The sequence below is a fragment of the Chelon labrosus genome (genome assembly GCF_963514085.1).
Source record: "Chelon labrosus genome assembly, contig: SCAFFOLD_46, whole genome shotgun sequence".
Taxonomy (NCBI): Eukaryota; Metazoa; Chordata; class Actinopteri; order Mugiliformes; family Mugilidae; genus Chelon; species Chelon labrosus.
In genome coordinates, this window is record NW_028181568.1 from 146,255 (window position 1) to 218,343 (window position 72,089).

Sequence of the window (72,089 nt, forward strand, 5' to 3'; positions counted from 1 at the left end):
GAATGACAACTTCTCAGTCATGTTTGACTGACGAGGATTTGCTCGTTCCTTGTCTGGGGATCCTAGTGAGGACAGCCCTCTTAAAGGTGGGGGTGTGACGATCCCTCCCACTCTCTTCCTTATTTGATGCTGGCTTTCAGGTGGAGCTGGGAGGGCTCTGCTGCCTGTACCTGCCCTTCAGTTTGTAGAAGGCGAAGCATAAAGGACGACCCTTCTCAGTGTCTCTCTCTCTCAGCCAGGCCTACTGCATCCTCCTCATCCTGTTTGGTTTGTTGTACCCTGCATGACATCAAACTCACACCCATCCAGTCAGAAGGAACCAGGCCTTAAATGACTATTTGAGTTGTGCTTTTTGTTATAGCTGCTGCTCATGGTAGTAAAGACATGCTACTTAGTAAAGACATTCGCGACGTAAGTCGCGAATACTTTCATACCTGTCTTGACCTGACCATTACTTTTTGTAGTCAAACATGAAATTATTTGCAACGTAAGTCGCAAATATTTTCACCAGGATTATATTATGACTATATGAACAGGTGATCATTAAAGCATCATAGCATCTTAGTATAATTGCATTGTAGCATCTTAGCATCGTAGCAACATAGTATCTTAGCTTTGTAGCATCTTAGTATCATAGCATCTTAGTATCTTAGCATCATAGCATTGTAGTAGCATCTTGGCATAGTAGCATCATCGTAGCATCGTAGCATCGTAGCATCGTACTATCACAGCAATATAGCATGGTATCGCAGATTGCTGCGGCCACTGCATCACTCTCGCGATTTCCCGCAGGGGAATTGTCTAGTTATTAAACTTTTTCCACACCCGATTTTTCGAAACTTTTCAACTCAAATACCGTTCGTCGCACACAGACACAAAATACATCAAAACGTGCGTCTCGATCGGACTCGGTGTGCTTCTATACAGTTCTTTCAAACAAGATTTTTTCGCGACGTAGTCGCGAAAAAAACGCCATAAATTTCCCATTGAAATGAATGGAGAAGCCCGAAAAAAGCGGCAACATTCCAAAATTTACAGCTTGGCTTTGTCGAGTGATTACTCGGCCATGCTTTGTAGTAGAAACTTGCTTGGAAGTTTGTACGAGGCACGGGAAGTGTATCTTTCTCTTCCTGAAAACGGCGTTTCGATACCTTTTACGGTTTGGTCAGGGTCGCAGTTTACGTTTTGGTGAAATTTGGGGAAAAAAATTAAAAATCAGCGTTTATAATGGGGCTCTATGGGCCCACTCTGACCGACACTCTAACTTCAGAGTTTCGGTGATATTCTGAAAAAAAAAGGTTCAATCTCACGTGGTGGCCACAGATTTTGAGGTACAGAGATAAAAAATACGTAAAAACGTAGGGATTTTTGTTGGCTTTCAGATGGTGTGGGTTTTATTTGTGTGAGACGTACGGTTTGGGCTGCAGGCTCCTCCGAGCGAGGAGTGCGCCGACCAGTTTTCGAATTTTTCCCCATGTGTGTGTATGTGGAAAGCGAGAGCGATTTTTCGACGATTTTTCACGTCGCATACTTTTTTTCTAAAACGACTACGGCCACAATTTTCGCAGTAGGCGCGTGGGAACAACACTAAATTGTAGAAAACCCTTGGCTGACGCTCACGATGTGTTTGTTTTCCCGATAGGACTTGTAGTTTTTGATTTATGAGCATTTGTTCGGAGGGCAAATCCTAGTTTGCACTTTCCCTCTGACTCAGGCAGAGGTGAGAGAGAGAAGGAGACTTCAGCGTCAGTTGACCCTGGTAGCCATGACAACCAGACCCCAACCAGCTTACACACGCAGCAGGAGGGGACGAGAGGCGGGAAAAGAGCTCTCAGTGGAAAACATGATCTGCCAAAACATTAAAACCCCCCAAACCACCCCTGTCTCCCTTGGTGCTTTCACACAGCTGCTGGGCCTCTTAGCTATAGCTCTTCTCATTGACTGACTGACAATTTCTCAGTCATGTTTGACCTTTTCCTTTATTTTAAACACAAATTATATCTGGCTGCTTTGCTGAAACTCCTGACACAACATCCCTGACCCGTTTCCTTCATCTTATTAGGTCAGTGAATAGCTCAACTGCTAACAGACGCTAACGACTAGCCGCCCAGTGATTTAGCCGACGACTAGCCTTCCAGCATAGCTCATGTATGTTAGCAAGCTAGCGGAGCTAACGGAGCTAGCTAGCCGCTACCTTAACGCCGCGGACTCAACCGCGGAGTTAGCCTCGAGCTAACCGGGATTTAACCGCTAGCTAACCGGGATTTAACCGCGGACCCGCGGGAGTTAAACACGAATTAGCCGCGGCAGTTAGCCGTGAGCTAACGCGGAGGCTAGTGGGGTTAGCCGCCGGCTAATTCGCCGCCTTGCTAGCGGGTGCTTATCACAGTAATAATGTTGAAGTTTTACAATTTAAAGGGAAGATATTTTTAAATGAAACTGTGTCAAACTGAAAAATATATTATTCCACCACATAAAGTAGGAAACATTTATGGCTTGCAACAACATTAATGACAGTATATATATATAATTGGAGTAATTTAATATAATATGATGTTTTTAATTAAATAAATAATGAGCTGTTGAACACTCATAAGAGTTATATTAAGTATGTTACATAACATTATTTGACATGTCTATTTGTCTGCCTATAGTTTTCCTCCAGCTGATCCAGACAGACTGCAGTGACGTCCAATATGAGACAAAGAGCTGGACTCGCAGGACAATTTGAAGGTCTTCACTTCATCGCTGATTCCTTGTTACAGCCTGGATGTGTTAAGTTTAATATTATTGTTTTTCTAACTGTAAAACTGTGCCGTAAACTGTTAAACTATTGCTCATGTAGGAGTAATGAGTTTTATTGTTAAAATTATTATGATTAACGATCAATTGTTACGATTTGCTCGTTCTTTGTCTGGGGATCCTAGTGAGATCCCTCCCACTCTCTTCCTTATTTGATGCTGGCTTTCAGGTGGAGCTGGGAGGGGTCTGCTGCCTGTACCTGCCCTTCAGTTTGTAGAAGGGCGTAAAGGACGACCCTTCTCAGTGTCTCTCTCTCTCAGCCAGGCCTACTGCATCCTCCTCATCCTGTTTGGTTTGTTGTACCCTGCATGACATCAAACTCACACCCATCCAGTCAGATGGAACCAGGCCTTAAATGACTATTTGAGTTGTGCTTTTTGTTATAGCTGCTGCTCATGGTAGTAAAGACATGCTACTTAGTAAAGACATTCGCGACGTAAGTCTTTTTCATAGCATCTTAGCATCGTAGCAACATGGTATCTTAGCTTTGTAGCATCTTAGTATCATAGCATCTTAGTATCTTAGCATCATAGCATTGTAGCATCTTGGCATAGTAGCATCATCGTAGCATCGTAGCATCGTACTATCACAGCAATATAGCATGGTATCGCAGACTGCTGCGGCCACTGCATCACTCTCGCGATTTCCCGCAGGGGAATTGTCTAGTTAGTGATGCAGTGCTACGCAATGCAAACTATTGACCCTCATAGCAAAGCTAGCTCGAGGCTAGCTCGCGGTTAGCTCGAGGCTAACTCCGCGGTTGAGTCCGCGGCGGTTAGCTAGCGGCTAGCTAGCTCCGTTAGCTCCGCTAGCTTGCTAACATACATGAGCTATGCTGGAAGGCTAGTCGTCGGCTAAATCACTGGGCGGCTAGTAGTTAGCGTCTGTTAGCAGTTGAGCTATTCACTGACCTAATAAGATGAAGGAAACGGGTCAGGGATGTTGTGTCAGGAGTTTCAGCAAAGCAGCCAGATATAATTTGTGTTTAAAATAAAGGAAAAGGTCATAATGTCAGGTTCTGGCCCCCTACAGTACTGCAGTAATGGTTTGGGGGGTTTTAATGTTTTGGCAGATACTGTTTTCCACTGAGAGCTCTTTTCCCGCCTCTGGTCCCCTTCTGCTGCGTGTGTAAGCTGGTTGGGGTCTGGTTGTCATGGCTACCAGGGTCAACTGCTGCTGAAGTCTCCCTCTCACCTCTGCCTGAGTCAGAGGGAAAGTGCAAACTAGGATTTGCCATCCGAACAAATGCTTGTATCTCAAAAACGACAAGTGCTATCGAGAAAACAAACACATCGTGAGCGTCAGCCAAGGGTTTTCTACAATTTAGTGTTGTCGCCACGCGCGTACTGCCAAAATTGTGGCCGTAGTCGTTTTGGAAAGAAAGTATGCGACACGAAAATCGTCGAGAAATCCCTCTCGATTTCCACATACACACACATGGGGAAAAATTCGAAAAGCTGGCGCCGCACTCCTCGCTCAGAGGAGCCTCCAGTCCAAACCGTACGTCCCACACAAATCAAACCAACACCATCTTAAAGCCAACAAAAATCCCTACGTTTTTATGTATTTTTTATCTCTGTACCTCAAAAACTGTGGCCACCACATGAGATTGAACCTTTTTTTTCAGAATATCACCGAAACTCTGAAGTTAGAGTGAGGCTCAGAGGGAGGGATTTTTAATTTTTTTCCCCAAATTTCACCAAACGTAAACTGCGACCCTGACCAAACCGTAAAAGGTATCGAAACGCCGTTTTCAGGAAGAGAAAGCTACACTTCCCGTGCCTCGTACAAACTTCCAAGCAAGTTTCTACTACAAAGCATGGCCGAGTAATCGCTGGACAAAGCCAAGCTGTAAATTTTGGAATGTTGCAGCTTTTTTCGGGCTTCTCCATTCATTTCAATGGGAAATTTATCGCAATTTTTTCGCGACTACGTCGCGAAAAAATCTTGTTTGAAAGAACTGTATAGAAGCACACCGAGTCCGATCGAGACGCACGTTTTGATGTATTTTGTGTCTGTGTGCGACGAACGGTATTTGAGTTGAAAAGTTTCGAAAAATCGGGTGTGGAAAAAGTTTAATAATAACTAGACAATTCCCCTGCGGGAAATCGCGAGAGTGATGCAGTGGCCGCAGCAGTCTGCGATACCATGCTATATTGCTGTGATAGTACGATGCTACGATGCTACGATGATGCTACTATGCCAAGATGCTACAATGCTGAATGAATGAATTAATTTATTGATCATTGAGAGATACTCACGAGCACGAACGGGGGGACGAGCTTGAGAGCAGGGTCGGTGGGAAGGCTCCTCTCCGGCCGGGGGGGACGTCTGATGAAACATTAAGACCAAACACATACAGAACTCAGCAGTTAAGGAGAAAACAATAGATGTAACATTTCTAGAGCCATTTTCACGCAGACAGATGTCATTGTGGCACAGAAGCTTATCTACTGTGTAAATACCTCCAGGGGGGAAGGGGTGGACCTCAGCTCCTCCAGGTCGAGCCTCCTCCAGCGCTGCTTCACCGCCATGGAACGTCTGGACTTCCTAGGCATCCTGCTGACAAAAAATAGACAGAAAAAAAAAACAAGACAAAATACTTTTCAAAGCTTAACAGGCTATCAAACCTATCAAACTAACCTAAACCCTAACCTTTACCTAAACTCTAACTACCTAATGTAAAATAATCTAATCTAAGACAAATTAATGTAATATGTTATACTTAAATTAAATCTGTGTAGATGAAGGTGTGGTGAATGTATGTGTGTGGGTGAGGTGGCGATACTGCTCTGCGATGGTTGAGGGCGATGAATCAATGATGATCACTCTCAGCTGTCGAAGCACAGGAACCCTTTAATCCTATCAAAGACAATGCAAAAAAATTGAAATGTCTTTCAAATGTTATAAGTAAATGTAAGCAACAAGCTAATAACAAAGCAGACACATGTTAAACATCTGTAGTTGTCATAAAGTGTGTGTTTTCCTTATACTAAGATGCTATGATGCTAAGATACTACAATGCTAAGATGCTTTAATGATGCTACAATGCTATGATGCTAAGATGCTTTAATGATGCTACCATGATGCTACCATGCTATGATGCTTTCATGATCACCTGTTCATATAGTCATAATATAATCCATGTTTGACTACAAAAAGTAATGGTCACGTCAAGACAGGTATGAAAGTATTCGCGACTTACGTCGCGAATGTCTTTACTAAGTAGCATGTCTTTACTACCATGAGCAGCAGCTATAACAAAAAGCACAACTCAAATAGTCATTTAAGGCCTGGTTCCTTCTGACTGGATGGGTGTGAGTTTGATGTCATGCAGGGTACAACAAACCAAACAGGATGAGGAGGATGCAGTAGGCCTGGCTGAGAGAGAGAGACACTGATAAGGGTCGTCCTTTATGCTTCGCCTTCTACAAACTGAAGGACAGGTACAGGCAGCAGACCCCTCCCAGCTCCACCTGAAAGCCAGCATCAAATAAGGAAGAGAGCGAGACGGATCGTCACACCCCCACCTTTAAGAGGGGTGTCCTCACTAGGACAGCAAATCGTGATAATTGATCGTTAATCATAATAATTTTAACAATAAAACTCATTACTCCTGCCTGAGCAATAGTTTAACAGTTCACGGCACAGTCTTACAGTTAGAAAAACATCAATATTAAACTTAACACATCCAGGCTGTAACAAGGAATCAGCGATGAAGTGAAGACCTTCAAATTGTCCTGTGAGTCCAGCTCTTCGTCTCACGTTGGACGTCACTGCAGTCTGTCTGGATCAGCTGGAGGAATACTATACGCAGACAAATAGACCTGTCAAATAATGTTATGTAACATACTTAATATAACTCTTATGAGTGTTCAACAGCTCATTATTTATTTAATTAAAAACATCATATTATATTAAATTACTCCAATGATATAGATATACTGTCATTAATGTTGTTGCAAGCCATAAATGTTTCCTACTTTATGTGGTGGAATAATATATTTTTCAGTTTGACACAGTTTCATTTAAAAATATCTTCTCTTTAAATTGTAAAACTTCAACATTATTACTGTGATAAGCACCCACTAGCAAGGCGGCGAATTAGCCGGCGGCTAACCCCACTAGCCTCCGCGTTAGCTCACGGCTAACTGCCGCGGCTAATTCGTGTTTACCTCTCGCGGGTCCGCGGTTAAATCCCGGTTAGCTAGCGGTTAGCTAGCGGTTAGCTCGAGGCTAACTCCGCGGTTGAGTCCGCGGCGTTAAGGTAGCGGCTAGCTAGCTCCGTTAGCTCCGCTAGCTTGCTAACATACATGCGCTATGCTGGAAGGCTAGTCGTCGGCTAAATCACTGGGCGGCTAGTCGTTTTAATGTTTTGGCAGATCGTGTTTTCCACTGAGAGCTCTTTTCCCGCCTCTCGTCCCCTGCAGCTGCGTGTGTGAACGTGTGTAAGCTGGTTGGGGTCTGGTTGTCATGGCTACCAGGGTCAACTGCTCCTGTTAGAATGTCAGTTGGAAGACGGGGAGAGAGAGAGAGAAAATGCTGAAATATCGCCTCGAACAGGAAGGACTTGTGGCCAAACCATATTTCCAATCATTGAACCGACTTAACTTTGGGCATCTTGAGGCTTTCCTGAACGTCTAGATGTGTAATTTGTGGGTAAAATGAAGAAATGTGACCTATTTAAAGCGATTCAAAGAAAGGTTACGTCTGCTTTCCTCCAGAAATATCCCTGCCTTTTTAACATGGCAGTCTATGGAGCTGTGGGTGGGTGTTGCTGGCGCATCTTTGTGTCTGACGCCAAAACTATAAGACTTACAGCTTTAGCAGACGAATTTGAGTGAGAAGACACATTTTCCTACGTTTCTATGTATAAATTATGTCTGTCGTGTGAAATTTGTGGCCACGGGAGCAGTTTCTGTGCAGTTTTTTGACTAACTTTCTTCTCCCCTCCTCACTCTAGCTGATGATGTCATCCACTCTAGCACAAACATTCCGCGCAATACACACCCATTATAAACCCTGAAATTTGAGTAAAAACCTACACAACTCTGAGGCTTCATAGTTTAAAAACGGTAAAAGTTGTCGACAAGTGAAGTGAATCTCTGAAGAGAAGGCAAGAGTACCTACGTTTTAAAGTTTAAATGAAGTCTCTCGGTTAAAGTATGCCAGAGCAGTTCATTGTTGAAAATGTCTGTTGAATTATTTTTTTTTTCGGGCTTCTCCATTCATTTCAATTGGGAAATTTGTCGCAGTTTTTTCGCGACTACGTCGCGAAAAAATCTTGTTTGAAAGAACTGTATAGAAGCACACCGAGTCCGATCGAGACGCACGTTTTGATGTATTTTGTGTCTGTGTGCGACGAACGGTATTTGAGTTGAAAGGTTTCGAAAATGCGTAGGAAAAAGTTTAATAATAACTAGACAATTCCCCTGCGGGAAATCGCGAGAGTGATGCAGTGGCCGCAGCAGTCTGCGATACCATGCTATATTGCTGTGATAGTACGATGCTACGATGCTACGATGATGCTACTATGCCAAGATGCTACAATGCTATGATGCTAAGATACTGAGATGCTATGATACTAAGATGCTACAAAGCTAAGATACTATGTTGCTACGATGCTAAGATGCTACAATGCAATTATACTAAGATGCTATGATGCTTTAATGATCACCTGTTCATATAGTCATAATATAATCCTGGTGAAAATATTTGCGACTTACGTTGCAAATAATTTCATGTTTGACTACAAAAAGTAATGGTCAGGTCAAGACAGGTATGAAAGTATTCGCGACTTACGTCGCGAATGTCTTTACTAAGTAGCATGTCTTTACTACCATGAGCAGCAGCTATAACAAAAAGCACAACTCAAATAGTCATTTAAGGCCTGGTTCCTTCTGACTGGATGGGTGTGAGTTTGATGTCATGCAGGGTACAACAAACCAAACAGGATGAGGAGGATGCAGTAGGCCTGGCTGAGAGAGAGAGACACTGAGAAGGGTCGTCCTTTATGCCCTTCTACAAACTGAAGGGCAGGTACAGGCAGCAGACCCCTCCCAGCTCCACCTGAAAGCCAGCATCAAATAAGGAAGAGAGTGGGACGGATCTCACTAGGATCCCCAGACAAAGAACGAGCAAATTGTAACAATTGATAATAATTTTAACAATAAAACTCATTACTCCTACCTGAGCAATAGTTGAACAGTTTACGGCACAGTCTTACAGTTAGAAAAACAATAATATTAAACTTAACACATCCAGGCTGTAACAAGGAATCAGCGATGAAGTGAAGACCTTCAAATTGTCCTGCGAGTCCAGCTCTTTGTCTCATGTTGGACGTCACTGCAGTCTGTCTGGATCAGCTGGAGGAAAACTATAGGCAGACAAATAGACATGTCAAATAATGTTATGTAACATACTTAATATAACTCTTATGAGTGTTCAACAGCTCATTATTTATTTAATTAAAAACATCATATTATATTAAATTACTCCAATTATATATATATACTGTCATTAATGTTGTTGCAAGCCATAAATGTTTCCTACTTTATGTGGTGGAATAATATATTTTTCAGTTTGACACAGTTTAATTTAAAAATATCTTCCCTTTAAATTGTAAAACTTCAACATTATTACTGTGATAAGCACCCGCTAGCAAGGCGGCGAATTAGCCGGCGGCTAACCCCACTAGCCTCCGCGTTAGCTCACGGCGAACTGCCGCGGCTAATTCGTGTTTAACTCCCGCGGGTCCGCGGTTAAATCCCGGTTAGCTAGCGGTTAGTTAGCGGTTAGCTCGAGGCTAACTCCGCGGTTGAGTCCGCGGCGTTAAGCTAGCGGCTAGCTAGCTCCGTTAGCTCCGCTAGCTTGCTAACATACATGAGCTATGCTGGAAGGCTAGTCGTCGGCTAAATCACTGGGCGGCTAGTAGTTAGCGTCTGTTACCAGTTGAGCTATTCACTGACCTAATAAGATGAAGGAAACGGGTCAGGGATGTTGTGTCAGGAGTTTCAGCAAAGCAGCCAGATGTAATTTGTGTTTAAAATAAAGGAAAAGGTCATAATGTCAGGTTCTGGCCCCCTACAGTACTGCAGTAATGGTTTGGGGGGTTTTAATGTTTTGGCAGATACTGTTTTCCACTGAGAGCTCTTTTCCCGCCTCTCGTCCCCTCCTGCTGCGTGTGTAAGCTGGTTGGGGTCTGGTTGTCATGGCTACCAGGGTCAACTGCTGCTGAAGTCTCCTTCTCTCTCTCACCTCTGCCTGAGTCAGAGGGAAAGTGCAAACTAGGATTTGCCCTCCGAACAAATGCTCATAAATCAAAAACTACAAGTCCTATCGGGAAAACGAACACATCGTGAGCGTCAGCCGAGGGTTTTCTACAATTTAGTGTTGTTCCCACGCGCCTACTGCGAAAATTGTGGCCGTAGTCGTTTTAGAAAAAAAGTATGCGACGTGAAAAATCGTCGAAAAATCGTTCTCGCTTTCCACATACACACACATGGGGAAAAATTCGAAAACTGGTCGGCGCACTCCTCGCTCGGAGGAGCCTGCAGCCCAAACCGTACGTCCCACACAAATAAAACCCACACCATCTGAAAGCCAACAAAAATCCCTACGTTTTTACATATTTTTTATCTCTGTACCTCAAAAACTGTGGCCACCACGTGAGATTGAACCTTTTTTTTTCAGAATATCACCGAAACTCTGAAGTTAGAGTGAGCGTCAGAGGGAGGGATTTTTAATTTTTTCCCCCAGATTTCACCAAACGTAAACTGCGACCCTGACCAAACCGTAAAAGGTATCGAAACGCCGTTTTCAGGAAGAGAAAGCTACACTTCCCGTGCCTCGTACAAACTTCCAAGCAAGTTTCTACTACAAAGCATGGCCGAGTAATCGCTGGACAAAGCCAAGCTGTAAATTTTGGAATGTTGCCGCTTTTTTCGGGCTTCTCCATTCATTTCAATGGGAAATTGATCGCGTTTTTTTCGCGACTACGTCGCGAACAAATCTTGTTTGAAAGAACTGTATAGAAGCACACCGAGTCCGATCGAGACGCACGTTTTGATGTATTTTGTGTCTGTGTGCGACGAACGGTATTTGAGTTGAAAGGTTTCGAAAATCGGCCGTAGGAAAAAGTTTAATAATAATAAGAAGAAAAACGTAGTGAAGAACAATAGTTTGCAGTGCTTCGCACTGCAAACTATTGACTCCCATAGCTTTGCTATGAGGGTCAATAGTTTGCATTGCGTAGCACTGCATCACTAACTAGACAATTCCCCTGCGGGAAATCGCGAGAGTGATGCAGTGGCCGCAGCAGTCTGCGATACCATGCTATATTGCTGTGACGTTGCAAATAATTTCATGTTTGACTACAAAAAGTAATGGTCACGTCAAGACAGGTATGAAAGTATTCGCGACTTACGTCGCGAATGTCTTTACTAAGTAGCATGTCTTTACTACCATGAGCAGCAGCTATAACAAAAAGCACAACTCAAATAGTCATTTAAGGCCTGGTTCCTTCTGACTGGATGGGTGTGAGTTTGATGTCATGCAGGGTACAACAAACCAAACAGGATGAGGAGGATGCAGTAGGCCTGGCTGAGAGAGAGAGACACTGAGAAGGGTCGTCCTTTATGCTTCGCCTTCTACAAACTGAAGGGCAGGTACAGGCAGCAGAGCCCTCCCAGCGCCACCTGAAAGCCAGCATCAAATAAGGAAGAGAGTGGGAGGGATCTCACTAGGATCCCCAGACAAAGAACGAGCAAATCGTAACAATTGATCGTTAATCATAATAATTTTAACAATAAAACTCATTACTCCTACCTGAGCAATAGTTTAACAGTTTACGGCACAGTCTTACAGTTAGATAAACAATAATATTAAACTTAACACATCCAGGCTGTAACAAGGAATCAGCGATGAAGTGAAGACCTTCAAATTGTCCTGCGAGTCCAGCTCTTTGTCTCATGTTGGACGTCACTGCAGTCTGTCTGGATCAGCTGGAGGAAAACTATAGGCAGACAAATAGACATGTCAAATAATGTTATGTAACATACTTAATATAACTCTTATGAGTGTTCAACAGCTCATTATTTATTTAATTAAAAACATCATATTATATTAAATTACTCCAATTATATATATATACTGTCATTAATGTTGTTGCAAGCCATAAATGTTTCCTACTTTATGTGGTGGAATAATATATTTTTCAGTTTGACACAGTTTCATTTAAAAATATCTTCCCTTTAAATTGTAAAACTTCAACATTATTACTGTGATAAGCACCCGCTAGCAAGGCGGCGAATTAGCCGGCGGCTAACCCCACTAGCCTCCGCGTTAGCTCACGGCGAACTGCCGCGGCTAATTCGTGTTTAACTCCCGCGGGTCCGCGGTTAAATCCCGGTTAGCTAGCGGTTAGTTAGCGGTTAGCTCGAGGCTAACTCCGCGGTTGAGTCCGCGGCGTTAAGCTAGCGGCTAGCTAGCTCCGTTAGCTCCGCTAGCTTGCTAACATACATGAGCTATGCTGGAAGGCTAGTCGTCGGCTAAATCACTGGGCGGCTAGTCGTTAGCGTCTGTTAGCAGTTTAGCTATTCACTGACCTAATAAGATGAAGGAAACGGGTCAGGGATGTTGTGTCAGGAGTTTCAGCAAAGCAGCCAGATATAATTTGTGTTTAAAATAAAGGAAAAGGTCATAATGTCAGGTTCTGGCCCCCTACAGTACTGCAGTAATGGTTTGGGGGGTTTTAATGTTTTGGCAGATCATGTTTTCCACTGAGAGCTCTTTTCCCGCCTCTCGTCCCCAGCAGCTGCGTGTGTGAACGTGTGTAAGCTGGTTGGGGTCTGGTTGTCATGGCTACCAGGGTCAACTGCTCCTGTTAGAATGTCAGTTGGAAGACGGGGAAAGAGAGAGAAAATGCTGAAAAATCGCCTCGAACAGGAAGGACTTGTGGCCAAACCGTATTTCCAATCATTGAACCGACTTAACTTTGGGCATCTTGAGGCTTTCCTGAACGTCTACATATGCAGTTTGTGGGTAAAATGACGAAATGTGACCTATTCTAAGCGATTCAAAGAAAGGTTACGTCTGCTTTCCTCCAGAAATTTCCCTGCCTTTTTAACATGGCAGTCTATGGAGCTGTGGGTGGGTGTTGCTGGCGCATCTTTGTGTCTGACGCCAAAACTATAAGACTTACAGCTTTAGCAGACGAATTTGAGTGAAAAGACACATTTTCCTACGTTTCTATGTATAAATTATGTCTGTCGTGTGAAATTTGTGGCCACGGGAGCAGTTTCTGTGCAGTTTTTTGACTAACTTTCTTCTCCCCTCCTCACTCTAGCTGATGATGTCATCCACTCTAGCACAAACATTCCGCGCAATACACACCCATTATAAACCCTGAAATTTGAGTAAAAACCTACACAACTCTGAGGCTTCATAGTTTAAAAACGGTAAAAGTTGTCGACAAGTGAAGTGAATCTCTGAAGAGAAGGCAAGAGTACCTACGTTTTAAAGTTTAAATGAAGTCTCTCGGTTAAAGTATGCCAGAGCAGTTCATTGTTGAAAATGTCTGTTGAAATATATTTTTTTTCGGGCTTCTCCATTCATTTCAATTGGGAAATTTGTCGCAGTTTTTTCGCGACGTAGTCGCGAAAAAATCTTGTTTGAAAGAACTGTATAGAAGCACACCGAGTCCGATCGAGACGCACGTTTTGATGTATTTTGTGTCTGTGTGCGACGAACGGTATTTGAGTTGAAAGGTTTCGAAAATGCGTAGGAAAAAGTTTAATAATAATAATAATAACTAGACAATTCCCCTGCGGGAAATCGCGAGAGTGATGCAGTGGCCGCAGCAGTCTGCGATACCATGCTATATTGCTGTGATAGTATGATGCTACGATGCTATGATGATGCTACTATGCCAAGATGCTACAATGCTATGATGCTAAGATACTAAGATGCTATGATACTAAGATGCTACAAAGCTAAGATACTATGTTGCTACGATGCTAAGATGCTACAATGCAATTATACTAAGATGCTATGATGCTTTAATGATCACCTGTTCATATAGTCATAATATAATCCTGGTGAAAATATTTGCGACTAACGTTGCAAATAATTTCATGTTTGACTACAAAAAGTAATGGTCAGGTCAAGACAGGTATGAAAGTATTCGCGACTTACGTCGCGAATGTCTTTACTAAGTAGCATGTCTTTACTACCATGAGCAGCAGCTATAACAAAAAGCACAACTCAAATAGTCATTTAAGGCCTGGTTCCTTCTGACTGGATGGGTGTGAGTTTGATGTCATGCAGGGTACAACAAACCAAACAGGATGAGGAGGATGCAGTAGGCCTGGCTGAGAGAGAGAGACACTGAGAAGGGTCGTCCTTTATGCTTCGCCTTCTACAAACTGAAGGGCAGGTACAGGCAGCAGAGCCCTCCCAGCTCCACCTGAAAGCCAGCATCAAATAAGGAAGAGAGTGGGAGGGATCTCACTAGGATCCCCAGACAAAGAACGAGCAAATCGTAACAATTGATCGTTAATCATAATAATTTTAACAATAAAACTCATTACTCCTACCTGAGCAATAGTTTAACAGTTTACGGGACAGTCTTACAGTTAGATAAACAATAATATTAAACTTAACACATCCAGGCTGTAACAAGGAATCAGCGATGAAGTGAAGACCTTCAAATTGTCCTGCGAGTCCAGCTCTTTGTCTCATGTTGGACGTCACTGCAGTCTGTCTGGATCAGCTGGAGGAAAACTATAGGCAGACAAATAGACATGTCAAATAATGTTATGTAACATACTTAATATAACTCTTATGAGTGTTCAACAGCTCATTATTTATTTAATTAAAAACATCATATTATATTAAATTACTCCAATTATATATATATACTGTCATTAATGTTGTTGCAAGCCATAAATGTTTCCTACTTTATGTGGTGGAATAATATATTTTTCAGTTTGACACAGTTTAATTTAAAAATATCTTCCCTTTAAATTGTAAAACTTCAACATTATTACTGTGATAAGCACCCGCTAGCAAGGCGGCGAATTAGCCGGCGGCTAACCCCACTAGCCTCCGCGTTAGCTCACGGCGAACTGCCGCGGCTAATTCGTGTTTAACTCCCGCGGGTCCGCGGTTAAATCCCGGTTAGCTAGCGGTTAGTTAGCGGTTAGCTCGAGGCTAACTCCGCGGTTGAGTCCGCGGCGTTAAGCTAGCGGCTAGCTAGCTCCGTTAGCTCCGCTAGCTTGCTAACATACATGAGCTATGCTGGAAGGCTAGTCGTCGGCTAAATCACTGGGCGGCTAGTCGTTAGCGTCTGTTAGCAGTTTAGCTATTCACTGACCTAATAAGATGAAGGAAACGGGTCAGGGATGTTGTGTCAGGAGTTTCAGCAAAGCAGCCAGATATAATTTGTGTTTAAAATAAAGGAAAAGGTCATAATGTCAGGTTCTGGCCCCCTACAGTACTGCAGTAATGGTTTGGGGGGTTTTAATGTTTTGGCAGATCATGTTTTCCACTGAGAGCTCTTTTCCCGCCTCTCGTCCCCAGCAGCTGCGTGTGTGAACGTGTGTAAGCTGGTTGGGGTCTGGTTGTCATGGCTACCAGGGTCAACTGCTCCTGTTAGAATGTCAGTTGGAAGACGGGGAAAGAGAGAGAAAATGCTGAAAAATCGCCTCGAACAGGAAGGACTTGTGGCCAAACCGTATTTCCAATCATTGAACCGACTTAACTTTGGGCATCTTGAGGCTTTCCTGAACGTCTAGATGTGTAATTTGTAGGTAAAATGAAGAAATGTGACCTATTCAAAGCGATTCAAAGAAAGGTTACGTCTGCTTTCCTCCAGAAATTTCCCTGCCTTTTTAACATGGCAGTCTATGGAGCTGTGGGTGGGTGTTGCTGGCGCATCTTTGTGTCTGACGCCAAAACTATAAGACTTACAGCTTTAGCAGACGAATTTGAGTGAGAAGACACATTTTCCTACGTTTCTATGTATAAATTATGTCTGTCGTGTGAAATTTGTGGCCACGGGAGCAGTTTCTGTGCAGTTTTTTGACTAACTTTCTTCTCCCCTCCTCACTCTAGCTGATGATGTCATCCACTCTAGCACAAACATTCCGCGCAATACACACCCATTATAAACCCTGAAATTTGAGTAAAAACCTACACAACTCTGAGGCTTCATAGTTTAAAAACGGTAAAAGTTGTCGCTAAGTGAAGTGAATCTCTGAAGAGAAGGCAAGAGTACCTACGTTTTAAAGTTTAAATGAAGTCTCTCGGTTAAAGTATGCCAGAGCAGTTCATTGTTGAAAATGTCTGTTGAATTTTTTTTTTTTTCGGGCTTCTCCATTCATTTCAATAGGGAAATTTGTCGCAGTTTTTTCGCGACTATGTCGCGAAAAAATCTTGTTTGAAAGAACTGTATAGAAGCACACCGAGTCCGATCGAGACGCACGTTTTGATGTATTTTGTGTCTGTGTGCGACGAACGGTATTTGAGTTGAAAGGTTTCGAAAATGCGTAGGAAAAAGTTTAATAATAATAATAATAATAAGAAGAAAAACGTAGTGAAGAACAATAGTTTGCAGTGCTTCGCACTGCAAACTATTGACCCCCATAGCTTTGCTATGAGGGGGGTCAATAGTTTGCATTGCGTAGCACTGCATCACTAATAATAATAAGAAGAAAAACGTAGTGAAGAACAATAGTTTGCAGTGCTTCGCACTGCAAACTATTGACTCCCATAGCTTTGCTATGAGGGTCAATAGTTTGCATTGCGTAGCACTGCATCACTAACTAGACAATTCCCCTGCGGGAAATCGCGAGAGTGATGCAGTGGCCGCAGCAGTCTGCGATACCATGCTATATTGCTGCGACAGTACGATGCTACGATGCTATGATGATGCTACTATGCCAAGATGCTACTACAATGCTATGATGCTAAGATACTAAGATGCTATGATACTAAGATGCTACAAAGCTAAGATACTATGTTGCTACGATGCTAAGATGCTACAATGCAATTGTACCAAGATGCTATGATGCTTTATTGATCACCTGTTCATATAGTCATAATATAATCCTGGTGAAAATATTTGCGATTTACGTTGCAAATAATTTCATGTTTGACTACAAAAAGTAATGGTCAGGTCAAGACAGGTATGAAAGTATTCGCGACTTACGTCGCGAATGTCTTTACTAAGTAGCATGTCTTTACTACCATGAGCAGCAGCTATAACAAAAAGCACAACTCAAATAGTCATTTAAGGCCTGGTTCCTTCTGACTGGATGGGTGTGAGTTTGATGTCATGCAGGGTACAACAAACCAAACAGGATGAGGAGGATGCAGTAGGCCTGGCTGAGAGAGAGAGACACTGAGAAGGGTCGTCCTTTATGCTTCGCCTTCTACAAACTGAAGGGCAGGTACAGGCAGCAGACCCCTCCCAGCTCCACCTGAAAGCCAGCATCAAATAAGGAAGAGAGTGGGAGGGATCTCACTAGGATCCCCAGACAAAGAACGAGCAAATCGTAACAATTGTTCGTTAATCATAATAATTTTAACAATAAAACTCATTACTCCTACCTGAGCAATAGTTGAACAGTTTACGGCACAGTCTTACAGTTAGAAAAACAATAATATTAAACTTAACACATCCAGGCTGTAACAAGGAATCAGCGATGAAGTGAAGACTTTCAAATTGTCCTGCGAGTCCAGCTCTTTGTCTCATGTTGGACGTCACTGCAGTCTGTCTGGATCAGCTGGAGGAAAACTATAGGCAGACAAATAGACATGTCAAATAATGTTATGTAACATACTTAATATAACTCTTATGAGTGTTCAACAGCTCATTATTTATTTAATTAAAAACATATTATATTAAATTACTCCAATTATATATATACTGTCATTAATGTTGTTGCAAGCCATAAATGTTTCCTACTTTATGTGGTGGAATAATATATTTTTCAGTTTGACACAGTTTAATTTAAAAATATCTTCCCTTTAATTGTAAAACTTCAACATTATTACTGTGATAAGCCCCCGGCTTGCAACGCAGCGAATTAGCCGGCGGCTAACCCCACTAGCCTCCGCGTTAGCTCACGGCTAAGTGCCGCGGCTAATTCGTGTTTAACTCCCGCGGGTCCGCGGTTAAATCCCGGTTAGCTAGCGGTTAGCTAGCGGTTAGCTCGAGGCTAACTCCGCGGTTGAGTCCGCGGCGTTAAGGTAGCGGCTAGCTAGCTCCGTTAGCTCCGCTAGCTTGCTAACATACATGCGCTATGCTGGAAGGCCAGTCGTCGGCTAAATCACTGGGCGGCTAGTCGTTAGCGTCTGTTAGCAGTTAAGCTATTCACTGACCTAATAAGATGAAGGAAACGGGTCAGGGATGTTGTGTCAGGAGTTTCAGCAAAGCAGCCAGATATAATTTGTGTTTAAAATAAAGGAAAAGGTCAAACATGACTGAGAAATTGTCAGTCAGTCAATGAGAAGAGCTATAGCTAAGAGGCCCAGCAGCTGTGTGAAAGCACCAAGGGAGACAGGGGTGGTTTGGGGGGTTTTAATGTTTTGGCAGATCATGTTTTCCACTGAGAGCTCTTTTCCCGCCTCTCGTCCCCTCCTGCTGCGTGTGTAAGCTGGTTGGGGTCTGGTTGTCATGGCTACCAGGGTCAACTGACGCTGAAGTCTCTTTCTCTCTCTCACCTCTGCCTGAGTCAGAGGGAAAGTGCAAAGTAGGATTTGCCCTCCGAACAAATGCTCATAAATCAAAAACTACAAGTCCTATCGGGAAAACGAACACATCGTGAGCGTCAGCCGAGGGTTTTCTACAATTTAGTGTTGTTCCCACGCGCCTACTGCGAAAATTGTGGCCGTAGTCGTTTTAGAAAAAAAGTATGCGACGTGAAAAATCGTCGAAAAATCGCTCTCGCTTTCCACATACACACACATGGGGAAAAATTCGAAAACTGGTCGGCGCACTCCTCGCTCGGAGGAGCCTGCAGCCCAAACCGTACGTCTCACACAAATAAAACCCACACCATCTGAAAGCCAACAAAAATCCCCACGTTTTTACGTATTTTTTATCGCTGTACCTCAAAATCTGTGGCCACCACGTGAGATTGAACCTTTTTTTTTTCAGAATATCACCGAAACTCTGAAGTTAGAGTGTCGGTCAGAGTGGGCCCATAGAGCCCCATTATAAACGCTGATTTTTAATTTTTTTCCCCAAATTTCACCAAAACGTAAACTGCGACCCTGACCAAACCGTAAAAGGTATCGAAACGCCGTTTTCAGGAAGAGAAAGATACACTTCCCGTGCCTCGTACAAACTTCCAAGCAAGTTTCTACTACAAAGCATGGCCGAGTAATCACTCGACAAAGCCAAGCTGTAAATTTTGGAATGTTGCCGCTTTTTTCGGGCTTCTCCATTCATTTCAATGGGAAATTTATCGCGTTTTTTTCGCGACTATGTCGCGAAAAAATCTTGTTTGAAAGAACTGTATAGAAGCACACCGAATCCGATCGAGACGCACGTTTTGATGTATTTTGTGTCTGTGTGCGACGAACGGTATTTGAGTTGAAAAGTTTCGAAAAATCGGGTGTGGAAAAAGTTTAATAACTAGACAATTCCCCTGCGGGAAATCGCGAGAGTGATGCAGTGGCCGCAGCAGTCTGCGATACCATGCTATATTGCTGTGATAGTACGATGCTACGATGCTACGATGATGCTACTATGCCAAGATGCTACAATGCTATGATGCTAAGATACTGAGATGCTATGATACTAAGATGCTACAAAGCTAAGATACTATGTTGCTACGATGCTAAGATGCTACAATGCAATTATACTAAGATGGTATGATGCTTTAATGATCACCTGTTCATATAGTCATAATATAATCCTGGTGAAAATATTTGCGACTTACGTTGCAAATAATTTCATGTTTGACTACAAAAAGTAATGGTCAGGTCAAGACAGGTATGAAAGTATTCGGATCGTCACACCCCCACCTTTAAGAGGGCTGTCCTCACGAGGATCCCCAGACAAAGAACGAGCAAATCGTAATAATTGATCGTTAATCATAATAATTTTAACAATAAAACTCATTACTCCTACCTGAGCAATAGTTTAACAGTTTACGGCACAGTCTTACAGTTAGAAAAACGTCAATATTAAACTTAACACATCCAGGCTGTAACAAGGAATCAGCGATGAAGTGAAGACCTTCAAACTGTCCTGTTAGTCCAGCTCTTTGTCTCATGTTGGACGTCACTGCAGTCTGTCTGGATCAGCTGGAGGAAAACTATACGCAGACAAATAGACATGTCAAATAATGTTATGTAACATACTGAATATAACTCTTATGAGTGTTCAACAGCTCATTATTTATTTAATTAAAAATATCATATTATATTAAATTACTCCAATTATTTATATATACTGTCATTAATGTTGTTACAAGCCATAAACGTTTCCTACTTTATGTGGTGGAATAATATATTTTTCAGTTTGACACAGTTTTAGTGGCTAACCCCACTAGCCTCCGCGTTAGCTCGCGGCTAACTCCCGCGGGTCCGCGGTTAAATCCCGGTTAGCTCGCGGTTAAGTCCCGGTTAGCTCGCGGTTAAATCCCGGTTAGCTTGCGGTTAGCTCGAGGCTAGCTCGCGGTTAGCTCGAGGCTAACTCCGCGGTTTAGTCCGCGGCGGTTAGCTAGCTGCTAGCTCCGCTAGCTCGCTAACATACATGAGCTATGCTGGAAGGCTAGCCTAAGGCTAAAACATTGGGCAGCTAGTAGTTAACTTCTATTAACAGTTCAGCTATGTTGGGCACAAACACTTAACATATAAATAATTCTAGAAACTCACTTACCTAATAAAGTGATAGCACCAACAGAGGAGGGAGGGAGAGAGAGAGGGAAGGAGGGAGAGGGAGAGAGAGAGCGAGAGGGAGGGGGGGGGGGGGGGTCATGGAGTGTTCTGTCTCCCCATTGTAACAGTCTGAGAGTCCCTAATGTTTTGTCAGTCTGTGTCTGTAATGCTATAGTGGGAGGGGAGGTGGGGGGGTTGGAGTGGGGGGGTCATAGTGTCAGGTTCTGGCTCCCTACTATAGTCCTGTAATGGGTTTAGGGGGTCATAATGTTTTGGCAGTCTGTGTCTGTAATGCTTAAATGGAGTGTGGGGGGGGGGGGGTCATAGTGTCAGATTCTGGCTCCCTACTATAGTCCTGTAATGGGTTGAGGGGTCATAATGTTTTGGCAGTCTGTGTCTGTAATGCTATAGTGGGAGGGGGGGTGGGGGGGTTGGAGTGGGGGGGTCATAATGTCAGGTTCTGGCCCCCTACAGTACTGCAGTAATGGTTTGAGGGGGTTTTAATGTTTTGGCAGATCCTGTTATCCACTGAGAACTCTTTTCCCGCCACTCGGGTCTGGTTGTCATGGCTACCAGGGTCAACTGCTGCTCCTTCTCCTTCTCCCTCTCACCTCTGCCTGAGTCAGAGGGAAAGTGCAGACTAGGATTTGCCCTCCGAACAAATGCTTGTATCTCAAAAACTACAAGTGCTATCGAGAAAACAAACACATCGTGAGCGTCAGCCAAGGGTTTTCTACAATTTAGTGTTGTCGCCACGCGCGTACTGCCAAAATTGTGGCCGTAGTCGTTTTGGAAAGAAAGTATGCGACACGAAAAATCGTCGAGAAATCCCTCTCGATTTCCACATACACACACATGGGGAAAAATTCGAAAAGCTGTCGCCGCACTCCTCTCTCAGAGGAGCCTCCAGTCCAAACCGTACGTCCCACACATATCAAACCAACACCATCTTAAAGCCAACAAAAATCCCTACGTTTTTATGTATTTTTTATCTCTGTACCTCAAAAACTGTGGCCACCACGTGAGATTGAACCTTTTTTTTACAGAATATCACCGAAACTCTGAAGTTAGAGTGAGGCTCAGAGGGAGGGATTTTTAATTTTTTTCCCCAAATTTCACCAAACGTAAACTGCGACCCTGACCAAACCGTAAAAGGTATCGAAACGCCGTTTTCAGGAAGAGAAAGCTACACTTCCCGTGCCTCGTACAAACTTCCAAGCAAGTTCCTACTACAAAGCATGGCCGAGTAATCACTCGACAAAGCCAAGCTGTAAATTTTGGAATGTTGCCGCTTTTTTCGGGCTTCTCCATTCATTTCAATGGGAAATTTATCGCGTTTTTTTCGCGACTACGTCGCGAAAAAATCTTGTTTGGAAGAACTGTATAGAAGCACACCGAGTCCGATCGAGACGCACGTTTTGATGTATTTTGTGTCTGTGTGCGACGAACGGTATTTGAGTTGAAAAGTTTCGAAAATCGGCCGTAGGAAAAAGTTTAATAATAATAAGAAGAAAAACGTAGTGAAGAACAATAGTTTGCAGTGCTTCGCACTGCAAACTATTGACTCCCATAGCTTTGCTATGAGGGTCAATAGTTTGCATTGCGTAGCACTGCATCACTAATAAGAAGAAAAAACGTAGTGAAGAACAATAGTTTGCAGTGCTTCGCACTGCAAACTATTGACTCCCATAGCTTTGCTATGAGGGTCAATAGTTTGCATTGCGTAGCACTGCATCACTAACTAGACAATTCCCCTGCGGGAAATCGCGAGAGTGATGCAGTGGCCGCAGCAGTCTGCGATACCATGCTATATTGCTGTGATAGTACGATGCTATGACGATGCTACTATGCCAAGATACTAAGATGCTATGATACTAAGATGCTACAAAGCTAAGATACTATGTTGCTACGATGCTAAGATGTTACAATGCAATTATACTAAGATGCTATGATGCTTTAATGATCACCTGTTCATATAGTCATAATATAATCCTGGTGAAAATATTTGCGATTTACGTTGCAAATAATTTCATGTTTGACTACAAAAAGTAATGGTCAGGTCAAGACAGGTATGAAAGTATTCGCGACTTGCGTCGCAAATGTCTTTACTAAGTAGCATGTCTTTACTACCATGAGCAGCAGCTATAACAAAAAGCACAACTCAAATAGTCATTTAAGGCCTGGTTCCTTCTGACTGGATGGGTGTGAGTTTGATGTCATGCAGGGTACAACAAACCAAACAGGATGAGGAGGATGCAGTAGGCCTGGCTGAGAGAGAGAGACACTGAGAAGGGTCGTCCTTTACGCCCTTCTACAAACTGAAGGGCAGGTACAGGCAGCAGAGCCCTCCCAGCTCCACCTGAAAGCCAGCATCAAATAAGGAAGAGAGTGGGAGGGATCTCACTAGGATCCCCAGACAAAGAACGAGCAAATCGTAACAATTGATCGTTAATCATAATAATTTTAACAATAAAACTCATTACTCCTACCTGAGCAATAGTTGAACAGTTTACGGCACAGTCTTACAGTTAGAAAAACAATAATATTAAACTTAACACATCCAGGCTGTAACAAGGAATCAGCGATGAAGTGAAGACCTTCAAATTGTCCTGCGAGTCCAGCTCTTTGTCTCATGTTGGACGTCACTGCAGTCTGTCTGGATCAGCTGGAGGAAAACTATAGGCAGACAAACAGACATGTCAAATAATGTTATGTAACATACTTAATATAACTCTTATGAGTGTTCAACAGCTCATTATTTATTTAATTAAAAACCTCATATTATATTAAATTACTCCAATTATATATATACTGTCATTAATGTTGTTGCAAGCCATAAATGTTTCCTACTTTATGTGGTGGAATAATATATTTTTCAGTTTGACACAGTTTAATTTAAAAATATCTTAACTTTAAATTGTAAAACTTCAACATTATTACTGTGATAAGCACCCGCTAGCAAGGCGGCGAATTAGCCGGCGGCTAACCCCACTAGCCTCCGCGTTAGCTCACGGCGAACTGCCGCGGCTAATTCGTGTTTAACTCCCGCGGGTCCGCGGTTAAATCCCGGTTAGCTAGCGGTTAGCTAGCGGTTAGCTCGAGGCTAACTCCGCGGTTGAGTCCGCGGCGTTAAGGTAGCGGCTAGCTAGCTCCGTTAGCACCGCTAGCTTGCTAACATACATGAGCTATGCTGGAAGGCTAGTCGTCGGCTAAATCACTGGGCGGCTAGTCGTTAGCGTCTGTTAGCAGTTTAGCTATTCACTGACCTAATAAGATGAAGGAAACGGGTCAGGGATGTTGTGTCAGGAGTTTCAGCAAAGCAGCCAGATATAATTTGTGTTTAAAATAAAGGAAAAGGTCATAATGTCAGGTTCTGGCCCCCTACAGTACTGCAGTAATGGTTTGGGGGGTTTTAATGTTTTGGCAGATCATGTTTTCCACTGAGAGCTCTTTTCCCGCCTCTCGTCCCCTCCTGCTGCGTGTGTAAGCTGGTTGGGGTCTGGTTGTCATGGCTACCAGGGTCAACTGACGCTGAAGTCTCCATCTCTCTCTCACCTCTGCCTGAGTCAGGGGGAAAGTGCAAACTAGGATTTGCCCTCCGAACAAATGCTCATAAATCAAAAACTACAAGTCCTATCGGGAAAACAAACACATCGTGAGCGTCAGCCAAGGGTTTTCTACAATTTAGTGTTGTTCCCACGCGCCTACTGCGAAAATTGTGGCCGTAGTCGTTTTAGAAAAAAAGTATGCGACGTGAAAAATCGTCGAAAAATCGCTCTCGCTTTCCACATACACACACATGGGGAAAAATTCGAAAACTGGTCGGCGCACTCCTCGCTCGGAGGAGCCTGCAGCCCAAACCGTACGTCCCACACAAATAAAACCCACACCATCTGAAAGCCAACTACGTCGCGAAAAAATCTTGTTTGAAAGAACTGTATAGAAGCACACCGAGTCCGATCGAGACGCACGTTTTGATGTATTTTGAGTCTGTGTGCGACGAACGGTATTTGAGTTGAAAAGTTTCGAAAATCCGTAGGAAAAAGTTTAATAATAATAAGAAGAAAAAACGTAGTGAAGAACAATAGTTTGCAGTGCTTCGCACTGCAAACTATTGACTCCCATAGCTTTGCTATGAGGGTCAATAGTTTGCATTGCGTAGCTCTGCATCACTAATAAAAAGAAAAAACGTAGTGAAGAACTTTCATACCTGTCTTGACCTGACCATTACTTTTTGTATTCAAACATGAAATTATTTGCAACGTAAGTCGCAAATATTTTCACCAGGATTATATTATGACTATATGAACAGGTGATCATTAAAGCATCATAGCATCTTAGTATAATTGCATTGTAGCATCTTAGCATCGTAGCAACATAGTATCTTAGCTTTGTAGCATCTTAGTATCATAGCATCTTAGTATCTTAGCATCATAGCATTGTAGTAGCATCTTGGCATAGTAGCATCATCATAGCATCGTAGCATCGTACTGTCGCAGCAATATAGCATGGTATCGAAGACTGCTGCGGCCACTGCATCACTCTCGCGATTTCCCGCAGGGGAATTGTCTAGTTAGTGATGCAGTGCTACGCAATGCAAACTATTGACCCCCCTCATAGCAAAGCTATGGGGGTCAATAGTTTGCAGTGCGAAGCACTGCAAACTATTGTTCTTCACTACGTTTTTCTTATTATTATTATTAAACTTTTTCCTACGGCCGATTTTCGAAACCTTTCAACTCAAATACCGTTCGTCGCACACAGACACAAAATACATCAAAACGTGCGTCTCGATCGGACTCGGTGTGCTTCTATACAGTTCTTTCAAACAAGATTTTTTCGCGACGTAGTCGCGAAAAAATCGCGATCAATTTCCCATTGAAATGAATGGAGAAGCCCGAAAAAAGCGGCAACATTCCAAAATTTACAGCTTGGCTTTGTCGAGCGATTACTCGGCCATGCTTTGTAGTAGAAACTTGCTTGGAAGTTTGTACGAGGCACGGGAAGTGTAGCTTTCTCTTCCTGAAAACGGCGTTTCGATACCTTTTACGGTTTGGTCAGGGTCGCAGTTTACGTTTGGTGAAATTTGGGGAAAAAAATTAAAAATCCCTCCCTCTGAGCCTCACTCTAACTTCAGAGTTTCGGTGATATTCTGAAAAAAAAAGGTTCAATCTCATGTGGTGGCCACAGTTTTTGAGGTACAGAGATAAAAAATACATAAAAACGTAGGGATTTTTGTTGGCTTTAAGATGGTGTTGGTTTGATTTGTGTGGGACGTACGGTTTGGACTGGAGGCTCCTCTGAGCGAGGAGTGCGGCGACCAGTTTTCGAATTTTTCCCCATGTGTGTGTATGTGGAAAGCGAGAGCGATTTTTCGACGATTTTTCACGTCGCATACTTTTTTCCTAAAACGACTACGGCCACAATTTTCGCAGTAGGCGCGTGGGAACAACACTAAATTGTAGAAAACCCTCGGCTGACGCTCACGATGTGTTCGTTTTCCCGATAGGACTTGTAGTTTTTGATTTATGAGCATTTGTTCGGAGGGCAAATCCTAGTTTGCACTTTCCCTCTGACTCAGGCAGAGGTAAGAGGGAGAAGGCGAAGGAGCAGCAGTTGACCCTGGTAGCCATGACAACCAGACCCGAGGCGGGAAAACAGTTCTCAGTGGATAACAGTATCTGCCAAAACATTAAAACCCCCCAAACCATTACTGCAGTACTGTAGGGGGCCAGAACCTGACATTATGACCCCCCCACTCCAACCCCCCCACCCCCCTCCCACTATAGCATTACAGACACAGACTGCCAAAACATAATGACCCCTCAACCCATTACAGGACTATAGTAGGGAGCCAGAATCTGACACTATGACCCCCCCCCTCCACTCCATTTAAGCATTACAGACACAGACTGCCAAAACATTATGACCCCCTCAACCCATTACAGGACTATAGTAGGGAGCCAGAACCTGACACTATGACCCCCCCACTCCAACCCCCCCACCTCCCCTCCCACTATACCATTACAGACACAGACTGACAAAACATTAGGGACTCTCAGACTGTTACAATGGGGAGACAGAACACTCCATGACCCCCCCCCCCCCTCCCTCCTTCCCTCTCTCTCTCCCTCCCTCCTCTGTTGGTGCTATCACTTTATTAGGTAAGTAAATTTCTAGAATTATTTATATGTTAAGTGTTTGTGCCCAACATAGCTGAACTGTTAATAGAAGTTAACTACTCGCCGCCCAATGTTTTAGCCTTAGGCTAGCCTTCCAGCATAGCTCATGTATGTTAGCGAGCTAGCGGAGCTAGCAGCTACCTAACCGCCGCGGACTAAATCGCGGAGTTAGCCTCGAGCTAACCGCGAGCTAGCCTCGAGCTAACCGCGAGCTAGCCTCGAGCTAACCGCGAGCTAACCGGGATTTAACCGCAAGCTAACCGGGATTTAACCACGAGCTAACCGGGACTTAACCGTGAGCTAACCGGGATTTAACTGCGGACCCGCGGGACTTAACCGCGAGTTAGCCGCGGGAGTTAGCCGCGAGCTAACGCGGAGGCTAGTGGGGTTAGCCACTAAAACTGTGTCAAACTGAAAAATATATTATTCCATCACATAAAGTAGGAAACGTTTATGGCTTGTAACAACATTAATGACAGTATATATATATAATTGGAGTAATTTAATATAATATGATGTTTTTAATTAAATAAATAATGAGCTGTTGAACACTCATAAGAGTTATATTCAGTATGTTACATAACATTATTTGACATGTCTATTTGTCTGCCTATAGTTTTCCTCCAGCTGATCCAGACAGACTGCAGTGACGTCCAACATGAGACAAAGAGCTGGACTAACAGGACAGTTTGAAGGTCTTCACTTCATCGCTGATTCCTTGTTACAGCCTGGATGTGTTAAGTTTAATATTGATGTTTTTCTAACTGTAAGACTGTGCCGTAAACTGTTAAACTATTGCTCAGGTAGGAGTGATGAGTTTTATTGTTAAAATTATTATGATTAACGATCAATTGTTACGATTTGCTCGTTCTTTGTCTGGGGATCCTAGTGAGATCCCTCCCACTCTCTTCCTTATTTGATGCTGGCTTTCAGGTGGAGCTGGGAGGGGTCTGCTGCCTGTACCTGCCCTTCAGTTTGTAGAAGGCGAAGCATAAAGGACGACCCTTCTCAGTGTCTCTCTCTCTCAGCCAGGCCTACTGCATCCTCCTCATCCTGTTTGGTTTGTTGTACCCTGCATGACATCAAACTCACACCCATCCAGTCAGAAGGAACCAGGCCTTAAATGACTATTTGAGTTGTGCTTTTTGTTATAGCTGCTGCTCATGGTAGTAAAGACATGCTACTTAGTAAAGACATTCGCGACGTAAGTCGCGAATACTTTCATACCTGTCTTGACCTGACCATTACTTTTTGTAGTCAAACATGAAATTATTTGCAACGTAAGTCGCAAATATTTTCACCAGGATTATATTATGACTATATGAACAGGTGATCATTAAAGCATCATAGCATCTTAGTATAATTGCATTGTAGCATCTTAGCATCGTAGCAACATAGTATCTTAGCTTTGTAGCATCTTAGTATCATAGCATCTTAGTATCTTAGCATCATAGCATTGTAGTAGCATCTTGGCATAGTAGCATCATCATAGCATCGTAGCATCGTACTATCGCAGCAATATAGCATGGTATCGCAGACTGCTGCGGCCACTGCATCACTCTCGCGATTTCCCGCAGGGGAATTGTCTAGTTATTATTAAACTTTTTCCTACGCATTTTCGAAACCTTTCAACTCAAATACCGTTCGTCGCACACAGACACAAAATACATCAAAACGTGCGTCTCGATCGGACTCGGTGTGCTTCTATACAGTTCTTTCAAACAAGATTTTTTCGCGACGTAGTCGCGAAAAAACTGCGACAAATTTCCCAATTGAAATGAATGGAGAAGCCCGAAAAAAAAAAAAATTCAACAGACATTTTCAACAATGAACTGCTCTGGCATACTTTAACCGAGAGACTTCATTTAAACTTTAAAACGTAGGTACTCTTGCCTTCTCTTCAGAGATTCACTTCACTTGTCGACAACTTTTACCGTTTTTAAACTATGAAGCCTCAGAGTTGTGTAGGTTTTTACTCAAATTTCAGGGTTTATAATGGGTGTGTATTGCGCGGAATGTTTGTGCTAGAGTGGATGACATCATCAGCTAGAGTGAGGAGGGGAGAAGAAAGTTAGTCAAAAAACTGCACAGAAACTGCTCCTGTGGCCACAAATTTCACACGACAGACATAATTTATACATAGAAACGTAGGAAAATGTGTCTTCTCACTCAAATTCGTCTGCTAAAGCTGTAAGTCTTATAGTTTTGGCGTCAGACACAAAGATGCGCCAGCAACACCCATCCACAGCTCCATAGACTGCCATGTTAAAAAGGCAGGGAAATTTCTGGAGGAAAGCAGACGTAACCTTTCTTTGAATCGCTTAGAATAGGTCACATTTCTTCATTTTACCCACAAACTGCATATGTAGACGTTCAGGAAAGCCTCAAGATGCCCAAAGTTAAGTCGGTTCAATGATTGGAAATACGGTTTGGCCACAAGTCCTTCCTGTTCGAGGCGATTTTTCAGCATTTTCTCTCTCTCTCTCCCCGTCTTCCAACTGACATTCTAACAGGAGCAGTTGACCCTGGTAGCCATGACAACCAGACCCCAACCAGCTTACACACGTTCACACACGCAGCTGCAGGGGACGAGAGGCGGGAAAAGAGCTCTCAGTGGAAAACATGATCTGCCAAAACATTAAAACCCCCCAAACCATCCCTGTCTCCCATGGTGCTTTCACACAGCTGCTGGGCCTCTTAGCTATAGCTCTTCTCATTGACTGAATGACAATTTCTCAGTCATGTTTGACCTTTTCCTTTATTTTAAACACAAATTATATCTGGCTGCTTTGCTGAAACTCCTGACACAACATCCCTGACCCGTTTCCTTCATCTTATTAGGTCAGTGAATAGCTAAACTGCTAACAGACGCTAACGACTAGCCGCCCAGTGATTTAGCCGACGACTAGCCTTCCAGCATAGCTCATGTATGTTAGCAAGCTAGCGGAGCTAACGGAGCTAGCTAGCCGCTACCTTAACGCCGCGGACTCAACCGCGGAGTTAGCCTCGAGCTAACCGCTAGCTAACCGGGATTTAACCGCGGACCCGCGGGAGTTAAACACGAATTAGCCGCGGCAGTTAGCTGTGAGCTAACGCGGAGGCTAGTGGGGTTAGCCGCCGGCTAATTCGCCGCCTTGCTAGCGGGTGCTTATCACAGTAATAATGTTGAAGTTTTACAATTTAAAGGGAAGATATTTTTAAATTAAACTGTGTCAAACTGAAAAATATATTATTCCACCACATAAAGTAGGAAACATTTATGGCTTGCAACAACATTAATGACAGTATATATATAATTGGAGTAATTTAATATAATATGATGTTTTTAATTAAATAAATAATGAGCTGTTGAACACTCATAAGAGTTATATTAAGTATGTTACATAACATTATTTGACATGTCTATTTGTCTGCCTATAGTTTTCCTCCAGCTGATCCAGACAGACTGCAGTGACATCCAACATGAGACAAAGAGCTGGACTCGCAGGACAATTTGAAGGTCTTCACTTCATCGCTGATTCCTTGTTACAGCCTGGATGTGTTAAGTTTAATATTATTGTTTATCTAACTGTAAGACTGTGCCGTAAACTGTTAAACTATTGCTCAGGTAGGAGTAATGAGTTTTATTGTTAAAATTATTATGATTAACGATCAATTGTTACGATTTGCTCGTTCTTTGTCTGGGGATCCTAGTGAGGACAGCCCTCTTAAAGGTGGGGGTGTGACGATCCCTCCCACTCTCTTCCTTATGTGATGCTGGCTTTCAGGTGGAGCTGGGAGGGGTCTGCCGCCTGTACCTGCCCTTCAGTTTGTAGAAGGGCGTAAAGGACGACCCTTCTCAGTGTCTCTCTCTCTCAGCCAGGCCTACTGCATCCTCCTCATCCTGTTTGGTTTGTTGTACCCTGCATGACATCAAACTCACACCCATCCAGTCAGAAGGAACCAGGCCTTAAATGACTATTTGAGTTGTGCTTTTTGTTATAGCTGCTGCTCATGGTAGTAAGACATGCTACTTAGTAAAGACATTCGCGACGTAAGTCGCGAATACTTTCATACCTGTCTTGACCTGACCATTACTTTTTGTAGTCAAACATGAAATTATTTGCAACGTAAGTCGCAAATATTTTCACCAGGATTATATTATGACTATATGAACAGGTGATCATTAAAGCATCATAGCATCTTAGTATAATTGCATTGTAGCATCTTAGCATCGTAGCAACATAGTATCTTAGCTTTGTAGCATCTTAGTATCATAGCATCTTAGTATCTTAGCATCATAGCATTGTAGTAGCATCTTGGCATAGTAGCATCATCATAGCATCGTAGCATCGTACTATCACAGCAATATAGCATGGTATCGCAGACTGCTGCGGCCACTGCATCACTCTCGCGATTTCCCGCAGGGGAATTGTCTAGTTATTAGTGATGCAGTGCTACGCAATGCAAACTATTGACCCTCATAGCAAAGCTATGGGAGTCAATAGTTTGCAGTGCGAAGCACTGCAAACTATTGTTCTTCACTACGTTTTTCTTATTATTATTAGTGATGCAGTGCTACGCAATGCAAACTATTGACCCTCATAGCAAAGCTATGGGAGTCAATAGTTTGCATTGCGAAGCACTGCAAACTATTGTTCTTCACTACGTTTTTTCTTCTTATTATTAAACTTTTTCCACACCCGATTTTTCGAAACTTTTCAACTCAAATACCGTTCGTCGCACACAGACACAAAATACATCAAAACGTGCGTCTCGATCGGACTCGGTGTGCTTCTATACAGTTCTTTCAAACAAGATTTTTTCGCGACGTAGTCGCGAAAAAAACGCGATAAATTTCCCATTGAAATGAATGGAGAAGCCCAAAAAAAGCGGCAACATTCCAAAATTTACAGCTTGGCTTTGTCGAGTGATTACTCGGCCATGCTTTGTAGTAGAAACTTGCTTGGAAGTTTGTACGAGGCACGGGAAGTGTATCTTTCTCTTCCTGAAAACGGCGTTTCGATACCTTTTACGGTTTGGTCAGGGTCGCAGTTTACGTTTTGGTGAAATTTGGGGAAAAAAATTAAAAATCAGCGTTTATAATGGGGCTCTATGGGCCCACTCTGACCGACACTCTAACTTCAGAGTTTCGGTGATATTCTGAAAAAAAAAGGTTCAATCTCACGTGGTGGCCACAGATTTTGAGGTACAGAGATAAGAAATACGTAAAAACGTAGGGATTTTTGTTGGCTTTCAGATGGTGTGGGTTTTATTTGTGTGAGACGTACGGTTTGGGCTGCAGGCTCCTCCGAGCGAGGAGTGCGCCGACCAGTTTTCGAATTTTTCCCCATGTGTGTGTATGTGGAAAGCGAGAGCGATTTTTCGACGATTTTTCACGTCGCATACTTTTTTTCTAAAACGACTACGGCCACAATTTTCGCAGTAGGCGCGTGGTAACGACACTAAATTGTAGAAAACCCTCGGCTGACGCTCACGATGTGTTCGTTTTCCCGATAGGACTTGTAGTTTTTGATTTATGAGCATTTGTTCGGAGGGCAAATCCTAGTTTGCACTTTCCCTCTGACTCAGGCAGAGGTGAGAGAGAGAAGGAGACTTCAGCGTCAGTTGACCCTGGTAGCCATGACAACCAGACCCCAACCAGCTTACACACGCTGCAGGAGGGGACCAGAGGCGGGAAAAGAGCTCTCAGTGGAAAACATGATCTGCCAAAACATTAAAACCCCCCAAACCATCACTGTCTCCCTTGGTGCTTTCACACAGCTGCTGGGCCTCTTAGCTATAGCTCTTCTCATTGACTGACTGACAATTTCTCAGTCATGTTTGACCTTTTCCTTTATTTTAAACACAAATTATATCTGGCTGCTTTGCTGAAACTCCTGACACAACATCCCTGACCCGTTTCCTTCATCTTATTAGGTCAGTGAATAGCTTAACTGCTAACAGACGCTAACGACTAGCCGCCCAGTGATTTAGCCGACGACTAGCCTTCCAGCATAGCGCATGTATGTTAGCAAGCTAGCGGAGCTAACGGAGCTAGCTAGCCGCTACCTTAACGCCGCGGACTCAACCGCGGAGTTAGCCTCGAGCTAACCGCTAGCTAACCGGGATTTAACCGCGGACCCGCGGGAGTTAAACACGAATTAGCCGCGGCAGTTAGCCGTGAGCTAACGCGGAGGCTAGTGGGGTTAGCCGCCGGCTAATTCGCTGCGTTGCAAGCCGGTGGCTTATCACAGTAATAATGTTGAAGTTTTACAATTTAAAGGGAAGATATTTTTAAATTAAACTGTGTCAAACTGAAAAATATATTATTCCATCACATAAAGTAGGAAACATTTATGGCTTGCAACAACATTAATGACAGTATATATATATAATTGGAGTAATTTAATATATGATGTTTTTAATTAAATAAATAATGAGCTGTTGAACACTCATAAGAGTTATATTAAGTATGTTACATAACATTATTTGACATGTCTATTTGTCTGCCTATAGTTTTCCTCCAGCTGATCCAGACAGACTGCAGTGACGTCCAACATGAGACAAAGAGCTGGACTCGCAGGACAATTTGAAGGTCTTCACTTCATCGCTGATTCCTTGTTACAGCCTGGATGTGTTAAGTTTAATATTATTGTTTTTCTACCTGTAAGACTGTGCCGTAAACTGTTCAACTATTGCTCAGGTAGGAGTAATGAGTTTTATTGTTAAAATTATTATGATTAACGATCAATTGTTACGATTTGCTCGTTCTTTGTCTGGGGATCCTAGTGAGATCCCTCCCACTCTCTTCCTTATTTGATGCTGGCTTTCAGGTGGAGCTGGGAGGGGTCTGCTGCCTGTACCTGCCCTTCAGTTTGTAGAAGGCGAAGCATAAAGGACGACCCTTCTCAGTGTCTCTCTCTCTCAGCCAGGCCTACTGCATCCTCCTCATCCTGTTTGGTTTGTTGTACCCTGCATGACATCAAACTCACACCCATCCAGTCAGAAGGAACCAGGCCTTAAATGACTATTTGAATGCTATGATGCTAAGATGCTACAATGCTATGATGCTAAGATGCTTTAATGATGCTACCATGCTATGATGCTTTAATGATGCTACAATGCTATGATGCATTGTAGTATCTTAGCATCATAGCATCTTAGTAGAATTGCATTGTAGCATCTTAGCATCGTAGCAACATAGTATCTTAGCTTTGTAGCATCTTAGTATCATAGCATCTTAGTATCTTAGCATCATAGCATTGTAGTAGCATCTTGGCATAGTAGCATCATCATAGCATCGTAGCATCGTACTGTCGCAGCAATATAGCATGGTATCGAAGACTGCTGCGGCCACTGCATCACTCTCGCGACGTAGTCGCGAAAAAAACGCGATCAATTTCCCATTGAAATGAATGGAGAAGCCCGAAAAAAGCGGCAACATTCCAAAATGTCCAGCTTGGCTTTGTCCAGCGATTACTCGGCCATGCTTTGTAGTAGAAACTTGCTTGGAAGTTTGTACGAGGCACGGGAAGTGTAGCTTTCTCTTCCTGAAAACGGCGTTTCGATACCTTTTACGGTTTGGTCAGGGTCGCAGTTTACGTTTGGTGAAATCTGGGGAAAAAAATTAAAAATCCCTCCCTCTGACGCTCACTCTAACTTCAGAGTTTCGGTGATATTCTGAAAAAAAAAGGTTCAATCTCATGTGGTGGCCACAGTTTTTGAGGTACAGAGATAAAAAATACATAAAAACGTAGGGATTTTTGTTGGCTTTAAGATGGTGTTGGTTTAATATGTGTGGGACGTACGGTTTGGACTGGAGGCTCCTCTGAGCGAGGAGTGCGGCGCCAGCTTTTCGAATTTTTCCCCATGTGTGTGTATGTGGAAATCGAGAGGGATTTCTCGACGATTTTCGTGTCGCATACTTTCTTTCCAAAACGACTACGGCCACAATTTTGGCAGTACGCGCGTGGCAACAACACTAAATTGTAGAAAACCCTTGGCTGACGCTCACGATGTGTTTGTTTTTTCGATAGCACTTGTAGTTTTTGAGATACAAGCATTTGTTCGGAGGGCAAATCCTAGTTTGCACTTTCCCTCTGACTCAGGCAGAGGTGAGAGGGAGACTTCAGCAGCAGTTGACCCTGGTAGCCATGACAACCAGACCCCAACCAGCTTACACACGCAGCAGAAGGGGACCAGAGGCGGGAAAAGAGCTCTCAGTGGAAAACAGTATCTGCCAAAACATTAAAACCCCCCCAAACCATTACTGCAGTACTGTAGGGGGCCAGAACCTGACATTATGACCCCCCCACTCCAACCCCCCCACCCCCCCTCCCAGTATAGCATTACAGACACAGACTGCCAAAACAATATGACCCCTCAACCCATTACAGGACTATAGTAGGGTGGCAGAATATGACACTATGACCCCCCCCCCCCCCCCCCCCCCACTCCATTTAACCATTACAGTAAGAGAGTGCCAAAACATTATGACCACTTAACCCATTACAGGACTATAGTAGGGCTGCAGAATCTGACACTATGACCCCCCCCCCCCCCCACTCCATTTAACCATTACAGTAAGAGACTGCCAAAACATTATGACCACTTAACCCATTACAGGACTATAGTTGGGAGCCAGAATCTGACACTATGACCCCTCTCCACTCCATTTAAGCATTACAGTAATAGACTGCCAAAACATTATGACCCCCTAAACCCATTACAGGACTATAGTAGGGAGCCAGAACCTGACACTATGACCCCCCCACTCCAACCTCCCACCTCCCCTCCCACTATAGCATTACAGACACAGACCGACAAAACATTAGGGACTCTCACAGCATTACATTCATTACAGTAGGGAGGCAGAACACCCCATGAACCCCCCTCTCTCCCTCTCTCCCTCTCTCCCTCCCTCCTCAGTTGGTGCTTCCACACAGCTGCTGGGCCTCCTAGCTATAGCTCCTCTCATTGACTGAATGACAACTTCTCAGTCATGTTTGACTGACGAGGATTTGCTCGTTCCTTGTCTGGGGATCCTAGTGAGGACAGCCCTCTTAAAGGTGGGGGTGTGACGATCCCTCCCACTCTCTTCCTTATTTGATGCTGGCTTTCAGGTGGAGCTGGGAGGGGTCTGCTGCCTGTACCTGCCCTTCAGTTTGTAGAAGGGCATAAAGGACGACCCTTCTCAGTGTCTCTCTCTCTCAGCCAGGCCTACTGCATCCTCCTCATCCTGTTTGGTTTGTTGTACCCTGCATGACATCAAACTCACACCCATCCAGTCAGAAGGAACCAGGCCTTAAATTACTATTTGAGTTGTGCTTTTTGTTATGGCTGCTGCTCATGGTAGTAAAGACATGCTACTTAGTAAAGACATTCGCGACGTAAGTCGCGAATACTTTCATACCTGTCTTGACCTGACCATTACTTTTTGTAGTCAAATATGAAATTATTTGCAACGTAAGTCGCAAATATTTTCACCAGGATTATATTATGACTATATGAACAGGTGATCATTAAAGCATCATAGCATCTTAGTATAATTGCATTGTAGCATCTTAGCATTGTAGCAACATAGTATCTTAGCTTTGTAGCATCTTAGTATCATAGCATCTTAGCATCATAGCATTGTAGTAGCAATGTGGCATAGTAGCATCATCATAGCATCGTAGCATCGTACTATCACAGCAATATAGCATGGTATCGCAGACTGCTGCGGCCACTGCATCACTCTCGCGATTTCCCGCAGGGGAATTGTCTAGTTATTAGTGATGCAGTGCTACGCAATGCAAACTATTGACCCCCCTCATAGCAAAGCTATGGGGGTCAATAGTTTGCAGTGCGAAGCACTGCAAACTATTGTTCTTCACTACGTTTTTCTTCTTATTATTATTATTATTATTATTATTAATAAACTTTTTCCTACGCATTTTCGAAACCTTTCAACTCAAATACCGTTCGTCGCACACAGACACAAAATACATCAAAACGTGCGTCTCGATCGGACTCGGTGTGCTTCTATACAGTTCTTTCAAACAAGATTTTTTCGCGACGTAGTCGCGAAAAAACTGCGACAAATTTCCCTATTGAAATGAATGGAGAAGCCCGAAAAAAAAAAAAATTCAACAGACATTTTCAACAATGAACTGCTCTGGCATACTTTAACCGAGAGACTTCATTTAAACTTTAAAACGTAGGTACTCTTGCCTTCTCTTCAGAGATTCACTTCACTTAGCGACAACTTTTACCGTTTTTAAACTATGAAGCCTCAGAGTTGTGTAGGTTTTTACTCAAATTTCAGGGTTTATAATGGGTGTGTATTGCGCGGAATGTTTGTGCTAGAGTGGATGACATCATCAGCTAGAGTGAGGAGGGGAGAAGAAAGTTAGTCAAAAAACTGCACAGAAACTGCTCCCGTGGCCACAAATTTCACACGACAGACATAATTTATACATAGAAACGTAGGAAAATGTGTCTTCTCACTCAAATTCGTCTGCTAAAGCTGTAAGTCTTATAGTTTTGGCGTCAGACACAAAGATGCGCCAGCAACACCCACCCACAGCTCCATAGACTGCCATGTTAAAAAGGCAGGGAAATTTCTGGAGGAAAGCAGACGTAACCTTTCTTTGAATCGCTTTGAATAGGTCACATTTCTTCATTTTACCTACAAATTACACATCTAGACGTTCAGGAAAGCCTCAAGATGCCCAAAGTTAAGTCGGTTCAATGATTGGAAATACGGTTTGGCCACAAGTCCTTCCTGTTCGAGGCGATTTTTCAGCATTTTCTCTCTCTTTCCCCGTCTTCCAACTGACATTCTAACAGGAGCAGTTGACCCTGGTAGCCATGACAACCAGACCCCAACCAGCTTACACACGTTCACACACGCAGCTGCTGGGGACGAGAGGCGGGAAAAGAGCTCTCAGTGGAAAACATGATCTGCCAAAACATTAAAACCCCCCAAACCATTACTGCAGTACTGTAGGGGGCCAGAACCTGACATTATGACCTTTTCCTTTATTTTAAACACAAATTATATCTGGCTGCTTTGCTGAAACTCCTGACACAACATCCCTGACCCGTTTCCTTCATCTTATTAGGTCAGTGAATAGCTAAACTGCTAACAGACGCTAACGACTAGCCGCCCAGTGATTTAGCCGACGACTAGCCTTCCAGCATAGCTCATGTATGTTAGCAAGCTAGCGGAGCTAACGGAGCTAGCTAGCCGCTACCTTAACGCCGCGGGCTCAACCGCGGAGTTAGCCTCGAGCTAACCGCTAACTAACCGCTAGCTAACCGGGATTTAACCGCGGACCCGCGGGAGTTAAACACGAATTAGCCGCGGCAGTTCGCCGTGAGCTAACGCGGAGGCTAGTGGGGTTAGCCGCCGGCTAATTCGCCGCCTTGCTAGCGGGTGCTTATCACAGTAATAATGTTGAAGTTTTACAATTTAAAGGGAAGATATTTTTAAATTAAACTGTGTCAAACTGAAAAATATATTATTCCACCACATAAAGTAGGAAACATTTATGGCTTGCAACAACATTAATGACAGTATATATATATAATTGGAGTAATTTAATATAATATGATGTTTTTAATTAAATAAATAATGAGCTGTTGAACACTCATAAGAGTTATATTAAGTATGTTACATAACATTATTTGACATGTCTATTTGTCTGCCTATAGTTTTCCTCCAGCTGATCCAGACAGACTGCAGTGACGTCCAACATGAGACAAAGAGCTGGACTCGCAGGACAATTTGAAGGTCTTCACTTCATCGCTGATTCCTTGTTACAGCCTGGATGTGTTAAGTTTAATATTATTGTTTATCTAACTGTAAGACTGTGCCGTAAACTGTTAAACTATTGCTCAGGTAGGAGTAATGAGTTTTATTGTTAAAATTATTATGATTAACGATCAATTGTTACGATTTGCTCGTTCTTTGTCTGGGGATCCTAGTGAGATCCCTCCCACTCTCTTCCTTATTTGATGCTGGCTTTCAGGTGGAGCTGGGAGGGCTCTGCTGCCTGTACCTGCCCTTCAGTTTGTAGAAGGCGAAGCATAAAGGACGACCCTTCTCAGTGTCTCTCTCTCTCAGCCAGGCCTACTGCATCCTCCTCATCCTGTTTGGTTTGTTGTACCCTGCATGACATCAAACTCACACCCATCCAGTCAGAAGGAACCAGGCCTTAAATGACTATTTGAGTTGTGCTTTTTGTTATAGCTGCTGCTCATGGTAGTAAAGACATGCTACTTAGTAAAGACATTCGCGACGTAAGTCGCGAATACTTTCATACCTGTCTTGACCTGACCATTACTTTTTGTAGTCAAACATGAAATTATTTGCAACGTTAGTCGCAAATATTTTCACCAGGATTATATTATGACTATATGAACAGGTGATCATTAAAGCATCATAGCATCTTAGTATAATTGCATTGTAGCATCTTAGCATCGTAGCAACATAGTATCTTAGCTTTGTAGCATCTTAGTATCATAGCATCTTAGTATCTTAGCATCATAGCATTGTAGTAGCATCTCGGCATAGTAGCATCATCATAGCATCGTAGCATCGTACTGTCGCAGCAATATAGCATGGTATCGCAGACTGCTGCGGCCACTGCATCACTCTCGCGATTTCCCGCAGGGGAATTGTCTAGTTATTATTAAACTTTTTCCTACGCATTTTCGAAACCTTTCAACTCAAATACCGTTCGTCGCACACAGACACAAAATACATCAAAACGTGCGTCTCGATCGGACTCGGTGTGCTTCTATACAGTTCTTTCAAACAAGATTTTTTCGCGACGTAGTCGCGAAAAAACTGCGACAAATTTCCCAATTGAAATGAATGGAGAAGCCCGAAAAAAAAAAAAATTCAACAGACATTTTCAACAATGAACTGCTCTGGCATACTTTAACCGAGAGACTTCATTTAAACTTTAAAACGTAGGTACTCTTGCCTTCTCTTCAGAGATTCACTTCACTTATCGACAACTTTTACCGTTTTTAAACTATGAAGCCTCAGAGTTGTGTAGGTTTTTACTCAAATTTCAGGGTTTATAATGGGTGTGTATTGCGCGGAATGTTTGTGCTAGAGTGGATGACATCATCAGCTAGAGTGAGGAGGGGAGAAGAAAGTTAGTCAAAAAACTGCACAGAAACTGCTCCCGTGGCCACAAATTTCACACGACAGACATAATTTATACATAGAAACGTAGGAAAATGTGTCTTCTCACTCAAATTCGTCTGCTAAAGCTGTAAGTCTTATAGTTTTGGCGTCAGACACAAAGATGCGCCAGCAACACCCACCCACAGCTCCATAGACTGCCATGTTAAAAAGGCAGGGAAATTTCTGGAGGAAAGCAGACGTAACCTTTCTTTGAATCGCTTAGAATAGGTCACATTTCTTCATTTTACCCACAAATTACACATCTAGACGTTCAGGAAAGCCTCAAGATGCCCAAAGTTAAGTCGGTTCAATGATTGGAAATACGGTTTGGCCACAAGTCCTTCCTGTTCGAGGCGATTTTTCAGCATTTTCTCTCTCTTTCCCCGTCTTCCAACTGACATTCTAACAGGAGCAGTTGACCCTGGTAGCCATGACAACCAGACCCCAACCAGCTTACACACGTTCACACACGCAGCTGCTGGGGACGAGAGGCGGGAAAAGAGCTCTCAGTGGAAAACATGATCTGCCAAAACATTAAAACCCCCCAAACCATTACTGCAGTACTGTAGGGGGCCAGAACCTGACATTATGACCTTTTCCTTTATTTTAAACACAAATTATATCTGGCTGCTTTGCTGAAACTCCTGACACAACATCCCTGACCCGTTTCCTTCATCTTATTAGGTCAGTGAATAGCTAAACTGCTAACAGACGCTAACGACTAGCCGCCCAGTGATTTAGCCGACGACTAGCCTTCCAGCATAGCTCATGTATGTTAGCAAGCTAGCGGAGCTAACGGAGCTAGCTAGCCGCTACCTTAACGCCGCGGACTCAACCGCGGAGTTAGCCTCGAGCTAACCGCTAACTAACCGCTAGCTAACCGGGATTTAACCGCGGACCCGCGGGAGTTAAACACGAATTAGCCGCGGCAGTTCGCCGTGAGCTAACGCGGAGGCTAGTGGGGTTAGCCGCCGGCTAATTCGCCGCCTTGCTAGCGGGTGCTTATCACAGTAATAATGTTCAAGTTTTACAATTTAAAGGGAAGATATTTTTAAATTAAACTGTGTCAAACTGAAAAATATATTATTCCACCACATAAAGTAGGAAACATTTATGGCTTGCAACAACATTAATGACAGTATATATATATAATTGGAGTAATTTAATATAATATGATGTTTTTAATTAAATAAATAATGAGCTGTTGAACACTCATAAGAGTTATATTAAGTATGTTACATAACATTATTTGACATGTCTATTTGTCTGCCTATAGTTTTCCTCCAGCTGATCCAGACAGACTGCAGTGACGTCCAACATGAGACAAAGAGCTGGACTCGCAGGACAATTTGAAGGTCTTCACTTCATCGCTGATTCCTTGTTACAGCCTGGACTTGTTAAGCTTAATATTATTGTTTATCTAACTGTAAGACTGTGCCGTAAACTGTTAAACTATTGCTCAGGTAGGAGTAATGAGTTTTATTGTTAAAATTATTATGATTAACGATCAATTGTTACGATTTGCTCGTTCTTTGTCTGGGGATCCTAGTGAGATCCCTCCCACTCTCTTCCTTATTTGATGCTGGCTTTCAGGTGGAGCTGGGAGGGGTCTGCTGCCTGTACCTGCCCTTCAGTTTGTAGAAGGGCGTAAAGGACGACCCTTCTCAGTGTCTCTCTCTCTCAGCCAGGCCTACTGCATCCTCCTCATCCTGTTTGGTTTGTTGTACCCTGCATGACATCAAACTCACACCCATCCAGTCAGAAGGAACCAGGCCTTAAATGACTATTTGAGTTGTGCTTTTTGTTATAGCTGCTGCTCATGGTAGTAAAGACATGCTACTTAGTAAAGACATTCGCGACGTAAGTCGCGAATACTTTCATACCTGTCTTGACCTGACCATTACTTTTTGTAGTCAAACATGAAATTATTTGCAACGTAAGTCGCAAATATTTTCACCAGGATTATATTATGACGATATGAACAGGTGATCATTAAAGCATCATAGCATCTTAGTATAATTGCATTGTAGCATCTTAGCATCGTAGCAACATAGTATCTTAGCTTTGTAGCATCTTAGTATCTTAGCATCATAGCATTGTAGCATCTCGGCATAGTAGCATCATCATAGCATCGTAGCATCGTACTATCACAGCAATATAGCATGGTATCGCAGACTGCTGCGGCCACTGCATCACTCTCGCGATTTCCCGCAGGGGAATTGTCTAGTTAGTGATGCAGTGCTACGCAATGCAAACTATTGACCCTCATAGCAAAGCTATGGGAGTTCTTCACTACGTTTTTCTTCTTATTATTATTATTATTATTAGTGATGCAGTGCTACGCAATGCAAACTATTGACCCTCATAGCAAAGCTATGGGAGTCAATAGTTTGCAGTGCGAAGCACTGCAAACTATTGTTCTTCACTACGTTTTTTCTTCTTATTAGTGCCGAGTGCCTATGACACGAGGCCACTCCTCCCATAGCAAGCTATGGGAGGAGTGGCCTCGTGCCATAGGCACGAGGCCACTATTGATCTTCTGCGTGTTTCTTTGCAGTTTTATTAGTGCCGAGTGCCTATGACACGAGGCCACTCCTCCCATAGCAAGCTATGGGAGGAGTGGCCTCGTGCCATAGGCACGAGGCCACTATTGATCTTCTGCGTGTTTCTTTGCAGTTTTATTTTTTTTACTTATTATTCATTTTCCGCCCTTTTTCGCCGATTAATGCGGCCCGAACCGGCGAGAGGACCCCAACACATGATATATCAAAACGTGTGTTTTGATCCCGAATCCCGTGCTATTACTTTTATAAGGGATTCGTGAGTTTTTCGCGAATTTATTCGCGAAAAACCGCGATAAATTTCCCATTGAAATGAATGGAGAAGCCCGAAAAAATAAATAAATCAACAGACATTTTCAACAATGAACTGCTCTGGCATACTTTAACCGAGAGACTTCATTTGAACTTTAAAACGTAGGTACTCTTGCCTTCTCTTCAGAGATTCACTTCACTTGTCGACAACTTTTACCGTTTTTAAACTATGAAGCCTCAGAGTTGTGTAGGTTTTTACTCAAATTTCAGGGTTTATAATGGGTGTGTATTGCGCGGAATGTTTGTGCTAGAGTGGATGACATCATCAGCTAGAGTGAGGAGGAGAGAAGAAAATTAGTCAAAAAACTGTACAGAAACTGCTCCCATGGCCACAAATTTCACACGACAGACATAATTTATACATAGAAACGTAGGAAAATTTGTCTTCTCACTCATATCCGTCTGCTAAAGCTGTAAGTCTTATAGTTTTGGCGTCAGACACAAAGATGCGCCAGCAACACCCATCCACAGCTCCATAGACTGCCATGTTAAAAAGGCAGGGAAATTTCTGGAGGAAAGCAGAAGTAACCTTTTTTGAATCGCTTTAAATAGGTCACATTTCTTCATTTTACCCACAAATTGCATATGTAGACGTTCAGGAAAGCCTCAAGATGCCCAAAGTTAAGTCGGTTCAATGATTGGAAATACGGTTTGGCCACAAGTCCTTCCTGTTCGAGGCGTTTTTTCAGCATTTTCTCTCTCTCTCCCCGTCTTCCAACTGACATTCTGACAGGAGCAGTTGACCCTGGTAGCCATGACAACCAGACCCCAACCAGCTTACACACGTTCACACACGCAGCTGCTGGAAAACATGATCTGCCAAAACATTAAAACCCCCTCAAACCATTACTGCAGTACTGTAGGGGGCCAGAACCTGACATTATGACCCCCCCACTCCAACCCCCCCCACCCCCCCTCCCACTATAGCATTACAGACACAGACTGCCAAAACATTATGACCACTTAAGCCATTACAGTACTATAGTTGGGCTGCAGAATCTGACACTATGACCCCCCTCCACTCCATTTAAGCATTACAGTAATAGACTGCCAAAACATTATGACCCCCTAAACCCATTACAGGACTATAGTAGGGAGCCAGAACCTGACACTATGACCCCCCCACTCCAACCCCCCCACCTCCTCCCACTATAGCATTACAGACACAGACTGACAAAACATTAGGGACTCTCAGACTGTTACAATGGGGAGACTAAACCGCGGAGTTAGCCTCGAGCTAACCGCGAGCTAGCCTCGAGCTAACGGCAAGCTAACCGGGATTTAACCGCGAGCTAACCGGGACTTAACCGCGAGCTAACCGGGATTTAACCGCAGACCCGCGGGAGTTTGCCGCGAGCTAACGTGGAGGCTAGTGGGGTTAGCCACTAAAACTGTGTCAAACTGAAAAATATATTATTCCATCACATAAAGTACGAAACGTTTATGGCTTGTAACAACATTAATGATAGTATATATATATAATTGGAGTAATTTAATATAATATGATGTTTTTAATGAAATAAATAATGAGCTGTTGAACACTCATAAGAGTTATATTCAGTATGTTACATAACATTATTTGACATGTCTATTTGTCTGCATATAGTTTTCCTCCAGCTGATCCAGACAGACTGCAGTGACGTCCAACATGAGACAAAGAGCTGGACTAACAGGACAATTTGAAGGTCTTCACTTCATCGCTGATTCCTTGTTACAGCCTGGATGTGTTAAGTTTAATATTGATGTTTTTCTAACTGTAAGACTGTGCCGTAAACTGTTAAACTATTGCTCAGGTAGGAGTAATGAGTTTTATTGTTGAAATTATTATGATTAACGATCAATTGTTACGATTTGCTCGTTCTTTGTCTGGGGATCCTAGTGAGGATGCCCCTCTTAAAGGTGGGGGTGTGACGATCCCTCCCACTCTCTTCCTTATTTGATGCTGGCTTTCAGGTGGAGCTGGGAGGGCTCTGCTGCCTGTACCTGCCCTTCAGTTTGTAGAAGGGCATAAAGGACGACCCTTCTCAGTGTCTCGCTCTCTCAGCCAGGCCTACTGCATCCTCCTCATCCTGTTTGGTTTGTTGTACCCTGCATGACATCAAACTCACACCCATCCAGTCAGAAGGAACCAGGCCTTAAATGACTATTTGAGTTGTGCTTTTTGTTATAGCTGCTGCTCATGGGAGTAAAGACATGCTAATTGCTAACATTAGTGGCTAATGCTTTACTACCAAGAGCAGCCAGCGTGCTAGCTGCTCATGGTAGTAAAGACATGCTAATTGCTAACATTTGTGGTTAACGCTTTACTGCCATGAGTAGCTAGCGTGCTAGCCGCTCGTGGTAGTAAAGACATGCTAATTGCTAACATTTGCGGCTAATGCTTGACTGCATGTAAAGACATGCTATTTGCTAACATTTGTGGCTAATGCTAGAATTAGTGGCTCATGTGTGTAAATATACATGTTAAAAATTACTATTTGAGGGTATTGTGAAGCTATACCACACGAAGCCAATGCTAAAATTAGTGGCTAGCGAATCATGCTAATTGCTAACATTTGTGGTTAATGCTTTACTGCCATGAGTAGCTAGCGTGCCAGCCGCTCGTGGTAGTAAAGACATGCTAATTGCTAACATTTGTGGTTAATGCTTTACTGCCATGAGTAGCTAGCGTGCGAGCCGCTCGTGGTAGTAAAGACATGCTAATTGCTAACATTTATGGCTAATGCTAGAATTAGTGGCTCATGTGTGTAAATATACATGTTAAAAATTACTATTTGAGGGTATTGTGAAGCTATACCACACTAAGCCAATGCTAAAATTAGTGGCTAGCGCATCATGCTAATTGCTAACATTAGCAGCTTATGCTAGAATTAGTGACTCATGTGTGTAAATATACATGTTAAAAATTACTATTTGAGGGTATTGTGAAGCTATACCACACTAAGCCAATGCTAAAATTAGTGGCTAGCTCATCATGCTAATTGCTAACGTTTGTGGTTAATGCTTTACTGCCATGAGTAGCTAGCGTGCTAACATTTGTGGCTAATGCTAGAATTAGTGGCTCATGTGTGTAAATATACATGTTAAAAAATACTATTTGAGGTGTGCTTTTTCAATACAGAACCCCGGCAACAGCCCACTCGGCACTCTCAAAATTTCCTGCGGGAATTTTCTAGTTTTTACTTATTATTCATTTTCCGCCCTTTTTCGACGATTAATGCGGCCCGAACCGGCGAGAGGACCCCAACACATGATATATCAAAACGTGTGTTTTGATCCCGAATCCCGTGCTATTACTTTTATAAGGGATTGACGAGTTTTTCGCGAATTTATTCGCGAAAAACCGCAGAAAATTTCCCATTGAAATGAATGGAGAAGCCCGAAAAAAAAAAAAAATCAACAGACATTTTCAACAATGAACTGCTCTGGCATACTTTCACCGAGAGACTCCATTTAAATTTTAAAACGTAGGTACTCTTGCCTTCTCTTCAGCGATTCACTTCACTTATCGACTCCTTTTACCGTTTTTAAACTATGAAGCCTCAGAGTTGTGTAGGTTTTTACTCAAATTTCAGGGTTTATAATGGGTGTGTATTGCGCGGAATGTTTGTGCCAGAGTGGATGACATCATCAGCTAGAGTGAGGAGGAGAGAAGAAAATTAGGCAAAAAATAAAACAGAAACTGCTCCCGTGGCCACAAATTTCACACCTCAGATATAATTTATACATAGAAACGTAGGAAAATGTGTCTTCTCGCTCAAATTCGTCTGCTAAAGCTGTAAAGTCTTATAGTTTTGGCGTGAGACGCAAAGATGCGCCAGCAACTCCCATCCACAGCTTCATAGACTGCCATGTTAAATTTCTGGAGCAAAGCAGAAGCAATCCTTTCTTTGAATCGCTCTTTATAGCTCACATTTCTTCATTTTGCCCAAAAACTGCATATCTAGACGTTCAGGAAAGACTCAAGATGCCCAAAGTGAAGTCGGTTCAATGATTGGAAACACGGTTTGGCCACAAGGCCTTCCTGTTCGAGGAGGTTCGTTTCAGCATTTTCTCTCCCTCTAGCCATCTTCTAACTGAAATTCAAACTGGTAACCGTGACAACAAGGCCCCAACGGGCATACACACGCTCACACGCAGCAGAAGAGGAGGGTCTCCACAGAAAGAGGCGGGAAACTTCCAACTGACATAAGTAACTGGTATGTGGGGCAGCCATTTTGGCTTTTGGCACCTAAGTTGAACAATGACAGGTGTCTGTCTGTCATTGGCTAGCGCGTCATGTTAATTGCTAACATTAGCGGCTAATGCTACTTTTTAGTGGCAAGAAATTGGTGGTAGCATTAGTGGCAGCATTAGCATGTTAGCGAATAGCATATTAGCAATTAGCATGTTAGCAATTAGCATGTATTTAATTTTTAGTGGCTTAAAAGACATGCTAACACTAAACCAATGTTAAAATTAGTGGCTAGCGGGTCATGTTAATTGCTACCATTAGCGGCTAATGCTAATTTTTAGTGGTAGAAATTGGTGGTAGCATTAGTGGCACCATTAGCATGTTAGCGAATAGCTAGCCACTAATTTCTTGCCACTAAAAATTAAAGACATGCATTAACCTAATGCTAACATTAGGCAGCCATTTTAGTAGTTCTTAGCACTTAATTTGAACATGCGTGTGTAAAATGACAGACAGAGAAAGCAGAGCAGCTAGCGCGTCAGCGCTAGCCACTATTTAAGCTCCCAGTGGAAAACAGGATCTGCCAAAACATTAAAACCCCCCAAACCATCCCTGTCTCCCTTGGTGCTGTCACACATCTGCTGGGCCTCTTAGCTATAGCTCTTCTCATTGACTGAATGACAACTTCTCAGTCATGTTTGACCTTTTCCTTTATTTTAAACACAAATTATATCTGGCTGCTTTGCTGAAACTCCTGACACAACATCCCTGACCCGTTTCCTTCATCTTATTAGGTCAGTGAATAGCTAAACTGCTAACAGACGCTAACGACTAGCCGTCCAGCATAGCGCATGTATGTTAGCGAGCTAGCGGAGCTAACGGAGCTAGCTAGCCGCTACCTTAACGCCGCGGACTCAACCGCGGAGTTAGCCTCGAGCTAACCGCTAGCTAACCGCTAGCTAACCGGGATTTAACCGCGGACCCGCGGGAGTTAAACACGAATTAGCCGCGGCAGTTAGCCGTGAGCTAACGCGGAGGCTAGTGGGGTTAGCCGCCGGCTAATTCGCCGCGTTGCTCGCGGGAGCTTATCACAGTAATAATGTTGAAGTTTTACAATTTAAAGGGAAGATATTTTTAAATGAAACTGTGTCAAACTGAAAAATATATTATTCCACCACATAAAGTAGGAAACATTTATGGCTTGCAACAACATTAATGACAGTATATATATAATTGGAGTAATTTAATATAATATGATGTTTTTAATTAAATAAATAATGAGCTGTTGAACACTCATAAGAGTTATATTAAGTATGTTACATAACATTATTTGACATGTCTATTTGTCTGCCTATAGTTTTCCTCCAGCTGATCCAGACAGACTGCAGTGACGTCCAACATGAGACAAAGAGCTGGACTCGCAGGACAATTTGAAGGTCTTCACTTCATCGCTGATTCCTTGTTACAGCCTGGATGTGTTAAGTTTAATATTATTGTTTATCTAACTGTAAGACTGTGCCGTAAACTGTTAAACTATTGCTCAGGTAGGAGTAATGAGTTTTATTGTTAAAATTATTATGATTAACGATCAATTGTTACGATTTGCTCGTTCTTTGTCTGGGGATCCTAGTGAGATCCCTCCCACTCTCTTCCTTATTTGATGCTGGCTTTCAGGTGGAGCTGGGAGGGGTCTGCTGCCTGTACCTGCCCTTCAGTTTGTAGAAGGGCGTAAAGGACGACCATTTCTCAGTGTCTCTCTCTCTCAGCCAGGCCTACTGCATCCTCCTCATCCTGTTTGGTTTGTTGTACCCTGCATGACATCAAACTCACACCCATCCAGTCAGTAGGAACCAGGCCTTAAATGACTATTTGAGTTGTGCTTTTTGTTATAGCTGCTGCTCATGGTAGTAAAGACATGCAACATAGTATCTTAGCTTTGTAGCATCTTAGTATCATAGCATCTTAGTATCTTAGCATCATAGCATTGTAGTAGCATCTCGGCATAGTAGCATCATCATAGCATCGTAGCATCGTACTGTCGCAGCAATATAGCATGGTATCGCAGACTGCTGCGGCCACTGCATCACTCTCGCGATTTCCCGCAGGGGAATTGTCTAGTTATTAGTGATGCAGTGCTACGCAATGCAAACTATTGACCCCCCTCATAGCAAAGCTATGGGGGTCAATAGTTTGCAGTGCGAAGCACTGCAAACTATTGTTCTTCACTACGTTTTTCTTCTTATTATTATTATTATTATTATTATTAAACTTTTTCCTACGCATTTTCGAAACCTTTCAACTCAAATACCGTTCGTCGCACACAGACACAAAATACATCAAAACGTGCGTCTCGATCGGACTCGGTGTGCTTCTATACAGTTCTTTCAAACAAGATTTTTTCGCGACGTAGTCGCGAAAAAACTGCGACAAATTTCCCTATTGAAATGAATGGAGAAGCCCGAAAAAAAAAAAATTCAACAGACATTTTCAACAATGAACTGCTCTGGCATACTTTAACCGAGAGACTTCATTTAAACTTTAAAACGTAGGTACTCTTGCCTTCTCTTCAGAGATTCACTTCACTTAGCGACAACTTTTACCGTTTTTAAACTATGAAGCCTCAGAGTTGTGTAGGTTTTTACTCAAATTTCAGGGTTTATAATGGGTGTGTATTGCGCGGAATGTTTGTGCTAGAGTGGATGACATCATCAGCTAGAGTGAGGAGGGGAGAAGAAAGTTAGTCAAAAAACTGCACAGAAACTGCTCCCGTGGCCACAAATTTCACACGACAGACATAATTTATACATAGAAACGTAGGAAAATGTGTCTTCTCACTCAAATTCGTCTGCTAAAGCTGTAAGTCTTATAGTTTTGGCGTCAGACACAAAGATGCGCCAGCAACACCCACCCACAGCTCCATAGACTGCCATGTTAAAAAGGCAGGGAAATTTCTGGAGGAAAGCAGACGTAACCTTTCTTTGAATCGCTTTGAATAGGTCACATTTCTTCATTTTACCTACAAATTACACATCTAGACGTTCAGGAAAGCCTCAAGATGCCCAAAGTTAAGTCGGTTCAATGATTGGAAATACGGTTTGGCCACAAGTCCTTCCTGTTCGAGGCGATTTTTCAGCATTTTCTCTCTCTTTCCCCGTCTTCCAACTGACATTCTAACAGGAGCAGTTGACCCTGGTAGCCATGACAACCAGACCCCAACCAGCTTACACACGTTCACACACGCAGCTGCAGGGGACGAGAGGCGGGAAAAGAGCTCTCAGTGGAAAACATGATCTGCCAAAACATTAAAACCCCCCAAACCATTACTGCAGTACTGTAGGGGGCCAGAACCTGACATTATGACCTTTTCCTTTATTTTAAACACAAATTATATCTGGCTGCTTTGCTGAAACTCCTGACACAACATCCCTGACCCGTTTCCTTCATCTTATTAGGTCAGTGAATAGCTAAACTGCTAACAGACGCTAACGACTAGCCGCCCAGTGATTTAGCCGACGACTAGCCTTCCAGCATAGCTCATGTATGTTAGCAAGCTAGCGGAGCTAACGGAGCTAGCTAGCCGCTAGCTTAACGCCGCGGACTCAACCGCGGAGTTAGCCTCGAGCTAACCGCTAACTAACCGCTAGCTAACCGGGATTTAACCGCGGACCCGCGGGAGTTAAACACGAATTAGCCGCGGCAGTTCGCCGTGAGCTAACGCGGAGGCTAGTGGGGTTAGCCGCCGGCTAATTCGCCGCCTTGCTAGCGGGTGCTTATCACAGTAATAATGTTGAAGTTTTACAATTTAAAGGGAAGATATTTTTAAATTAAACTGTGTCAAACTGAAAAATATATTATTCCACCACATAAAGTAGGAAACATTTATGGCTTGCAACAACATTAATGACAGTATATATATATATAATTGGAGTAATTTAATATAATATGATGTTTTTAATTAAATAAATAATGAGCTGTTGAACACTCATAAGAGTTATATTAAGTATGTTACATAACATTATTTGACATGTCTATTTGTCTGCCTATAGTTTTCCTCCAGCTGATCCAGACAGACTGCAGTGACGTCCAACATGAGACAAAGAGCTGGAATGGCAGGACAATTTGAAGGTCTTCACTTCATCGCTGATTCCTTGTTACAGCCTGGATGTGTTAAGTTTAATATTATTGTTTATCTAACTGTAAGACTGTGCCGTAAACTGTTAAACTATTGCTCAGGTAGGAGTAATGAGTTTTATTGTTAAAATTATTATGATTAACGAGCAATTGTTACGATTTGCTCGTTCTTTGTCTGGGGATCCTAGTGAGATCCCTCCCACTCTCTTCCTTATTTGATGCTGGCTTTCAGGTGGAGCTGGGAGGGGTCTGCCGCCTGTACCTGCCCTTCAGTTTGTAGAAGGGCGTAAAGGACGACCCTTCTCAGTGTCTCTCTCTCTCAGCCAGGCCTACTGCATCCTCCTCATCCTGTTTGGTTTGTTGTACCCTGCATGACATCAAACTCACACCCATCCAGTCAGAAGGAACCAGGCCTTAAATGACTATTTGAGTTGTGCTTTTTGTTATAGCTGCTGCTCATGGTAGTAAAGACATGCTACTTAGTAAAGACATTCGCGACGTAAGTCGCGAATACTTTCATACCTGTCTTGACGTGACCATTACTTTTTGTAGTCAAACATGAAATTATTTGCGACGTAAGTCGCAAATAATTTCACCAGGATTATATTATGACTATATGAACAGGTGATCATTAAAGCATCATAGCATGGTAGCATCATTAAAGCATCTTAGCATCATAGCATTGTAGCATCATTAAAGCATCTTAGCATTGTAGTATCTTCGTATCATAGCATCTTAGTATCATAGCATCTTAGTATCTTAGCATCATAGCATTGTAGTAGCATCTTGGCATAGTAGCATCATCGTAGCATCGTAGCATCGTAGCATCGTACTGTCACAGCAATATAGCGTGGTATCGCAGACTGCTGCGGCCACTGCATCACTCTCGCGATTTCCCGCAGGGGAATTGTCTAGTTATTATTATTATTAAACTTTTTCCTACGCATTTTCGAAACCTTTCAACTCAAATACCGTTCGTCGCACACAGACACAAAATACATCAAAACGTGCGTCTCGATCGGACTCGGTGTGCTTCTATACAGTTCTTTCAAACAAGATTTTTTCGCGACGTAGTCGCGAAAAAACTGCGACAAATTTCCCTATTGAAATGAATGGAGAAGCCCGAAAAAAAAAAAAATTCAACAGACATTTTCAACAATGAACTGCTCTGGCATACTTTAACCGAGAGACTTCATTTCAACTTTAAAACGTAGGTACTCTTGCCTTCTCTTCAGAGATTCACTTCACTTAGCGACAACTTTTACCGTTTTTAAACTATGAAGCCTCAGAGTTGTGTAGGTTTTTACTCAAATTTCAGGGTTTATAATGGGTGTGTATTGCGCGGAATGTTTGTGCTAGAGTGGATGACATCATCAGCTAGAGTGAGGAGGGGAGAAGAAAGTTAGTCAAAAAACTGCACAGAAACTGCTCCCGTGGCCACAAATTTCACACGACAGACATAATTTATACATAGAAACGTAGGAAAATGTGTCTTCTCACTCAAATTCGTCTGCTAAAGCTGTAAGTCTTATAGTTTTGGCGTCAGACACAAAGATACGCCAGCAACACCCACCCACAGCTCCATAGACTGCCATGTTAAAAAGGCAGGGAAATTTCTGGAGGAAAGCAGACGTAACCTTTCTTTGAATCGCTTAGAATAGGTCACATTTCGTCATTTTACCCACAAACTGCATATGTAGACGTTCAGGAAAGCCTCAAGATGCCCAAAGTTAAGTCGGTTCAATGATTGGAAATACGGTTTGGCCACAAGTCCTTCCTGTTCGAGGCGATTTTTCAGCATTTTCTCTCTCTTTCCCCGTCTTCCAACTGACATTCTAACAGGAGCAGTTGACCCTGGTAGCCATGACAACCAGACCCCAACCAGCTTACACACGTTCACACACGCAGCTGCTGGGGACGAGAGGCGGGAAAAGAGCTCTCAGTGGAAAACATGATCTGCCAAAACATTAAAACCCCCCAAACCATTACTGCAGTACTGTAGGGGGCCAGAACCTGACATTTTGACCTTTTCCTTTATTTTAAACACAAATTATATCTGGCTGCTTTGCTGAAACTCCTGACACAACATCCCGGACCCGTTTCCTTCATCTTATTAGGTCAGTGAATAGCTCAACTGCTAACAGACGCTAACGACTAGCCGCCCAGTGATTTAGCCGACGACTAGCCTTCCAGCATAGCGCATGTATGTTAGCAAGCTAGCGGAGCTAACGGAGCTAGCTAGCCGCTACCTTAACGCCGCGGACTCAACCGCGGAGTTAGCCTCGAGCTAACCGCTAGCTAACCGCTAGCTAACCGGGATTTAACCGCGGACCCGCGGGAGTTAAACACGAATTAGCCGCGGCAGTTAGCCGTGAGCTAACGCGGAGGCTAGTGGGGTTAGCCGCCGGCTAATTCGCCGCGTTGCAAGCCGGGGGCTTATCACAGTAATAATGTTGAAGTTTTACAATTTAAAGGGAAGATATTTTTAAATGAAACTGTGTCAAACTGAAAAATATATTATTCCACCACATAAAGTAGGAAACATTTATGGCGTGCAACAACATTAATGACAGTAGGCTATATATAATTGGAGTAATTTAATATATGTTTTAAATTAAATAAATAATGAGCTGTTGAACACTCATAAGAGTTATATTAAGTATGTTACATAACATTATTTGACATGTCTATTTGTCTGCGTATAGTTTTCCTCCAGCTGATCCAGACAGACTGCAGTGACGTCCAACATGAGACAAAGAGCTGGACTCGCAGGACAATTTGAAGGTCTTCACTTCATCGCTGATTCCTTGTTACAGCCTGGATGTGTTAAGTTTAATATTATTGTTTTTCTAACTGTAAGACTGTGCCGTAAACTGTTAAACTATTGCTCAGGTAGGAGTAATGAGTTTTATTGTTAAAATTATTATGATTAACGATCAATTGTTACGATTTGCTCGTTCTTTGTCTGGGGATCCTAGTGAGATCCCTCCCACTCTCTTCCTTATGTGATGCTGGCTTTCAGGTGGAGCTGGGAGGGGTCTGCTGCCTGTACCTGCCCTTCAGTTTGTAGAAGGGCGTAAAGGACGACCCTTCTCAGTGTCTCTCTCTCTCAGCCAGGCCTACTGCATCCTCCTCATCCTGTTTGGTTTGTTGTACCCTGCATGACATCAAACTCACACCCATCCAGTCAGAAGGAACCAGGCCTTAAATGACTATTTGAGTTGTGCTTTTTGTTATAGCTGCTGCTCATGGTAGTAAAGACATGCTACTTAGTAAAGACATTCGCGACGTAAGTCGCGAATACTTTCATACCTGTCTTGACCTGACCATTACTTTTTGTAGTCAAACATGAAATTATTTGCAACGTCACAGCAATATAGCATGGTATCGCAGACTGCTGCGGCCACTGCATCACTCTCGCGATTTCCCGCAGGGGAATTGTCTAGTTATTATTAAACTTTTTCCTACGGATTTTCGAAACTTTTCAACTCAAATACCGTTCGTCGCACACAGACACAAAATACATCAAAACGTGCGTCTCGATCGGACTCGGTGTGCTTCTATACAGTTCTTTCAAACAAGATTTTTTCGCGACGTAGTCGCGAAAAAAACGCGATAAATTTCCCATTGAAATGAATGGAGAAGCCCGAAAAAAGCGGCAACATTCCAAAATTTACAGCTTGGCTTTGTCGAGTGATTACTCGGCCATGCTTTGTAGTAGAAACTTGCTTGGAAGTTTGTACGAGGCACGGGAAGTGTATCTTTCTCTTCCTGAAAACGGCGTTTCGATACCTTTTACGGTTTGGTCAGGGTCGCAGTTTACGTTTTGGTGAAATTTGGGGAAAAAAATTAAAAATCAGCGTTTATAATGGGGCTCTATGGGCCCACTCTGACCGACACTCTAACTTCAGAGTTTCGGTGATATTCTGAAAAAAAAAGGTTCAATCTCACGTGGTGGCCACAGATTTTGAGGTACAGAGATAAAAAATACGTAAAAACGTAGGGATTTTTGTTGGCTTTCAGATGGTGTGGGTTTTATTTGTGTGAGACGTACGGTTTGGGCTGCAGGCTCCTCCGAGCGAGGAGTGCGCCGACCAGTTTTCGAATTTTTCCCCATGTGTGTGTATGTGGAAAGCGAGAGCGATTTTTCGACGATTTTTCACGTCGCATACTTTTTTTCTAAAAGGACTACGGCCACAATTTTCGCAGTAGGCGCGTGGGAACAACACTAAATTGTAGAAAACCCTCGGCTGACGCTCACGATGTGTTCGTTTTCCCGATAGGACTTGTAGTTTTTGATTTATGAGCATTTGTTCGGAGGGCAAATCCTAGTTTGCACTTTCCCTCTGACTCAGGCAGAGGTGAGAGAGAGAAGGAGACTTCAGCGTCAGTTGACCCTGGTAGCCATGACAACCAGACCCCAACCAGCTTACACACGCAGCAGGAGGGGACGAGAGGCGGGAAAAGAGCTCTCAGTGGAAAACATGATCTGCCAAAACATTAAAACCCCCCAAACCACCCCTGTCTCCCTTGGTGCTTTCACACAGCTGCTGGGCCTCTTAGCTATAGCTCTTCTCATTGACTGACTGACAATTTCTCAGTCATGTTTGACCTTTTCCTTTATTTTAAACACAAATTATATCTGGCTGCTTTGCTGAAACTCCTGACACAACATCCCTGACCCGTTTCCTTCATCTTATTAGGTCAGTGAATAGCTTAACTGCTAACAGACGCTAACGACTAGCCGCCCAGTGATTTAGCCGACGACTAGCCTTCCAGCATAGCGCATGTATGTTAGCAAGCTAGCGGAGCTAACGGAGCTAGCTAGCCGCTACCTTAACGCCGCGGACTCAACCGCGGAGTTAGCCTCGAGCTAACCGCTAGCTAACCGCTAGCTAACCGGGATTTAACCGCGGACCCGCGGGAGTTAAACACGAATTAGCCGCGGCAGTTAGCCGTGAGCTAACGCGGAGGCTAGTGGGGTTAGCCGCCGGCTAATTCGCCGCCTTGCTAGCGGGTGCTTATCACAGTAATAATGTTGAAGTTTTACAATTTAAAGGGAAGATATTTTTAAATGAAACTGTGTCAAACTGAAAAATATATTATTCCACCACATAAAGTAGGAAACGTTTATGGCTTGTAACAACATTAATGACAGTATATATATATAATTGGAGTAATTTAATATAATATGATGTTTTTAATTAAATAAATAATGAGCTGTTGAGCACTCATAAGAGTTATATTCAGTATGTTACATAACATTATTTGACATGTCTATTTGTCTGCCTATAGTTTTCCTCCAGCTGATCCAGACAGACTGCAGTGACGTCCAACATGAGACAAAGAGCTGGACTCGCAGGACAATTTGAAGGTCTTCACTTCATCGCTGATTCCTTGTTACAGCCTGGATGTGTTAAGTTTAATATTATTGTTTATCTAACTGTAAGACTGTGCCGTAAACTGTTCAACTATTGCTCAGGTAGGAGTAATGAGTTTTATTGTTAAAATTATTATGATTAACGATCAATTGTTACGATTTGCTCGTTCTTTGTCTGGGGATCCTAGTGAGATCCCTCCCACTCTCTTCCTTATTTGATGCTGGCTTTCAGGTGGAGCTGGGAGGGGTCTGCTGCCTGTACCTGCCCTTCAGTTTGTAGAACGACGACCCTTCTCAGTGTCTCTCTCTCTCAGCCAGGCCTACTGCATCCTCCTCATCCTGTTTGGTTTGTTGTACCCTGCATGACATCAAACTCACACCCATCCAGTCAGAAGGAACCAGGCCTTAAATGACTATTTGAGTTGTGCTTTTTGTTATAGCTGCTGCTCATGGTAGTAAAGACATGCTACTTAGTAAAGACATTCGCGACGTAAGTCGCGAATACTTTCATACCTGTCTTGACCTGACCATTACTTTTTGTAGTCAAACATGAAATTATTTGCAACGTTAGTCGCAAATATTATCACCAGGATTATATTATGACTATATGAACAGGTGATCATTAAAGCATCATAGCATCTTAGTATAATTGCATTGTAGCATCTTAGCATCGTAGCAACATAGTATCTTAGCTTTGTAGCATCTTAGTATCATAGCATCTTAGCATCATAGCATTGTAGTAGCAATGTGGCATAGTAGCATCATCATAGCATCGTAGCATCGTACTATCACAGCAATATAGCATGGTATCGCAGACTGCTGCGGCCACTGCATCACTCTCGCGATTTCCCGCAGGGGAATTGTCTAGTTATTATTAAACTTTTTCCTACGCATTTTCGAAACTTTTCAACTCAAATACCGTTCGTCGCACACAGGTCAAAATACATCAAAACGTGCGTCTCGATCGGACTCGGTGTGCTTCTATACAGTTCTTTCAAACACGATTTTTTCGCGACGTAGTCGCGAAAAAACTGCGACAAATTTCCCAATTGAAATGAATGGAGAAGCCCGAAAAAAAAAATAATTCAACAGACATTTTCAACAATGAACTGCTCTGGCATACTTTAACCGAGAGACTTCATTTAAACTTTAAAACGTAGGTACTCTTGCCTTCTCTTCAGAGATTCACTTCACTTGTCGACAACTTTTACCGTTTTTAAACTATGAAGCCTCAGAGTTGTGTAGGTTTTTACTCAAATTTCAGGGTTTATAATGGGTGTGTATTGCGCGGAATGTTTGTGCTAGAGTGGATGACATCATCAGCTAGAGTGAGGAGGGGAGAAGAAAGTTAGTCAAAAAACTGCACAGAAACTGCTCCCGTGGCCACAAATTTCACACGACAGACATAATTTATACATAGAAACGTAGGAAAATTTGTCTTCTCACTCAAATTCGTCTGCTAAAGCTGTAAGTCTTATAGTTTTGGCGTCAGACACAAAGATGCGCCAGTAACACCCATCCACAGCTCCATAGACTGCCATGTTAAAAAGGCAGGGAAATTTCTGGAGGAAAGCAGACGTAACCTTTCTTTGAATCGCTTAGAATAGGTCACATTTCGTCATTTTACCCACAAACTGCATATGTAGACGTTCAGGAAAGCCTCAAGATGCCCAAAGTTAAGTCGGTTCAATGATTGGAAATACGGTTTGGCCACAAGTCCTTCCTGTTCGAGGCGATATTTCAGCATTTTCTCTCTCTCTCTCCCCGTCTTCCAACTGACATTCTAACAGGAGCAGTTGACCCTGGTAGCCATGACAACCAGACCCCAACCAGCTTACACACGTTCACACACGCAGCTGCAGGGGACGAGAGGCGGGAAAAGAGCTCTCAGTAGAAAACATGATCTGCCAAAACATTAAAACGACTAGCCGCCCAGTGATTTAGCCGACGACTAGCCTTCCAGCATAGCTCATGTATGTTAGCAAGCTAGCGGAGCTAACGGAGCTAGCTAGCCGCTAGCTAACCGCCGCGGACTCAACCGCGGAGTTAGCCTCGAGCTAACCGCGAGCTAGCCTCGAGCTAACCGCGAGCTAACCGGGATTTAACCGCTAGCTAACCGGGATTTAACCGCGGACCCGCGGGAGTTAAACACGAATTAGCCGCGGCAGTTAGCCGTGAGCTAACGCGGAGGCTAGTGGGGTTAGCCGCCGGCTAATTCGCCGCCTTGCTAGCGGGTGCTTATCACAGTAATAATGTTGAAGTTTTACAATTTAAAGGGAAGATATTTTTAAATTAAACTGTGTCAAACTGAAAAATATATTATTCCACCACATAAAGTAGGAAACATTTATGGCTTGCAACAACATTAATGACAGTATATCTATATCATTGGAGTAATTTAATATAATATGATGTTTTTAATTAAATAAATAATGAGCTGTTGAACACTCATAAGAGTTATATTAAGTATGTTACATAACATTATTTGACATGTCTATTTGTCTGCCTATAGTTTTCCTCCAGCTGATCCAGACAGACTGCAGTGACGTCCAAAATGAGACAAAGAGCTGGACTCACAGGACAATTTGAAGGTCTTCACTTCATCGCTGATTCCTTGTTACAGCCTGGATGTGTTAAGTTTAATATTATTGTTTATCTAACTGTAAGACTGTGCCGTAAACTGTTAAACTATTGCTCAGGTAGGAGTAATGAGTTTTATTGTTAAAATTATTATGATTAACGATCAATTGTTACGATTTGCTCGTTCTTTGTCTGGGGATCCTAGTGAGATCCCTCCCACTCTCTTCCTTATTTGATGCTGGCTTTCAGGTGGAGCTGGGAGGGGTCTGCTGCCTGTACCTGCCCTTCAGTTTGTAGAAGGGCGTAAAGGACGACCCTTCTCAGTGTCTCTCTCTCTCAGCCAGGCCTACTGCATCCTCCTCATCCTGTTTGGTTTGTTGTACACTGCATGACATCAAACTCACACCCATCCAGTCAGAAGGAACCAGGCCTTAAATGACTATTTGAGTTGTGCTTTTTGTTATAGCTGCTGCTCATGGTAGTAAAGACATGCTACTTAGTAAAGACATTCGCGACGTAAGTCGCGAATACTTTCATACCTGTCTTGACCTGACCATTACTTTTTGCAGTCAAACATGAAATTATTTGCAACGTAAGTCGCAAATATTTTCACCAGGATTATATTATGACTATATGAACAGGTGATCATTAAAGCATCATAGCATCTTAGTATAATTGCATTGTAGCATCTTAGCATCGTAGCAACATAGTATCTTAGCTTTGTAGCATCTTAGTATCATAGCATCTTAGTATCTTAGCATCATAGCATTGTAGCATCTCGGCATAGTAGCATCATCATAGCATCGTAGCATCGTACTATCACAGCAATATAGCATGGTATCGCAGACTGCTGCGGCCACTGCATCACTCTCGCGATTTCCCGCAGGGGAATTGTCTAGTTATTATTATTAGTGATGCAGTGCTACGCAATGCAAACTATTGACCCCCCTCATAGCAAAGCTATGGGGGTCAATAGTTTGCAGTGCGAAGCACTGCAAACTATTGTTCTTCACTACGTTTTTCTTCTTATTATTATTAGTGATGCAGTGCTACGCAATGCAAACTATTGACCCTCATAGCAAAGCTATGGGAGTCAATAGTTTGCAGTGCGAAGCACTGCAAACTATTGTTCTTCACTACGTTTTTCTTCTTATTATTATTATTATTAAACTTTTTCCTACGCATTTTCGAAACCTTTCAACTCAAATACCGTTCGTCGCACACAGACACAAAATACATCAAAACGTGCGTCTCGATCGGACTCGGTGTGCTTCTATACAGTTCTTTCAAACAAGATTTTTTCGCGACGTAGTCGCGAAAAAACTGCGACAAATTTCCCTATTGAAATGAATGGAGAAGCCCGAAAAAAAAAAAAATTCAACAGACATTTTCAACAATGAACTGCTCTGGCATACTTTAACCGAGAGACTTCATTTAAACTTTAAAACGTAGGTACTCTTGCCTTCTCTTCAGAGATTCACTTCACTTAGCGACAACTTTTACCGTTTTTAAACTATGAAGCCTCAGAGTTGTGTAGGTTTTTACTCAAATTTCAGGGTTTATAATGGGTGTGTATTGCGCGGAATGTTTGTGCTAGAGTGGATGACATCATCAGCTAGAGTGAGGAGGGGAGAAGAAAGTTAGTCAAAAAACTGCACAGAAACTGCTCCCGTGGCCACAAATTTCACACGACAGACATAATGTATACATAGAAACGTAGGAAAATGTGTCTTCTCACTCAAATTCGTCTGCTAAAGCTGTAAGTCTTATAGTTTTGGCGTCAGACACAAAGATGCGCCAGCAACACCCACCCACAGCTCCATAGACTGCCATGTTAAAAAGGCAGGGAAATTTCTGGAGGAAAGCAGACGTAACCTTTCTTTGAATCGCTTTGAATAGGTCACATTTCTTCATTTTACCTACAAATTACACATCTAGACGTTCAGGAAAGCCTCAAGATGCCCAAAGTTAAGTCGGTTCAATGATTGGAAATACGGTTTGGCCACAAGTCCTTCCTGTTCGAGGCGATTTTTCAGCATTTTCTCTCTCTTTCCCCGTCTTCCAACTGACATTCTAACAGGAGCAGTTGACCCTGGTAGCCATGACAACCAGACCCCAACCAGCTTACACACGTTCACACACGCAGCTGCTGGGGACGAGAGGCGGGAAAAGAGCTCTCAGTGGAAAACATGATCTGCCAAAACATTAAAACCCCCCAAACCATTGCTGCAGTACTGTAGGGGGCCAGAACCTGACATTATGACCTTTTCCTTTATTTTAAACACAAATTATATCTGGCTGCTTTGCTGAAACTCCTGACACAACATCCCTGACCCGTTTCCTTCATCTTATTAGGTCAGTGAATAGCTAAACTGCTAACAGACGCTAACGACTAGCCGCCCAGTGATTTAGCCGACGACTAGCCTTCCAGCATAGCTCATGTATGTTAGCAAGCTAGCGGAGCTAACGGAGCTAGCTAGCCGCTACCTTAACGCCGCGGACTCAACCGCGGAGTTAGCCTCGAGCTAACCGCTAACTAACCGCTAGCTAACCGGGATTTAACCGCGGACCCGCGGGAGTTAAACACGAATTAGCCGCGGCAGTTCGCCGTGAGCTAACGCGGAGGCTAGTGGGGTTAGCCGCCGGCTAATTCGCCGCCTTGCTAGCGGGTGCTTATCACAGTAATAATGTTGAAGTTTTACAATTTAAAGGGAAGATATTTTTAAATGAAACTGTGTCAAACTGAAAAATATATTATTCCACCACATAAAGTAGGAAACATTTATGGCTTGCAACAACATTAATGACAGTATATATATAATTGGAGTAATTTAATATAATATGATGTTTTTAATTAAATAAATAATGAGCTGTTGAACACTCATAAGAGTTATATTAAGTATGTTACATATCATTATTTGCCATGTCTATTTGTCTGCCTATAGTTTTCCTCCAGCTGATCCAGACAGACTGCAGTGACGTCCAACATGAGACAAAGAGCTGGACTCGCAGGACAATTTGAAGGTCTTCACTTCATCGCTGATTCCTTGTTACAGCCTGGATGTGTTAAGTTTAATATTATTGTTTTTCTAACTGTAAGACTGTGCCGTAAACTGTTAAACTATTGCTCAGGTAGGAGTGATGAGTTTTATTGTTAAAATTATTATGATTAACGATCAATTGTTACGATTTGCTCGTTCTTTGTCTGGGGATCCTAGTGAGATCCCTCCCACTCTCTTCCTTATTTGATGCTGGCTTTCAGGTGGAGCTGGGAGGGGTCTGCTGCCTGTACCTGCCCTTCAGTTTGTAGAAGGGCGTAAAGGACGACCCTTCTCAGTGTCTCTCTCTCTCAGCCAGGCCTACTGCATCCTCCTCATCCTGTTTGGTTTGTTGTACCCTGCATGACATCAAACTCACACCCATCCAGTCAGAAGGAACCAGGCCTTAAATGACTATATGAGTTGTGCTTTTTGTTATAGCTGCTGCTCATGGTAGTAAAGACATGCTACTTAGTAAAGACATTCGCGACGTAAGTCGCGAATACTTTCATACCTGTCTTGACCTGACCATTACTTTTTGTAGTCAAACATGAAATTATTTGCAACATAAGTCGCAAATATTTTCACCAGGATTATATTATGACTATATGAACAGGTGATCATTAAAGCATCATAGCATCTTAGTATAATTGCATTGTAACATCTTAGCATCGTAGCAACATAGTATCTTAGCTTTGTAGCATCTTAGTATCATAGCATCTTAGTATCTTAGCATCATAGCATTGTAGTAGCATCTTGGCATAGTAGCATCATCGTAGCATCGTAGCATCGTACTATCGCAGCAATATAGCATGGTATCGCAGACTGCTGCGGCCACTGCATCACTCTCGCGATTTCCCGCAGGGGAATTGTCTAGTTAGTGATGCAGTGCTACGCAATGCAAACTATTGACCCTCATAGCAAAGCTATGGGAGTCAATAGTTTGCAGTGCGAAGCACTGCAAACTATTGTTCTTCACTACGTTTTTCTTCTTATTATTATTATTATTAAACTTTTTCCTACGCATTTTCGAAACCTTTCAACTCAAATACCGTTCGTCGCACACAGACACAAAATACATCAAAACGTGCGTCTCGATCGGACTCGGTGTGCTTCTATACAGTTCTTTCAAACAAGATTTTTTCGCGACGTAGTCGCGAAAAAACTGCGACAAATTTCCCAATTGAAATGAATGGAGAAGCCCGAAAAAAAAAAAAATTCAACAGACATTTTCAACAATGAACTGCTCTGGCATACTTTAACCGAGAGACTTCATTTAAACTTTAAAACGTAGGTACTCTTGCCTTCTCTTCAGAGATTCACTTCACTTATCGACAACTTTTACCGTTTTTAAACTATGAAGCCTCAGAGTTGTGTAGGTTTTTACTCAAATTTCAGGGTTTATAATGGGTGTGTATTGCGCGGAATGTTTGTGCTAGAGTGGATGACATCATCAGCTAGAGTGAGGAGGGGAGAAGAAAGTTAGTCAAAAAACTGCACAGAAACTGCTCCCGTGGCCACAAATTTCACACGACAGACATAATTTATACATAGAAACGTAGGAAAATGTGTCTTCTCACTCAAATTCGTCTGCTAAAGCTGTAAGTCTTATAGTTTTGGCGTCAGACACAAAGATGCGCCAGCAACACCCACCCACAGCTCCATAGACTGCCATGTTAAAAAGGCAGGGAAATTTCTGGAGGAAAGCAGACGTAACCTTTCTTTGAATCGCTTAGAATAGGTCACATTTCTTCATTTTACCCACAAATTATACATCTAGACGTTCAGGAAAGCCTCAAGATGCCCAAAGTTAAGTCGGTTCAATGATTGGAAATACGGTTTGGCCACAAGTCCTTCCTGTTCGAGGCGATTTTTCAGCATTTTCTCTCTCTTTCCCCGTCTTCCAACTGACATTCTAACAGGAGCAGTTGACCCTGGTAGCCATGACAACCAGACCCCAACCAGCTTACACACGTTCACACACGCAGCTGCTGGGGACGAGAGGCGGGAAAAGAGCTCTCAGTGGAAAACATGATCTGCCAAAACATTAAAACCCCCCAAACCATTACTGCAGTACTGTAGGGGGCCAGAACCTGACATTGTGACCTTTTCCTTTATTTTAAACACAAATTATATCTGGCTGCTTTGCTGAAACTCCTGACACAACATCCCTGACCCGTTTCCTTCATCTTATTAGGTCAGTGAATAGCTAAACTGCTAACAGACGCTAACGACTAGCCGCCCAGTGATTTAGCCGACGACTAGCCTTCCAGCATAGCTCATGTATGTTAGCAAGCTAGCGGAGCTAACGGAGCTAGCTAGCCGCTACCTTAACGCCGCAGACTCAACCGCGGAGTTAGCCTCGAGCTAACCGCTAACTAACCGCTAGCTAACCGGGATTTAACCGCGGACCCGCGGGAGTTAAACACGAATTAGCCGCGGCAGTTAGCCCTGAGCTAACGCGGAGGCTAGTGGGGTTAGCCGCCGGCTAATTCGCCGCCTTGCTAGCGGGTGCTTATCACAGTAATAATGTTGAAGTTTTACAATTTAAAGGGAAGATATTTTTAAACTGTGTCAAACTGAAAAATATATTATTCCACCACATAAAGTAGGAAACATTTATGGCTTGCAACAACATTAATGACAGTATATATATATAATTGGAGTAATTTAATATAATATGATGTTTTTAATTAAATAAATAATGAGCTGTTGAACACTCATAAGAGTTATATTAAGTATGTTACATAACATTATTTGAAATGTCTACTTGTCTGCCTATAGTTTTCCTCCAGCTGATCCAGACAGACTGCAGTGACGTCCAACATGAGACAAAGAGCTGGACTCGCAGGACAATTTGAAGGTCTTCACTTCATCGCTGATTCCTTGTTACAGCCTGGATGTGTTAAGTTTAATATTATTGTTTTTCTAACTGTAAGACTGTGCCGTAAACTGTTCAACTATTGCTCAGGTAGGAGTAATGAGTTTTATTGTTAAAATTATTATGATTAACGATCAATTGTTACGATTTGCTCGTTCTTTGTCTGGGGATCCTAGTGAGATCCCTCCCACTCTCTTCCTTATTTGATGCTGGCTTTCAGGTGGAGCTGGGAGGGGTCTGCTGCCTGTACCTGCCCTTCAGTTTGTAGAAGGCGAAGCATAAAGGACGACCCTTCTCAGTGTCTCTCTCTCTCAGCCAGGCCTACTGCATCCTCCTCATCCTGTTTGGTTTGTTGTACCCTGCATGACATCAAACTCACACCCATCCAGTCAGTAGGAACCAGGCCTTAAATGACTATTTGAGTTGTGCTTTTTGTTATAGCTGCTGCTCATGGTAGTAAAGACATGCTACTTAGTAAAGACATTCGCGACGTAAGTCGCAAATACTTTCATACCTGTCTTGACCTGACCATTACTTTTTGTAGTCAAACATGAAATTATTTGCAACGTAAGTCGCAAATATTTTCACCAGGATTATATTATGACTATATGAACAGGTGATCATTAAAGCATCATAGCATCTTAGTATAATTGCATTGTAACATCTTAGCATCGTAGCAACATAGTATCTTAGCTTTGTAGCATCTTAGTATCATAGCATCTTAGTATCTTAGCATCATAGCATTGTAGTAGCATCTTGGCATAGTAGCATCATCATAGCATCGTAGCATCGTACTATCACAGCAATATAGCATGGTATCGCAGACTGCTGCGGCCACTGCATCACTCTCGCGATTTCCCGCAGGGGAATTGTCTAGTTATTATTATTATTATTAAACTTTTTCCTACGCATTTTCGAAACCTTTCAACTCAAATACCGTTCGTCGCACACAGACACAAAATACATCAAAACGTGCGTCTCGATCGGACTCGGTGTGCTTCTATACAGTTCTTTCAAACAAGATTTTTTCGCGACGTAGTCGCGAAAAAACTGCGACAAATTTCCCTATTGAAATGAATGGAGAAGCCCGAAAAAAAAAATAATTCAACAGACATTTTCAACAATGAACTGCTCTGGCATACTTTAACCGAGAGACTTCATTTAAACTTTAAAACGTAGGTACTCTTGCCTTCTCTTCAGAGATTCACTTCACTTAGCGACAACTTTTACCGTTTTTAAACTATGAAGCCTCAGAGTTGTGTAGGTTTTTACTCAAATTTCAGGGTTTATAATGGGTGTGTATTGCGCGGAATGTTTGTGCTAGAGTGGATGACATCATCAGCTAGAGTGAGGAGGGGAGAAGAAAGTTAGTCAAAAAACTGCACAGAAACTGCTCCCGTGGCCACAAATTTCACACGACAGACATAATTTATACATAGAAACGTAGGAAAATGTGTCTTCTCACTCAAATTCGTCTGCTAAAGCTGTAAGTCTTATAGTTTTGGCGTCAGACACAAAGATGCGCCAGCAACACCCACCCACAGCTCCATAGACTGCCATGTTAAAAAGGCAGGGAAATTTCTGGAGGAAAGCAGACGTAACCTTTCTTTGAATCGCTTTGAATAGGTCACATTTCTTCATTTTACCTACAAATTACACATCTAGACGTTCAGGAAAGCCTCAAGATGCCCAAAGTTAAGTCGGTTCAATGATTGGAAATACGGTTTGGCCACAAGTCCTTCCTGTTCGAGGCGATTTTTCAGCATTTTCTCTCTCTTTCCCCGTCTTCCAACTGACATTCTAACAGGAGCAGTTGACCCTGGTAGCCATGACAACCAGACCCCAACCAGCTTACACACGTTCACACACGCAGCTGCTGGGGACGAGAGGCGGGAAAAGAGCTCTCAGTGGAAAACATGATCTGCCAAAACATTAAAACCCCCCAAACCATTACTGCAGTACTGTAGGGGGCCAGAACCTGACATTATGACCTTTTCCTTTATTTTAAACACAAATTATATCTGGCTGCTTTGCTGAAACTCCTGACACAACATCCCTGACCCGTTTCCTTCATCTTATTAGGTCAGTGAATAGCTAAACTGCTAACAGACGCTAACGACTAGCCGCCCAGTGATTTAGCCGACGACTAGCCTTCCAGCATAGCTCATGTATGTTAGCAAGCTAGCGGAGCTAACGGAGCTAGCTAGCCGCTACCTTAACGCCGCGGGCTCAACCGCGGAGTTAGCCTCGAGCTAACCGCTAACTAACCGCTAGCTAACCGGGATTTAACCGCGGACCCGCGGGAGTTAAACACGAATTAGCCGCGGCAGTTCGCCGTGAGCTAACGCGGAGGCTAGTGGGGTTAGCCGCCGGCTAATTCGCCGCCTTGCTAGCGGGTGCTTATCACAGTAATAATGTTGAAGTTTTACAATTTAAAGGGAAGATATTTTTAAATTAAACTGTGTCAAACTGAAAAATATATTATTCCACCACATAAAGTAGGAAACATTTATGGCTTGCAACAACATTAATGACAGTATATATATATAATTGGAGTAATTTAATATAATATGATGTTTTTAATTAAATAAATAATGAGCTGTTGAACACTCATAAGAGTTATATTAAGTATGTTACATAACATTATTTGACATGTCTATTTGTCTGCCTATAGTTTTCCTCCAGCTGATCCAGACAGACTGCAGTGACGTCCAACATGAGACAAAGAGCTGGACTCGCAGGACAATTTGAAGGTCTTCACTTCATCGCTGATTCCTTGTTACAGCCTGGATGTGTTAAGTTTAATATTATTGTTTATCTAACTGTAAGACTGTGCCGTAAACTGTTAAACTATTGCTCAGGTAGGAGTAATGAGTTTTATTGTTAAAATTATTATGATTAACGATCAATTGTTACGATTTGCTCGTTCTTTGTCTGGGGATCCTAGTGAGATCCCTCCCACTCTCTTCCTTATTTGATGCTGGCTTTCAGGTGGAGCTGGGAGGGCTCTGCTGCCTGTACCTGCCCTTCAGTTTGTAGAAGGCGAAGCATAAAGGACGACCCTTCTCAGTGTCTCTCTCTCTCAGCCAGGCCTACTGCATCCTCCTCATCCTGTTTGGTTTGTTGTACCCTGCATGACATCAAACTCACACCCATCCAGTCAGAAGGAACCAGGCCTTAAATGACTATTTGAGTTGTGCTTTTTGTTATAGCTGCTGCTCATGGTAGTAAAGACATGCTACTTAGTAAAGACATTCGCGACGTAAGTCGCGAATACTTTCATACCTGTCTTGACCTGACCATTAGTTTTTGTAGTCAAACATGAAATTATTTGCAACGTTAGTCGCAAATATTTTCACCAGGATTATATTATGACTATATGAACAGGTGATCATTAAAGCATCATAGCATCTTAGTATAATTGCATTGTAGCATCTTAGCATCGTAGCAACATAGTATCTTAGCTTTGTAGCATCTTAGTATCATGGCATCTTAGTATCTTAGCATCATAGCATTGTAGTAGCATCTCGGCATAGTAGCATCATCATAGCATCGTAGCATCGTACTGTCGCAGCAATATAGCATGGTATCGCAGACTGCTGCGGCCACTGCATCACTCTCGCGATTTCCCGCAGGGGAATTGTCTAGTTATTATTATTATTATTAAACTTTTTCCTACGCATTTTCGAAACCTTTCAACTCAAATACCGTTCGTCGCACACAGGTCAAAATACATCAAAACGTGCGTCTCGATCGGACTCGGTGTGCTTCTATACAGTTCTTTCAAACAAGATTTTTTCGCGACGTAGTCGCGAAAAAACTGCGACAAATTTCCCAATTGAAATGAATGGAGAAGCCCGAAAAAAATAAAAATTCAACAGACATTTTCAACAATGAACTGCTCTGGCATACTTTAACCGAGAGACTTCATTTAAACTTTAAAACGTAGGTACTCTTGCCTTCTCTTCAGAGATTCACTTCACTTGTCGACAACTTTTACCGTTTTTAAACTATGAAGCCTCAGAGTTGTGTAGGTTTTTACTCAAATTTCAGGGTTTATAATGGGTGTGTATTGCGCGGAATGTTTGTGCTAGAGTGGATGACATCATCAGCTAGAGTGAGGAGGGGAGAAGAAAGTTAGTCAAAAAACTGCACAGAAACTGCTCCCGTGGCCACAAATTTCACACGACAGACATAATTTATACATAGAAACGTAGGAAAATTTGTCTTCTCACTCAAATTCGTCTGCTAAAGCTGTAAGTCTTATAGTTTTGGCGTCAGACACAAAGATGCGCCAGCAACACCCACCCACAGCTCCATAGACTGCCATGTTAAAAAGGCAGGGAAATTTCTGGAGGAAAGCAGACGTAACCTTTCTTTGAATCGCTTAGAATAGGTCACATTTCTTCATTTTACCCACAAACTGCATATGTAGACGTTCAGGAAAGCCTCAAGATGCCCAAAGTTAAGTCGGTTCAATGATTGGAAATACGGTTTGGCCACAAGTCCTTCCTGTTCGAGGCGATTATTCAGCATTTTCTCTCTCTCTCCCCGTCTTCCAACTGACATTCTAACAGGAGCAGTTGACCCTGGTAGCCATGACAACCAGACCCCAACCAGCTTACACACGTTCACACACGCAGCTGCTGGGGACGAGAGGCGGGAAAAGAGCTCTCAGTGGAAAACATGATCTGCCAAAACATTAAAACCCCCCAAACCATTACTGCAGTACTGTAGGGGGCCAGAACCTGACATTATGACCTTTTCCTTTATTTTAAACACAAATTATATCTGGCTGCTTTGCTGAAACTCCTGACACAACATCCCTGACCCGTTTCCTTCATCTTATTAGGTCAGTGAATAGCTAAACTGCTAACAGACGCTAACGACTAGCCGCCCAGTGATTTAGCCGACGACTAGCCTTCCAGCATAGCTCATGTATGTTAGCAAGCTAGCGGAGCTAACGGAGCTAGCTAGCCGCTACCTTAACGCCGCGGACTCAACCGCGGAGTTAGCCTCGAGCTAACCGCTAACTAACCGCTAGCTAACCGGGATTTAACCGCGGACCCGCGGGAGTTAAACACGAATTAGCCGCGGCAGTTCGCCGTGAGCTAACGCGGAGGCTAGTGGGGTTAGCCGCCGGCTAATTCGCCGCCTTGCTAGCGGGTGCTTATCACAGTAATAATGTTGAAGTTTTACAATTTAAAGGGAAGATATTTTTAAATTAAACTGTGTCAAACTGAAAAATATATTATTCCACCACATAAAGTAGGAAACATTTATGGCTTGCAACAACATTAATGACAGTATATATATATATATAATTGGAGTAATTTAATATAATATGATGTTTTTAATTAAATAAATAATGAGCTGTTGAACACTCATAAGAGTTATATTAAGTATGTTACATAACATTATTTGACATGTCTATTTGTCTGCCTATAGTTTTCCTCCAGCTGATCCAGACAGACTGCAGTGACGTCCAACATGAGACAAAGAGCTGGACTCGCAGGACAATTTGAAGGTCTTCACTTCATCGCTGATTCCTTGTTACAGCCTGGATGTGTTAAGTTTAATATTATTGTTTTTCTAACTGTAAGACTGTGCCGTAAACTGTTAAACTATTGCTCAGGTAGGAGTAATGAGTTTTATTGTTAAAATTATTATGATTAACGAGCAAATTGTAATAATTGATCGTTAATCATAATAATTCACCTGTTCATATAGTCATAATATAATCCTGGTGGGGGTGTGACGATCTGTCCCACTCTCTTCCTTATTTGATGCTGGCTTTCAGGTGGAGCTGGGAGGGGTCTGCTGCCTGTACCTGCCCTTCAGTTTGTAGAAGGCGAAGCATAAAGGACGACCCTTCTCAGTGTCTCTCTCTCTCAGCCAGGCCTACTGCATCCTCCTCATCCTGTTTGGTTTGTTGTACCCTGCATGACATCAAACTCACACCCATCCAGTCAGAAGGAACCAGGCCTTAAATGACTATTTGAGTTGTGCTTTTTGTTATAGCTGCTGCTCATGGTAGTAAAGACATGCTACTTAGTAAAGACATTCGCGACGTAAGTCGCGAATACTTTCATACCTGTCTTGACCTGACCATTACTTTTTGTAGTCAAACATGAAATTATTTGCAACGTAAGTCGCAAATATTTTCACCAGGATTATATTATGACTATATGAACAGGTGATCATTAAAGCATCATAGCATCTTAGTATAATTGCATTGTAACATCTTAGCATCGTAGCAACATAGTATCTTAGCTTTGTAGCATCTTAGTATCATAGCATCTTAGTATCTTAGCATCATAGCATTGTAGTAGCATCTTGGCATAGTAGCATCATCGTAGCATCGTACTATCACAGCAATATAGCATGGTATCGCAGACTGCTGCGGCCACTGCATCACTCTCGCGATTTCCCGCAGGGGAATTGTCTAGTTAGTGATGCAGTGCTACGCAATGCAAACTATTGACCCCCCTCATAGCAAAGCTATGGGAGTCAATAGTTTGCAGTGCGAAGCACTGCAAACTATTGTTCTTCACTACGTTTTTCTTCTTATTATTATTATTATTAAACTTTTTCCTACGCATTTTCGAAACCTTTCAACTCAAATACCGTTCGTCGCACACAGACACAAAATACATCAAAACGTGCGTCTCGATCGGACTCGGTGTGCTTCTATACAGTTCTTTCAAACAAGATTTTTTCGCGACGTAGTCGCGAAAAAACTGCGACAAATTTCCCAATTGAAATGAATGGAGAAGCCCGAAAAAAAAAATATTTCAACAGACATTTTCAACAATGAACTGATCTGGCATACTTTAACCGAGAGACTTCATTTAAACTTTAAAACGTAGGTACTCTTGCCTTCTCTTCAGAGATTCACTTCACTTGTCGACAACTTTTACCGTTTTTAAACTATGAAGCCTCAGAGTTGTGTAGGTTTTTACTCAAATTTCAGGGTTTATAATGGGTGTGT